The following is a 72,089-nucleotide window of genomic DNA, read 5'->3' on the forward strand; positions in this document are numbered from 1 at the left end:
GGTGATGGGTGCATGGGCCAACAACACTTTTGAGATTTCCAAGCTATAGCGGGCCCTGATCCAAGAAAAGGTTGGGAATTGCTGCTATAGATTTTACTTTAAAATCACAAGTTTGCAGTTTGTTCTGAAAGAAAGAAAAAAAATCAACAGCTGAAGGTGCATACAGAAATCATTTGCATGAACACACTATTGGTACATTCCCTGGTATATGTTAAACACTTTCTTTTCCCTGAGAAACTAAAACATAATACTGGCCACTAGTGGGGATTATGCTGTTCAGCACAATAGAGTCAACAGTAATGTCACTTATTTTACCCTGGCTTGAATGTCATTCAAACTTAAACTCGGTGATCCATTTGCAATATTAAGATTATAGACGAGACACACACAGTCAGTGACTTTTTACATGCCCAGGTATTCTGAATGTGAAAGGCCTTAAATAGAATATATAGTGACCTTGAAATGGAACATTTACAGACTGTATTATTGTATGCCTCAATCCAGATTATTATATATTCTAAACCCAAATTATACTTTGTTTCACAAAGTGTTGCTGTAGATCATCTATGTTTGGCGTTCAACAGCGATACATAAAGTATCCTGTTATGCTTTCTCATTGCCAGGATACAAGCTTATCTGCTTTTATTGCAAACAAATGGTAAACGATGTTCACAAACATCAACAACCCCAGATTTCCAGGATTTTTACGATCAGAATTCAGTGGGGGCCTTGACAGGGTCAACGGTCAAGCAGGAAGTCATGCAGGATCATCACCATGAAGGGAGGCTGAAATGCTCATCATAGTTGCTGATGTAATATCATAGATTAACTAATCTAAATACATTTTAAAGACGGGTTTCCCTATTTACAGAACCAACCGTTGAACGTTGCTAGGCTGAAGATGAGAGTTCTGAGAGTTCTCTACCTGTGTCTGGTGATGTATAAATATAGCGGCTATCACTGTGTGATAAAAGATTAATAAATAACAGAATTGCAGAACCAATCCTTTAGGGCGGCAGTGGACAGTAAGCTCTGATTTTTGCTTATGTTCTTAGCTGCTCCCCTGGCCCCTTACTGTACTTGCACAATGTACAGTTGTAAGAAACAACTTGTGGAACTGCCGATCCAACCAATATTCCCATAGCTTCATATACATGGATCTCCATATATGGGCATCAGGGATCTCCATATATGGGTAACTGGTCCTCAACATGGCCGGTGTAGGACTACAAATGAGACCCATTAATACTTTGACTCAAGTACCGGTGTTGTGTATTTTAGTCCACCACCGATGATGAATGGTTTTCAAAGAAGTGGGATTTTTTTTGTCAGCGCAGGTTCTCTGCCGTTCTAGACTGGATTTAGATTTTCCCAGATGTGTCGATAGGCAGAAATCTCTGTGCTAGACTATAGGCTGGAGGTGGACTGGCTGTTCAGCAACCTTGTAAGGAAAGTGTTCAGATGGAAGGTTCTTGGTTGGCTTGCTTTAGAATTTCATGTATCAAGGTGATCCTCTTGACTGCTGTCCAGTCAAGAGGAGCCTGGTGGAAGTGTCCTTGAGCAGGCACTGTTAAACTGAACAACAACTCCACTCTGGGTCTGTCTCACATCAACACTGAAGGGTGGACAGCAAAACAACAAAGCTGCCAATGGTCTCACAAGTTGCACGCTAGGCCTTATATACTGTATATCCCACTGAGCACTAGTCCAAAAGTTTAGGTTTTTTAGACCTCTAAACTTAGATTAGAAATCGATTAGATGTTTAATAGACGTACTTCTATAGATGTTGAAATAACTTCTATATATAGACCATCTATATATAGCCATTGAAATAAATAACATTTAATAGATGTCTATATATAGCCTGTCTATATTTAGACCGTATATATTTAACTGTTGAAATAAGGTCTAATCAACTCTAAGCTTAGACGTCTAAAACACTTTTTTTAAAAGATTTTATACCTATTTTAGACTAGTGCTCAGTGGGATGGTGTTGTGTGCTGAAAATAGGAGATCTACAAGCTCACAATGCATCACACCATGAGGTTGTAGATCTGTTATTTTAGGCTAGCAACATTGAGAGGAGAGAAGGAGTCCCGGCGCACACTGTCTTCACTTATAACTTTATTCTCTTCAGACCTTCATCAGCCAGACATGCCTGATGAAGGTCTGAAGAGACCGAAACGTTGCTGAATAAAGTTATAAGTGAAGACAGTGTGCGACTGTGCGGGACTCCTTCTCTCCTCTCAGTATCTATTACACTGTTCCAATGCACCTGTCCTAGTAGGTGTGCAATAGGACCTCTCTTCTAGGCTAGCAACACTGTCATACTACAGTTATTCATTAACCCATTCAGGCCGGGAACACATTTTAGTGTAGTACAGTACAGTACATGTACAGTATGTAGCAACATATTCATTTTTGTAATTTTTGAATAATATCTGACTTAATTCAGAAAACTTAGGTCAGGCCTATACAGTGCACAGTAAAGCAAGGAGGCCACTTTGAGTCATTGTGCTCTCCTGTCCCTGTCCCTGTCCCTCTCTGTGTGTGTGTGTGTGTGTGTGTGTGTGTGTGTGTGTGTGTGTGTGTGTGTGTGTGTGTGTGTGTGTGTGTGTGTGTGTGTGTGTGTGTGTGTGTGTGCGCGTGTGTGATCTTTTGTCTCAGACATCGCTTGAGAAAATGACAGATTTCTTCTTCTTTTCTCATCGAGTGACCTGTTGTTTTTTGACGTTATGTTAAAAGAAAGACCCACGTGGAGAATGTAAAGCAGTCACTTTCATTTCAGTCAACACGACAACACTGCCACCTGCTGAACATGACATGTCAAAACCAATGTCTGGGATTAACTGGATTAACTGGCTCAACCAGAAGTCAACGAGTGTGCCACATAATCACTGTCACTAACCATGACCTCTCTCTGCCCTCTCCTAATTCTGTTGCATAACACAACAGAAATAAATACCCTCTAATAAATTAAAACATCACTTAAGCCCTGTTTTGTTCTTTGTAAAAATGTCCACCTGCCCACTTGTTCAAGTCATATGGCCCGCCTAATTATTGACTGCAAAGAAATATTACAAACACAGACTAGCCAGAAATCGTTGGCCACGGAACGTTCAATATCATTTTGAGGCGTAGGATGCATGATTATATTGATCAACTGACTGCATTTGATGATGAAGCTAGAATCTCAAGTACATTCTCAAGGCACACCTGAGTTGGCTCTGGACGGGAGCACATCAAGTATGTTAAAAGATTACACTGTGTCACATAACTTTGGTTAATAAAGTCCATCACGGTGCTTCAGCACAAAGCGGACGTGCAACACTTGGTGCACCACTGGCTTTGCACTGTATGTTTTTTCTCCCTGTCTCATGCACACGCACACGCACACGCACGCACACACACACACACACACACACACACACACACACACACACACACACACACACACACACACACACACACAGTCACACATACACACGTCTCATCTCTCCTCCGTGAGTTTCTTCAGACAGTCCACCACATCCTCTCCGCTCGCCCAAGGCACAACGTTGGCCTTGAAGTTGGCGGCGGGGCTCTGTGTCAGCTCCTCCAGGAGCCTGTGCATGGGGAAGCCCCTCCTGGGGAACGCCGTGTCCCCGGGGCCCAGGGCCAGCGAGGGGCAGATGTCGTTGGCGCCGTCGCCGACGTAGAACACCCTCTGGAAGGGCGTGCCGCCTCGCTCGTGCTGCCGCCGGACCAGGTACTCCCTCAGGATGACCTGCTTGCACATGTTCTCCGGGCAGCGCGAGCACGAGTGGGAGTGGAAGGGCAGCAGGACGAGGCGCCCGTCAGCGTCGAAGCTCGCCGGGTTGCTGAAGACCCTGCGGAAGAGGTGGAGCGCCCCCGCTCGCTCCAGCCACGTCTCGATGAAGTACACGTTGGCGTCAGAGACCACCACCAGCTCAAAGTCCTTCTGGTGGCTGTGGAGGTACTGGAACAGAGCTGGCAGGCCCGGCGTGGGCGGTATCCTCTCCACCGCCTGGCGGATGGCGCCCTCGAACACGCCCTGCTCCGCCATGTAGGCCAGCACCCGCTGCATGTGCTCGTTGTAGTGGCCCTCGCGGTACGAGTCCCTCAGCCAGTCGGGGAGCCGTTGGCCCGGCGCGGCGCTCACCACCGCGTCGTCGCTGTTCTCGTTGATGATGGTCTCGTCGAAGTCGAACAGGACCAGGAAGCGACCAGGTTGCGACGGCGCGGGTGTGCCGTTGTTGAGGTTGGAAGGGGAGGCCATGGCTCTTGGCGCGTGATATCAACACGATGGCGGAGTGCTGGGGAGAAGAGGAGACACGGAATGGAAGACTTTTGTCAGCAATTTTTTATCTCAGCTTTGTGCAGTTATCTCAGTTTTGTTAATGCTGCAATCCATAACTTTTGTGTGTGAATAAAACATTAGGCATACTTTACAAAGAGGTAAAGAATGTGTGACGTCGCAGATCGGCTATCTTCTATGCAGAAAATTGGTGTTGAGGGAAATAAAAGAGCAGATCTTGTTTTACCTTGAGAAGTATTGCATTATGAAAATCTAAATATTTCGCCTTCACAAATGGGCCCTCGTTATATAACACTAGAAATGTTAACGCTCACGCAGTGGGCATATCCCTGGTAGGGCATGAACCGTACAGATTGCAGCGTTCAATAGGATAAGTACACTTTACGTAAGCACTGGTTATATGCCTGGTGTGGGCAACCAACCAATTATGTACAAGCGTTTATACCGCATCATACTAACCATGTCAGACTTGCATCATCTGTAACATCTTCGGACTGGGTCACAAGGTAATAAAAAACTCTCATTCTTTTTCACCAATACACCACAGAGCAATCTCTTACGTGTCCCCTTTGTGCCCATACTGTATATGGACCTCTCTGTATCTGTCTGTCTGTGTTTCTTTCATGCCCATTTATGGAAATCTCTGTATCTGTCTGTCTGTCCTTTTATGCCAATATATGGAAATCCCTGATGTCATCAATATATGTCTGTATATGGCATGCATGGTACATGGGCTCATCGGCTCATTGGCTATTTTCACTATTTGACATTTTTTATTTAATTATATAAAAACTAGACCAGGTCAACCTGGTTGTGCCAGACCCCCTGTCTGTCATCATCATTTATGACATCATGCCTTTTGTAGGCATGTCATCATCATGTCATCATCATATATACCCTTTATATAGAAAACCCGGACAGACCGACATTTGCTTATGTAGGCCTACCCATTTCATGGGTCTGGCAAAAAGAATGGTTTTGTACAAGGTCTCCACCTGACAGCAATGATATAGGATACAATTGGGAAATAACTTGTTTTCGTGCAGTATTCAATTTCGCTGTTCACACCCGGTGAGGTGGGGATACATAGTAGGACCCAAAACTCTGAAAACACTAACAGAAAAGCAGCTGGCAAACTGAAAACTCTTACTGATGAAAAACTAAGGTACACCTCACACTGCTCACGGGCCAAAAGTCAAACTTAGAAATACTTTTACAGCAGGCAAAAACAGGAACTCAAGCAGGAACACCCACACAGAACAGGGCAGAACAACAGAAGTCAATAAACCAGCAAACTAAACTGATAACACGCCACTCCCTATATACTCATGAAAGTCCAATTAACTAAGATGTGCCCATGATGGAGACAGTCTCTTTTTAGTCCACAGAGCTTACATGACACAGGAAGGGCTCTCACAAGTGACAGTACAATAAGTTACATTTATTTGTTAACCAAACATGTGGTATGTAATAACTGTTTAAAAACGGCAGATACAATAGACTATTAATAATTCAGACAAGATTAAAAAGATATCTAAAATTAGAATGTTCTCTTTGACATGCTTTATCTTTCTCCCTGCTCTCCCTCCCCTGTCCCCCCCTCCGCCTTCTCCCTTTCTGAAAAAAACAAAAAAAGAAAAACATTAAAAGTGATGGAGCTACAATGCACGGCCACAAGCTCTAGATAGAGTGTGGAGTGGAGGGAGTTTTGCTGGAAGAACGCTATTGAGATACTTTATAACTCCAAAGATCAGAAGAAAAGTCGCAGCAGAGAAACAACCATGCTGGAGACTGTGTGGAAACATGGACGCTGGCCACGAACATATATTTTGGAACTGTCCAAAAATGTCCAAATATTGGGATGAAGTATGGTAAGTAATAAAAGAGATATTGAAAATATGAAATACCAAAGACAAGTGTGGTACTATATTTAGGAAACTTGACGCAGGAAAACACATGGAGACGACATGTATCTGGTCAAGGTGCTACTAGTAGACTCCCAGTGGCTGTGCATTGTGGAAGAAATGTATGTAATATGGAGATTTACACATAGACTCGGGCTACAAGAAGGGTTGTTTCTTAAAAAATGGGAGAAATGGACTGAATAGGCCTACATGACCCAGAAGAATGACACCACGGAGGATTAAAATTGACTGTAATATGATGATGAAAATTATGTAGCATGTTGACCCTGTAAATGTGTGTGCATGTGACAAAATAAAAATTAAGTAAAAAAAAAAAAAGACAAATTTCACCCACTTCTCTACGCCTGTAAAAATGTGAGGTGACAATAAAATGGTTGGCAGTGATGTGTTATTTCATCAATGCTCAGTCGCTCACTCCAGCTAACAAAACCCAACAGCCAAACTTTAATTTTCCAGAAACGCATGCCACCAAATTTGCCACGGTGATAAAACATGAACCCTGCTAGAATGGTTCTAGTATAGTGCAAGCTGTGGGTGTTAAAAGTTCATGAAGTGCGTTCAGTTCAGAGAACGGTCACATCAATGAAACACAGACAAAAAGTCCATAATCCATGTCTTGTAGTGATAATGAAGTTAAAGGAACAGTACTATGTTTACACGATGAAAGGAAGGGATAAATATTTAGCAGCAGGAAGTTGCAGCAGACGGAACATGCAAGCAAACGACCACAAAGAAACCCATGCACATGTTGACAAAACTAGTCTTGAAGAACTTGAAGAATCTTTGTATCAACACACCTTTTATCATAGGCAACAATACACTACACTCCAACTATCTGCCACCAACAGTGGTGGAAAGTAACGTTTTACTACTGTACATAAGTACCATATAGACTTTCCATTTCTGATAATTTGTTGCATGTTCTACTCCACTTTCAGAGGCAAATATTGTACTTTTTACTCCTCTACAATTATCTCCCACAGCTTTATAGTTACAAGTTACTTTTCAGATTAATCAGAAATAATAATAAAGCAGATATACAAGTTTTGGGCACATTGTAATACTTGCGTTTTGAGCATGTAGATTGGCTGTTTTTGAATAAAGATAGGGATTAAGTAGCTAATAATCAGTTATTGTCCAATAACATTGATTCTGAAATTAGCATTTTGTATAAGGAGTAGGCTACTTTTACCTTATATTGTCTACTTTGACTTTATAACATTTTGATAGGTCTATTACTTGAACAAAGTAGCCAAGCAATGTTTTACGCTGTGGTATTGTTACTTTAAGAAATCTGAGTATATAGGGCTACTTCTTGCTCCACTGATAAATGTTTAAGCAGTAAAGCAAGCCCAGCATGCGCACACACACACACACACACATACACACACACACACACACACACACACACACACACACACACACACACACACACACAGATCTGGAACGCTGCCATATTGACATAAGGAGATAGGTTTCAGGGACAAGGAGTCCAGTGTGTGTTGCAGGCAGGCTGCAGTAGACTTGCTGTAACTTGAGTGCATGAGGAAAGAGGGCAGGGCTGTTACATCACTGCGTGTCTTGACCATAAGTGGACCAGCAGAGAGCGTATACAGTGAACACACCCATTATACTGTATATGGCTCCAGGGGTGTCGCACCAAATTCTTCTGGGCCCCATGGGTACAAGGATTGACTGCGGGCCCCCCCATGAATGTTCTTCATAGGGGGAGGGGGGGTTTAACCCATTTAGACTGGGAGCGCATTATTACACATTATTCTGTGCTTTAACTATTGAGAAATAGCAGATATACAAGCTCACAGCGCGGCACAGAGTGCCACGCTGCGAGCGTGAAAACGTATTTGAAAAACCTATGTTTCTGTCAGTGGTGCTCAAACTTTTTCATGTGAAGGACCCCCGGCCCCTATGTATTTGGCCACGGACCCCCATCTCAAAATATTTACTTCCAGGGACCCTCCCCCCCAGAAGCTAAATTTGAGTTACAAATGTTCGCTTAAAAAATACATATTATATTCAAAAATTTGCACTTTACGACTTTTAACAAATAGCAGGTCATATCTGCTATTTTTAGCAGATATGATAAGTATAAAATAATTAAGGCCCCTCGCCTTGGGCCCTAGTAACTCAGTCCCACTCCCCCCCCCTTGTGACGCCCCTGACCATAAGTAGACCAACAGAGAGCAGTACAGTGAACACACCCATATACTGTATATGGCACACAGGCACAGTACACAACACATAGCTCACTGTCTGGACGCCCCCTGCAATTCTCCATTGTTGATTTAACTTTATCTGACTGATGCGAGCTATACAAAATACAACCCAACGGACCTCAGTTACATGAGTGTACATTAATAGGCTACAACATTAATAACATAAAGGCTGACCACATGTAAACATGTTATTGTCGGCTCTTTGAATTATGCTAATCAGCACAATGCAGCGTTTAGTCAGGGCTATTACATCGTGAAACAGCCACTTTCACAAAGTGCAACTTTAAAGTAGGCTACTAAATAATTAATTGCCAAAAAAACATAAAATCGACAGGCTAATTTGCCCGACCAAACGCAGAAATGTAGGTCTACTCGATGGTCGTGTTTCTGTGCACAGCACAGCACTGGTGACTAACAATAATATCCTATGGACATGTTATTGCGCCGCAGCTCGGTGGGACAACACAGTGGCATGTTCTAGTGGTGCTCTCTGGGTACAATCTGTCACATCACATACCCCGACACACTCCTCCTCCAACGCATTATGACAAAAACGACACTCTTGTTGTTTGTGCCTGCCACTATAGTGCCAGTGCCACCAACAACAACAGCGCTCTGTGTGTGTGTGTGTGTGTGTGTGTGTGTGTGTGTGTGTGTGTGTGTGTGTGTGTGTGTGTGTGTGTGTGTGCGCGTGCGTGCGTGCATGTGTGCGTGCAGCTTTATTAATAGAAACATTTATATTTACAGAGCAGAGCCTTCTAAATTTAAACTCTCCTTTTCCCTCGCAGCCATGCAGGAGAAGCGATTACCCTTGACATGCACTGCATGTCCTCCTCCTCACGTGCAGGCTCAGCGATCAGCTCTCCTCCACTGGGTCATTGATTGATCAGGCTTTCATGTTTCATGTATAGGCTATAGGCTGTTTTATTGATATATTTTGGTGTGTGTGTGTGTGTGTGTGTGTGTGTGTGTGTGTGTGTGTGTGTGTGTGTGTGTGCGTGCGTGCGCGCGTGCGTGTGTGTGCGTGCGTGCGTGTGCAGCAGAGATCAAAAAGCAACAATTTGCCCTGCAAATGTCAAATCACACACAGGACTCATCATGCAGCGAAAGAAAAAAAAAACGCTCTTTCTCAACGGTCGGTTTCGGACTGCTACCGGTCCAAAATAATACGGCTCTGTAACTCTGCATGAGTGCCTAAATGGAACCAAAGACCACTTTGTAGCACACTAGCACTGATCGGCCTCTCTCAAGAGTAAAATTAACACGGAGCATTCTTTTGCAGTGTAGCCTAAATTGGGGGTCCCGCACAGATCATCGTATCAAATGGGTTACTGGGGGGGTCCGTACGTGGACCGTGGGCTCATGCATAGCATATCAAACGGTTCCCTGAAATTAAAAAAAGGTTGAAGATCACTGATTGTTTTAACATAAAATAGCAAAATAAGTTAAAAACCTACCAAATGATGATTGTGTTGTTGGTCCACCGGCCGGCCGGCGGGCTCTACCGCAACCTCCTCCACTTGTCCTGCTGCTCTCTGCCGTGATGCGACGCTGGTGTCTCTCTCTCTCTCTCTCTCTCTCTCTCTCTCTCTCTCTCTCTCTCTCTCTCTCTCTCTCTCTCTCTCTCTCTCTATCCTCCCTCTCTCTCTCTCTCTCTCTCTCTCTCTCTCTCTCTCTCTCCCTCTATCCGCTCTCTCTCTCCTCTCTGTCTCTCTCTCTCCCTCCCTCTATCTCTCTCTCTCTCTCCTCTTTCCCTCCCTCTATTCTCTCTCTCTCTCTCTCTCTCTCTCTCTCTCTCTCTCTCTCTCTCTCTCTCTAATCGATCAAGTGGAACACGCAGCAGCCTCCTCCCACTTCAATGGGGAGCCCCGTGAATGACGTCACCTGCTGCAGTCCAATGACACGCCGGGGCTCTTTAAAGGAGCAGCTACGCTCCACTGCTGTCTTGAGACCTTGCTTTTGAAGTCCGATTATCCAGAATTATGTAATCCAAGAGTCTGATGTAATAACACGTTGCTTACATAATTGACTCTTGGACTTCAAAGTAACTGTTGCAAATGTATAGGCATGCATTTTATCGGCCAATAGAGCCTAATAATAATCTATATGGGTTTGTTTCACAAGATCTTTTGGAGGACACTGAAATGAATGAGATGAGATCCCAGCCTGCATGCCCTAGCTCAGTGTTTCTCAAATGGGGGTACGTGTACCCCTAGGGGTACGCAGAGGTACTACAGGGGATACTTGAGGGAAAATGGAAAATGGAAACATTTTACTGTAAATCTTTTAACCAAATCTGACGGTCACTTATCTCCCGATTTAGGGAGTCTTTTACTGTCATTGTATAAAAAAAAAAACAGGCTACTTAAGTGGACTTCTGATGTCGGTATTTTCTAGTCAAAATGTTGTTGTCGGTTAAAGGGGGTAGGCCTACTTGGATTATAAGGAAAAGGGGTTACTGAAGCCCAAAGAGTTTGAGAACCATTGCCCTAGCTCATGGGTGGGCAACTTTGATGATGGAGAGGGCCACTATATTTACACCTTCACTCCAGAGGGCCACATTGAATATTGCTTCTAGTATTGCATACAAAGAAGCAAAAATAGCTGCAACAGGTTTTGAGCTTGTATATCTGCTATGTTTGCTTCTTATTTTGAATTGTAATCTTTGTTGGAGCCAAATTGGCCTTTTGGTTTATTTTGTTTTGATTTATTTAGAATTATTGGTGTGACCATGGTAATGATTATGACATCATGTCAATCACAGGGATTGGCACTGTTACTCACGATGACAACCACCACGGGGGGTGGGTGGTTGCCCACTTATACCTGTCTGTGGGTGATTGTGGGCAGGTGTGCAATGGGGAAAGCCACACAGTTTTCGACCGTGTCCATGATAGCCGTGTTGGCTGGCGGCATTCAATGTACTACTATATGACATCAAGTGAATTTATAAGAACGTGTTAATAAAAGGATTGACATATCCAACGATACATCTTCACTCTGGACATTGCATTTATGTATGCACGCGTCTGACTTAAACGAGTACCCAGTTGCCCCTCAGTAGAACCTATAGGAGGCTCTACAATCTTGAATAATTGTTTAATTGGAATCCTGAGATGTGACATTTTGATTTAATTTCAAATGCATTTAGTTATACTCATGTTAACTTTATAAACTCAAATACAAATATGTTGAACATAAAAAATAATAATAACATTTTAGTACTACTAGTCATTAAGCCACTAATATAGACTGAAGGAATTGGAATTGGAACAGCTGAAACCAATAATATATCAGTATTCCGATATTAACCTGCGGGCCGCATTAAGTGAAGGTGGCGTCCGTTGGGGGTCCGCATGTGGCCCCCGGGCCGCCAGTTGCCCATGTATGGCCTAGCTACTTGCCACTGCCAACATTAGACTGTGAAATAGATTACTACGGTATGTATAGACCTATACTTAGTATTCCTACTAAGTCAGTGAATAGGCCTACTAAGTAAAGAGTATTCCTGCTAAGTCATTTACTTAGGCTACTATTCACTACTCAGTGCAAGACCCATGGACTTGCTCACTTTACCATAGAGAGAGAGAGAGAGAGAGAGAGAGAGAGAGAGAGAGAGAGAGAGAGAGAGAGAGAGAGAGAGAGAGAGAGAGAGAGTGTGTGTGTGTGTGTGTGTGTGTGTGTGTGTGTGTGTGTGTGTGTGTGTGTGTGTGTGTGTGTGTGTGTGTGTGTGTGTGTGTGTGTGTGTGTGCGTGTGCATGCGTTCTTATCAAAAACAACCATTAACGCTGTAGCTATCTGACAAAACAGTCACACCCAGGCTTGGTTGTCTGGTTGTGAAACCCAACAAGTGACGTAGAGCAAATAAACATGATGGCCCTGTTGCAAGAGAGAAAGCTGATGATGCACTGTTTGACTTTGGCAGGGTAATTTGGCGCGCACGCACGCGCACGCGCACGCACACACACACACACACACACACACACACACACACACACACACACACACACACACACACACACACACACACACACACACACACACCAAATAAATGTATTCAGGATTCCCACACATCTTTACCAATTAATTTCCAAAACTTTTCCAGAATATTTAATTTAATTTCCAGGACTATATATTACAATAATTCAGCTCAATAACGAGTCGCTTACTCCTATGTGCAATGCCCAAAGACAGGTAGTGTATGTCAGTGGTTCTCAACCTTTTCAGGCCGTGACTCCCGAAATAATCATATTTGAACTGGGGACCCCCACCCTGACAAGCACTAAGAGTAGAGTAATTTTGTATAACATGGTTTTATTGTGAAAATAGCCGATCTACATGCTCACAACGCCCGTTGCAAGGCGTTGTAAGCATGTAGATCTTCTATTTTCACAATTTCTGCCTCTATTATTTGACAATTTGGCCAATGTTGAATTTGACATTTCAGAGGTATTAACAAAATCAATAACCAGGACCTTCCAGGACCCTTGATCAATTCCAAAACTTTTCCAGTACTGGAAAAATATTTTTCTAATTTAAAAATATTTCCAGGAATTTCATGACCGTGGGAACCCTGTGTATTGCGTCCTACATTCCAAGTGCTCGTCAGGGTGGGGGTGGGGTGTCCCCAGTTCAAATATGAATATTTTGGGGGGGTCACTCACAGCCTGAAAAGGTTGAGAACCACTGCTTTAACTCAAGTGCAAAGCAACTTTCACTTGTAGTGGAGTAACACATGACCAGGGGTATACACTTTGACTCAAGTTTGGCCTTGAGTTCTTTGTCTGCCACTGGTGGATCTATTCTTCTATAGTTACTCCAAAAGAACCTCCACACAGTGCTTCTGGACCGGCCAGTGTGTGATTTACAGCGTTGCGTGCAAAGGTCAGCTACTCTTCTGTTCCTAAAAGGACTGAAACAGATGGTCAGTGTTCTGCTGCTGACTGAGGCCAAACAGAAAAGGTCTCCATGTATTTTTAGAGGGAGCTGTCTTGAGTCTATATGAATCCCCACTGGACACCTGTTTCATAGTACAACACCAAGACCTGTGTCTGTTACATAATAGGCAACAAAGTGTCACGTTCGGTTGCCATCAAATACACCAGGGGTCTTCAACGTTTTCAGGCCAAGGACCCCTTAGTTGAGAGAGAGAGATGAAGAGAGATTGTATAAAATTGTGTTGTGGATTTTCATAGATTTGGTAGATAAATGTTGGATTCATGTTAATGTGTTTTTCAGACATTTAACAATTTAATCTGCTCTTTATTGACCTCTACACTAAACCTATTTTTGTCTAAAGTTCTCCTCAGAATATGGATGTGAGGGTTAAAGTTGTTCATTTAAAATAATTATCCTATCACAAAGATTTGGCGGACCCCCTGTAGTAACTCTGGGGACCCCCTAGGGGTCCCGGACCCCCTGTTGAAGACCCCTGAACTACAGCCATCTGAAATCTTAATCTATAGGCCTACTGTCAAATACATCCTGAGAGTTTGTTTAACTTATAGAGCGTATAATTTAAACCAAATGGAGATTTGGTTTCATTTGTACACTCTCTGAGTTACAAATGGATAAAATTGGACATCTACTGTATTTACTTGTGAACACTGTTCTCCAAGTAAGTGTGTGTTCAGAACTGCCAGGAGTGTTTCAGATTTCTACACAATGAAGGACCTGAGAGGTTTATAAGCAACTTGTTACGCCACCAAACCACAACTTCTCCTGAGTCATTGCTGTACCATACTGTAGGCCTACTGTACACATTTCCTGTTTTTAACAATGGTCAAACTTGTGATTACGTCAAAACTTGGCCAATTAATAAAGCTTTATTTATACAGCACCTTTCAAAACATAGTTACAAAGTGCTTCACAAACACACGCACGCACGCACGCACGCACGCACGCACGCACGCACGCACGCACGCACGCACGCACGCACGCACGCACGCACGCACGCACGCACGCACGCACGCACGCACACACACACACACACACACACACACACACACACACACACACACACACACACACACACACACACACACACACACACACACACACAACAAGAAATAGAGCAAAACACATGACACAGCAAATGCAGACCTACAGTATGCACAATAGGTAACAGTGTTTCTCAAACTTTCAAATTTCAAGGTGTCCCCTTAACTCTGACAGTGTACAAATGGAACCAAATGAACCCATTTATTGGTTCCATTTGTACACTGTCAGAGACAGAGTTACAGACTTGTATGGGTCAATTTACAGTAGATCCCCCTTAACTAAAGAAACCCACAGAGTCCTTGGAATCCACTTTTTAAAACATTCTTGAACATCTAATGGGATAGCACTTCCACTTATGTAAACCGTATACTGTAAGCACATCAAAGCACTATGATACCATTAGCAACAGTTTTACAATTTGCCGAGACAGAGACAAACACAAGGGGACAGACAGAGAGAGAGAGAGAAAGAGACACACAGAGAGATGCAGTTTGATGTTACTGCAACTGGGACATATCATCAGTGATGATATAGCCTGAGGTCGACGGGTGTTTCGGGTCTACCAACATCATACACCCTCGCCCAGGTGACCCAGCCGGGGGGATCAAGTCCCGACTTACGTCCCAGTAGCTATCCACAATCAGTTCTATTAGAGGAAGATAGGATCACTAAATCCGCTGCACCGGAACTACTCTGCCAGGACTGGGGGATAAACCACTCTGGCGCGCGGAAGAACTAAGCTTGACTCCTGGCCGGGCTCCTCCTAACGTCTCACCAGGTCCTCTCCTGCTCTCAGCAGGTCCAGAACCTGTGCGTTGCACCAGACTCCCGATCCAAACATTTCATTCAGCTGCTGCAGGTGGTTGGCCCGCGGTAGAACTGCAAGCTCCACTTGGGGAAAGGTGATGCTGCAGGCTCCGCTAGCAGCTTGAATGGCCCTCCTAAAGGCCTCACCGTGGATTTGTTGGGCTTCTTCCTCACGGAAGACACAGGCTGGGGCGCTAACCCATACTGCTCCTGGGTGCCGTCCACATTCCGGCCGTCAACTGACTCTCCGGTGGTCACCAAACTATTCCTGGTTGTCACATAGTCTATTCCTATGAGTCACTATGAATAGAACTAATAATGAAAAAAAGAAAATATATATACATATAAGCAACTGGGACGTATCAGAGAGTATGATGAATAATATTAGGGCATGCTGTCTGGCAGAGATTTATACACATCTAACGTTAGTAACATCAACAATCTATGGTGTCATGTGATTAACAACAATATTCTGATCACAAAGTGTATTCAATTTACTTGTATTCCTAATTTGCAAGCCATTTAATATATGGCTATATACTATATTATGGTATCTTGAGCTCAGACTGCTATTGTAGGCTGACCTCTAAGCTATTGTATTGTAGTTGATGGAATATAATGAGAAATTCCTGTTTATTTATTGCTTGCAAAAAAAAGCAGGTGACCCTTAAATAACCTTGACCTACAAAGTAGCTGACAAAAGCTCACACAATAGTGTTTTGTTCCGCAAGATCCTTTGGAGAACTCAGAACACGGTGGTGAGATCCTTCAGCCTGAATACAATAAACTGTTATCATAAAACAGCTTTAGCTTGCTTGCTCACCTTATCTACTTTCATGTAAGTCATGTTTACTTTAGCCTTCGTATATAGTTATTGTAACCTATCTAGTGGCTTATTCTCACTTATTGACTACACCACAGGCACACAATACAAACAATAAGGACTGGGAAATGTACATAATATAAAATTAAATGTGGAAACAAAGAGAGCCATTCGTTCACTGAACAACTCTGCACGCACGCACGCACGCACGCACGCACGCACGCACGCACGCACGCACGCACGCACGCACGCACGCACGCACGCACGCACGCACGCACGCACGCACGCACGCACGCACGCACGCACGCACGCACGCACGCACGCACGCACGCACGCACGCACGCACGCACGCACGCACGCACGCACGCACGCACGCACACACACACACACACACACACACACACACACACACACACACACACACACACACACACACACACACACACACACACACACACACAATGGAATGGTTTGAAAATGGCCATTGATTTTGGGGTTTGTATTGCAAAGTACAATGTGATGACATCACACATTGTACTTTACAATACAAACCCCAAAATCAATCCTCCAGTTCTAGGCAACACAGAGGGGGGTGGGGGGGGGGGGGGACTTTTTTTCTATTTCCATACAACTCCTCTAAGGTATATTAATGACATATTTCAATATTGAAAATGGGTGGTCTTCCCCTTTAATTTATTATTATTATGTTTTACTATAGGATATATAGATCACCTCACTGCACTGCGTCACTTGACAGAAGGGACCGTCTGTAATTGAACACATATGGATAGTGTGAATGTTTAGATGCCTTCTACATACAGTATACCGGTATAGATGTAAAGGCCTATGGTTCTGAGATCGTTCTTATTACAAATTCTGGTTAGCTTCTGTATGAGTGAGTGACAAATAAATCCTTGATTCATACTTATGTTTTAGTAGCTTAGTTAAAATAAGAATTGTGGCTTATACTTTGTTCTTTTAATTTGAAGCTGGATAGAAATTGATAGAAAATATTATTACTCAACTATTCCTTTAAGATTGTCTATCACATGGTCAAAATCCTCAATTTACATCAATTCCAGCTACGGAAACTATTAATATCTATCTAATTGTCTGGTATAATATTGTTTGTCATAGCCTATACTGGCCACAAGATGGAGCCCACGACTTGGGAATAAGAACTACTTTCATGTAGATAGAGCTTGTCTGATACTATGACTCACTTGTAGTTATTACTAATGCTACAATGTATGGGCAAATCAGAACTAAATAAATACACTATTCTGTACTCTCATACACAATATGCAACAATTAATAAAGAAACCTTGTTGATGGAATCAGACACTGTGCCGTTAAGACATTACAGTATACATTTTATTCAGTTCGTAAAACATGCACAACAGTTTAGGCAGCATAGCAGGAAAGCTCACACGCTTTTATGAACATTATAGAGTCTGATTCCAGGTTCCACCACTTAGTTGACCGAAGTCCTTTTCCCCCCTCTACAACAAATATCTTCGGCACTGTGTACTGTAGATGCTCACAACTCAACATCTACCGTATAATAGACTGCTTAGTATTCATAATCATATTCATGTATGATTATTGATATTTGAATATTAACGAGTACACTAATAGACTGATTTCATATTCAGACATCAATAACCATTTGTGAATATGAAATATGAATACATGTGTAATCACGTTTCGCCAGTGTTTAATGTGGTCAGAATCAGAACCAATGACTGAAAAGCTCAAGAGGCAAATATTTGATATACTGTGTAACACATTAATAACAGCTCTTACAAGTTAGTGCTGCTGCATACAAATCGTACGTAGAAAAAAATACAGAAGCTAACACTTTTATTTTATTTTCTTGGTTATAGAGGTGGGCGATATGGAAAAATACAATATCACGATATGTTCCCAAGCTGTATCACGATACACGATTTTATCAGGATTATTTTTCACATTGGTTTTTATGGTTATTTTTCAAGTTACTCGACAAAAACTAGACTCTCTGGGTTCCTTTTGGGAGGTCTAAATTGAACAAGTATGTAACTCTGACAGTTATACACCATTGGTTTCATTGGTATACTGTCAGAGTTAAGTGGAGACCATGACATTTCTAAGTTTGAGAACTACTGATTTGGACCAAAATGCAGGTTTAAATGAATTCTTCAATGAATCTCTGTATTAACGATAAAACAGGATTCCTCATTGTATCAAATATATACGATATCTCTGAAAAGCCATATCGTGGAGACATTGTATCGTCTCAACGATATTTATCACCATATCGCCCACCCCTACTTGGTTATGAACATTCAAAAAACTTTGCATTATGGTTGCAATACCCCCCCCCCCCCCCCCCCCCCCCCACACACACACACACACACACACAGACACCCATCAGTAAGATGGTAATGGTATTGACTGATGGTCACAAGACCAAACGGAAAATATTTGGCATGGCCTTTCGAGCCTGCTTCTTCTCAGCCTGACGTTTTGTTTACACGCTAAAATCTTTTATCACATTCCTAAAATACCCGCAACAAAGATATCAACAGGCCAGGGTCTGTCCCCAGCAACCGTTCCCCACTGGCACGTTGAACAGAAAATACCATATGACAAAGTAGCCGATGAATGAAAATGCTATGTGATTTCATGGCCAACACAAGTTATTTTTTTGCGTGAATTCTTTCAAATATGGGGAGCTTGATACAATCGAGTGCAGTAAAAATGAGCAGCGCTTTAAAACCACTGTGAGCACACGTAGGCCACAGTATCTTTACATGTGTATCAGAGTTGTCGTGGGATACATTCTGCTCTTTCTCTCTCTGTCTCACACTCTCTTTCTCACATCTTGTCTGCAGTCACAGGAAAGTCTTAAAATTCAGTGAAGTGAAATACTGGAAACGTGTATTCCAGTGTCTGAGTCACATACAGTAAGCTCTGTGAATGAAACAAGCACTCAAACCATTATTAATAAATCAATAATTGGTAAAAGAAGAGGCTTTAAGGCAGATTTAGATGATTGCATCATTTAGTCCTCTCCTAAACTGTCTCCCTTTCAGTGTTCCTACGATCTGTCTCTCCTAAACTATCTCCGTCTCTGCGTCCCTAATGTGCGTCTCTCATATACTGTCTCTATCTCAGTGTTCCTACTGTCTGTCTCTCCTACACCGTCTCGCTCTTAGCTTACTCTAGGTTCTAGGCAGTACAACCGTCCACTTCCCCATAGAGAAAACAATGAGACCCCAATTCCCGTTCAGAATCCGTACCAGCTCTTACTTGCTACCGAAGAGAAGGAAAGGAAAATGCTGCTAAGGCAACCACTCTAACCATAATATTTTGGGGGTATCTCTGAGCATGAGACATCAAATATAGAACTAAAGTTGAAATAAGTCTTTATGAAAATGTCATTAAAAATCTTCCTTCTGTTTGAAGACCAAAACGGCATCTAATCAAGGAGGCAGTGAGAGAGTTTAGAGTAGACGGATGGAGCTGGAATGTGTCGAGCTCAGTCGTTTCTCTCTAGTGTTTTCTCTGTGTTTCTCCGCTCCCTTCTGTGTCACAGCATCGAATTACAGCAACATCTGGACAGTACATCTGAACTCTCCATCGTATTCTCTATTCATATCTAACGCTCAGTGTCATTGTTCAAAGTAAACAGGGACGCCATTTTTAGGGAGAAATGTCCTTTGACCGTTTAGACCAGGGGTTCTCAAACCTTTTTAGGCTGTGACCCCCAAAATAAACATATTTGAACTGGGGACCCCCATCCTGACATGTACAGTACTGTATGAAGAATTGTAAGTATTACATTTAATGTGACTCGGTTTCACAGATAAATATTGTGAAAATAGCCGATCTACATGCTCACAACGCCTCACGTTTGCGAGGCGTTGTGAGCATGTAGATCTGCTATTTTCAAAATGTTCACCTCTTGCTTACTTAATATTTGTTTCAATTGTCACTTTATAAATGTGCAGATACCCTGTATAAACTATACACTTATTTAGGTTTGTTTACCGTTGAGTGAGACATTCTTTTTACATTAAGCTAATCATCTGGGGACCCCACAAAATAATTTGGGGACCCCACGGTCCGACCCCAAGTTTGAGAGCCACTGCTCTAAATGAAGCATTAGTGCTAGTGAGGAAAGAACACTGCTGATGCTGACAGAGCTTTGATGCTTCACTGGCATAGCAGTGTTTTGACATCTGTATGCAGGTGTATGTGTGCACAAAACAACATAGACATAAATCACCCTAGAATAGTTAGAGGATTAGGATTATGACAGCACCGCTTAAAAAAGCATAAAACATAACGTGTGTTTGAAAAGTAAAAGTCAAGCACCAAGCCCAGTGTTTCTTCCCTGGAGGTTTGAACTTATCTGCAGAATAATCCAAGTTGACATGCACCGTCTTAAAGCTGATATATCAACCACGTTGGAATTCAAAACGATTAAAGTAAGTAAATATTATCCAGCGGTTTCAACAACAAGAGAAGACTCTAAGATGCAATAAGTCGTCCTGCCTTCAATCGCTGTGCCAAATGGTTAAATCGCCAGGTCAGGATGACATCATTTGAAAACAAATCTCCCCAAAGTGTTTGACAGGACAAAGGAAGTCCAACTCTAATGCCTGAATAATACTTAGCTGCACACCCGTGTCTCTTAGCTAGTCCCCATTTACACTGGCAGCCAAATCCAGCCTGAATCAGATCTGAGCCAGATCCAGATTGGAATCCGATTGGTTTACTTTAAATGGTACCATGTTCACAACATGGAACAAATCAGATTCCAATCTGGATTTGACACAGATCTGATTCAGGCTGGATTTGTCTGCCAGTGTAAATGGGGCCATAGAGAAAATTCTACAAGGTCTGTCTTGTAGATTGGACATTTTCAGCGCAAGATATGATGCACAACTAAGTATTAATCATGCCTAAATTGTGACTCACTGTTGGCTTGGAGACCATGGATTGGGAGGGGGGGGTGGGATCCAGACCTTCAGTTTGGCACATTTATGTGAAGAATGAATAACAATCACTGTAGATATGGAGCTTCACAATAGTTCAGGCAGTCACAGCATTCAGGCTGTTCCCCACGGCACATTCTCCCTTCAGTCTCATTCACTAACAAGCTCAGGGGTGTCACAAGGGGGGGAAAAGTGGGACTGAGTTACTAGGGCCCAAGGTGGAGCGGCCTGGAATTACTTTATACTTTAGCTATTGAAAAATAGCAGATATACAAGCTCACATCGCGGCGCCTTGAGCTTGTAGATCTGCTATTTTTGAAAAGTCGAGAAAATGTGTGCAAATCTTTGAATATATGTATTTTTTTTAAGCAAACATTTGTAATTTGTTTTGCTTCTGGGTCCCTGGAACTAAATATTTTGAGATGGGGGTCCGTGACCAAATACATATCATTTAGGGGGTCCTTGACATGAAAAGGTTTGAGCACCAGTGACATAGAAAAATAGGTTTTTCAAAAAACCTTAAAAGGATTTGAAATATATATAAGACACATTTTCACGATTTTTCAAAAATAGCAGATCTACAAGCTCACAGCGCAGCACTCTGTGCCGCGCTGTGAGCTTGTATATCTGCTATTTTTCAATAGTTAAAGCACAAAATAATCCAGTGAATACTTGTACCCAGGGCCCAGAATTTGGTGCAACACCCCTGCATACTGTGCACACCCTTGTGGTTCATGCCAGGCGTTCCTTTTAATTGGAACACGGCTCACTCTTCGTGCTACAAACTCAGCGTAGGTCACATAACCTTCTTCTGCAGCTTGTCAGTGATCAAACTCTCTCCACCTCCCCAAGCCTCCCCCTCCTCCTTGTGGCATTTAGTTCTTCGCTATGTCCGTATGTTAACTGCACGGATTTCTGTGGATTGTATGATATTAGTATCTGTAGTACATTACGTTTTTGTCATCTGAAAAGGTTTTTGTCATCTGAAAAGTTGCAGTTTTAGTCTAGTTATAATCAATCGACTAAATACCATAAGATTTTGTCATCATAAATGACTGCCATTTTTGTGTAGTATCATAGGAGCAGAATCACACTGCCCAATTTAATGCAATATCATTGCAATAACTAACGTCACGGACAGCCCATACAAGGAGATATGCACGTGTGTCGTGTCTGATACCATGCAAAGTGAGCACTGGTGCGATTTTTAAATTGTTGGCCTACAATGACCAGGTTGAAGGCTGTGAAGTGGCAGCGGGAAGGTAGCACAGCACATGACAAAACTAAAGCAACGCTGCGCTCATCTTTAGACAAAGTTGCATGGAATGTTCGTGAATCTGGACCACCAGCACTGCTATTCTAAACGGATCTCACCACATCAATATCTATGGTCACTAATATCACTGACATATTGCACTACAAAAACCCTCACACACATTCTGGAAAACACTGACAAATTTAAAGATGATAATTGCATCACGGTGAACTTGTTTTTTCATCAAACGGGTAAACAACAGTAGAGAAAGGCCATTACTGGAAAGTGCTTGAGCATACCACGACATCGTTTACTTAATTGTCTTTGGCGACTCCTTCCGCATCGACCGCCTCTTCTCTCTTTTCGTCGACCTCCGCCCCGGCCTCCGTCTCCTCCGGCTCGGGGTTGGATGCGGGCACCACCACTTCCTCCTTATTCTTGGGTTCAGGGAGGAGGATGACTTTGCCGATGTTGTGGCGCTCCTGCATGCGCCTCATTGCATCAGCCACCTGGGAGGAGGAGACAGGGAGAAAGAAAGGTCACCAACCCAATCCCAAACAATGGACCCACTTTTATGGGTCACAAGCGGAGGCGTAATTTGACCAATATTTTGTTGATTCCACTGTATGCACTGCCCTGACCACAAACAAACAATACTCCACAGGTTAGGTATAATGTGCCAGTATGAATAAGAGAGTGGACTTTTTTCCCCTCCCAATTTTTGTCGCTGCCATTGAGATTTAAACTCCCCTTTTCTGGGGAATTTCTTTACTCCCAACTTCCAAGTTGGGGGTAATATTGAGGCGTCATCATAGGTCAGTTAGTTTCTCAACTATAGTGGAACATATTCAATATAATTTAATAAAAATAACTTTCCTATGTTTCTAAATGCATGATCAGGGACCACCACATGCAATTCCTTCACGAACCAGTTGAAAACCCCTGGTGTAGACAGCACTCTCAGACAACGCTCCAGTTCCTCTCCCAGGTGCCCTGGCCCCTGACCAACCAGCAGGGGTCGCTATTTCAGCAATCAAGGACACAATCCCCCTGCTGGCTTCCCATCCATGATGCCACCGGCCAAGGCAAGCAATAGGGTCTGAATGCAGACCACAGAAACCCAGGAGGCGGATTCTTGGAGGTGGACTAGATATTTTAGAATCCGCCTCCCTATGTAGGGGGAGACGGCCGTGTTGAGCGGTGCGAAGGTGGCATGAGCCGACTCAGCGCCGTTAGAATGTGTAAACCAGGGGGACAGAATAGTACATCTTCGTCCCCCTGACTTTTGGCACCTCTGCACTCCCTACCTGGAGCGTGCACGTGACATTAGTGCCATGATTCTATTGGGTAGTATGAACCTTCAGAATCCACCTCTGCTTCAAAATCCACCCCTATGAGCCTGAGCCATCAAAATCCACCCTATAGGAATCTGTGGTCTGCATTCAGACCCCTCTCAACTTCTCTAGGCAAGCCAGGGACACTGTTTGCATTTCTTTTCTTATAAATAATTATAATAATAATCTTTATTGTCACATACATTGCTGTCATTTGAAATTTGTTCTCCGCCTTTGACCCATCTCTTAAGAGCGGTGAGCTGCAGCCGTGCCGTGCCCGGGAATCAGTATTGGTGATTGTTCTTTTGAGAGACGGGCAAAAAAGACAACACGTCTTCTCTGTAAACTCATGGTTAATAACATCAGTGACTCACAGGTGAATAGGGAAGACAGATTTAAAGCGACAAATCACGCTGCAGGGGTTTGGGGCGGCACTGGCCACCCCAAACCGTCTGCTTTGTCGTTGGCTTCCATCTCCTTGTGGGTGGATTGTTTTGCCAGCACGGTTGTTTGTACGGAGACAGGCAGAGTAAGCCCATGCAGTAAGGGGGATTTATGAGAGATTTATGTCTGCAGGGGTGTGGGCACAAGTTCTCATAAATGTGGTTTAGATTTCCATCCACACCCCCAGTGATTTACTATCATCCCCACAGGCCAAATAAGTTATCCCACTCATAGATTTACACAGTAGAACCCTGTATTAATTTAACTCCAAAGAGCACTCACATGGAACCAAATGGCCCCGTAAGGGTTCATTTGGTTCCATAACTGAGATAGTAGACCTTGCAAAAATAAGAATGCCGTGAAAAACAGCCTACGATGATGACAGAGGTGTCCCTGAGCAGTGATTGTCTGATACAACAGAGGGTGAAAACATGCCGGCAGGGTTAAGATTGAAGGAGAAAGATTGAAAATAGCAATTTTGCTCTGGAATACAAGCAGTTTCTACTTTCTATGAGCAGCATTTTCTATTAATAATTCCACATTTCACAGCTTATATGCCTTCTGTATTTCAAATATATAATGCCGTTCATGTTTTAGTTTTTTTTAGTGCAAATGTTTAAAGAATAATCCGCCCCCTGTTCCCCCACAAATAGCAGCAAGTATCTCTATGCTATTTATATTTGGGCGTCACATGCTGCATCAGAGAATGTAGGATATAAAGTGTGTATATCATGCAATAATAGCAGCCAGACAGCTCATGGACATCTGCACAAAAGCGCGCTTCTTAACTCCTGTCTCCATCTGAGCCAGTCACTGTGAAAGAGGCACGCAGTCTCTGATGGCCGATGCCACGGCAACAATAACCTGTCACCTAGCAACAGGTGTTCAGAGGATCATCTAATCTGACGAGGAGATGGGATCCCACAGGAAGTGAACACAGCAGAGAGTGAGGGGGGAGGGGTGAGGAGAGAGAGAGAGAGAGAGAGAGAGAGAGAGAGAGAGAGAGAGAGAGAGAGAGAGAGAGAGAGAGAACAGCACAGGAAGGGTTACTTCAGAATGGATAAGTCATTTAGCTTAGTTCAGGCGTCTTCAACGTTTTCAGGCCATGGACCCCTTCGTTGAGAGAGATGAAGCAGGGACCCCCCGCTACACATTATATAAAATGTTGTTGCAGATTTTCATAGATTTCATAGAAAGATTGTTTGATAGCAGTGTCATCAGTCTATGTTGGATTCATGTTATTGTGTTAAGTGGCTTAACCACTTAAAATAGTTTTTTAACCTCTACACCAAACCTATTTCCCAAAAATAGCCGATCTACAAGCTCTCAATGCTTTGCAGCGCGAGTCGTTGAGAGCTTGTAGATCTGCTATTTTTGGCTAAAGTTCTCCACATAAAAGGGACGTGAGGGTTAAAATAATTATCTCATCAAAAGATTTGGCGGACCCCCTGTAGTAACTCTGGGGACCCCCTAGTGGTCCCGGACCCCCTGTTAAAGACCCCTGGCTTAGATATTGAGGAAGCTTAGAGGGAGACCATGTAGGAGAGACAGGCTGAGAGTGAGTGTAGGAGAGACAGACAGTAGGAAAGCTAAGAGTGAGACAGTATAGACGAATCCAAGGAGCGTCAATTATAACTGTGGTGTCAAGTGGCTCCGCTTCGCACCGCAGCTACGCGGCAGCGCTCTGGATCCGTCTACAGGAGAGACAGACAGTAGCAAAGCTGAGAGTGAGACGGTGTAGGAGAGACAGATGGTAGGAAAGCTGAAAGGTAGACAGTGTAGGAGTGACAGATGGTAGGAAAGCTGAAAGGTAGACAGTGTAGGCGAAGAGACAGACAATCCTATTTTTTGTCCGCATAGCGGCCCTCTCACACCTGCGTCATACTGCAGATCTGACCAATGTGTCTGAGTCATAGTGTTGGGGGCTTCATCAGAGTACCTGTTGTACAGACATCACCATACAGTAGTATATGGTGATGTCTATTTCTGTCTGTCTACCAGTGTCCCTTTTATGCCCATATATGGAGATCCCTGATGTCATCGAGTCCTTGCCCACGGCAATGATGCCATGACGACACATGAATCAGAGTGGGTTGCAAACGCTTTAGAGCGGGGGTCTTCAACAGGGGGTCCTCAGAGTTACTACAGGGGGGACGCCAAATCTTTGTGTGATAGAATCATGTTTCTACAACTTTTTGTGGTAACATGTTCAAATACTGGATTCTGATTGGCTTAAAACAGTGGTAAATCAGTCGACAACCTTGAGTTGGCTCATGGACCCCGCCCACTGAAACAATTAATGATTGTAAGTAACTAAAGATTCTTGCAAGTTACAACTGTGTTTTCTTTCATTTATATGGTAAAAGTGGTAGAAAACCAATTTACCATTCAAGGTCGTGGGTTGTTTGGCTGAAACAGAGGTAAATCAGCCAACAACCCACTCCCTCTCATGGTAAATGGCTTACTTTTTACATTAAGCACTTGAACCCTAACATCCCTATTCTGAGTGGAACGTTATCCAAAAAATACAGATCTATATGCTTGTAGATCGCCTATTTCTGGCAAAGAGGTTTGTAGAGGGATAAGAAGAGCAGACTAAAGTATTTGACGGTTCGAGTGGTACAATGCCTGAAAACACACATTACTCCAACATGATGATACTTGATAACAAGTCCAAGCTGTCTAAGAAATCTATGAACATTTTTAATCTGCAACACAATGTTATACAACATATAGAGGGGGTCCCTGCTTCATCTCTCTCTCAGCTAAGGGGTCCTTGGCCTGAAAACGTTGAAGACCCCTGCTTTAGAGATATTTTCAAAGTGGGCCCTGAGCCCAGGAAAGGCTGGGAACCCCTGTACTATATTAACACTGGCTCTCTGTCAACAGACACAGTGTGAACAGACAGACAGACAGCTGTTTTTACTCCCGCAGCAGCAGACGCTGTGCATCACCTCATGTTCACACCTCACTGTGTTCCTTGTCAACAACAATTAACACGTCTGTCAGCCAGACACCCACGAGCTGCGCCTAATGAGGACAACAAAAACGCTTTTGTTGAAGGCAGCCAAAATACACGCGCACACGTGTGTGCAGCGCGGGCACACACACGCACACGCGCAAGCGCACACGCACACGCACACGCACACACACACACACACACACACACACACACACACACACACACACACACACAGTCTCAAAGCTTAGCCTGCACACTTACACCTAATTAACTTTGGGAAGCACTAAGTCTAATAAGTCTAAGTGGTCAAAACGATGAAAAAGAAAAGAACGCTCACTAACACCAGTGCACATCACACAGTCCTTCCGTGACCTCCACTGACTCCCAGTCAAGCACATAATAGACTTCAAAATACTAATCACTAACTACAAAGCCCTCAACAACCAGGCCCCTCCCCCGCTACCTCTCTGAAGTCTGAACTCAGTCCATGTCCCTTTTATGCCCATATATGGACATCACCCTCAGGTCAGGTGAACCTCTTGACAATTAAGCAAACCGGCACGTGTGTCATGTTTGATACCATGCGTAGTGAGCACCGCTCACTTCGCACGGGTGTGTTTTTTTTACGAATAAAGTTGTTTTTCTTTTGTTTCTGTAAGGCACTATATCAATCATAACTAGAAATACTGTTCCTATGAAACAGTGTGGGCTCGCTCGTGACTATATTCTGCAGCATGCTAACTGTCATGTGGAGCTCAACCAATATACTCCAGCTAACACCACTCTCAGATGTTTTTCCGCACCTCAATTGCACCTCATTGGCTAAGGGCCCTGCATCTTGTACTGTCGTGGCGGAACTTGATAAATAATTAATGAAGATAACATAGTGTTCTCGCCTTTCAGGCGAGACCACAAATTTTATTTTATTATTATTAACTCTTTTACCGCTTCGGACGTTCCCGTTCGCCCCAATTTTCAACCCAACTCGTTGCCAACACGGCTCGTTCTTTTTACCTTGTCTGATGACTGTAAGCTGATGTGGGGTCGCGCCCCGTGTACAGTAAAAACATCTCCCGTAATGCTGCTCTCAAAAATCCACCGCACCTTAGCAATAATGGAGTCCCAAATCACTTCCTGTCTGTTTTCTGTGGATCTGTTCTTGAAAATGCATTTCTATGCTCTGAATGGATGGCAAGCGAAGTGGCCCAATTCACAGTCATTCTTTGCATAAGGCTGCCCGCTGCCGCCAGCTTGGCTAAAGTACACATATGAGCGTTGTATTGAAAAAACATTAGTTTGAAAATATCAATAGATAATTTTCTATAGCATCGCAAAGGTAAGCTGCTTTTTGCTGGCACCAGCCCCAATAAATAAATAATAACATCTGGCAGTAGAACTGTTAACTGACATCCTCAAAATGATAGGAGGAGTCGACGCAGGGTTTGATCTTCCCCTGGCTGTAGAGTCCCAGAAGGGTGTCCATGGTGGCGGTGATGAGCGGGACGTCGTTGAGGTAGCCCAGGTGGAAGCCGCACACCGCCTTGTTGGCCTGCATCAGCTTGAGGGTGTTGAGGGACAGCTGGTTGTACCAGGTCTTAGCCATGGCCAGCAGGCTCTTCTTCTGGCCCGTCACACAGTTAGCCGCACCTGGGGGGAAAAGTGGGACTGAGTTACAAGGGCCCAAGGTGGAGGGGCCTTAATTATTTTTGAAAAATAGCAGATATACACGCTCACAGCACGGCACGGAACGAGTGCCGTTCGGTGCCGTTCGGTGCCGCGCTGCGAGCTTGTAGATCTGCTATTTTTGAAAAGTCGTGAAAATATGTGCAAATCTTTGAATAAATGTATTTTTCTTAAGTGAACATTTGTAACTCAAATTTTGCTTCTGGGGGTCCCTGGAACTAAATATTTTGAGATGGGGGACCGTGGCCAAATACATATCATTTTGGGGGTCCTTCACATGAAAAAGCTTGAGCACCACTGAATTGGAATTCAGTGGTGGATTGGATTTTTCTTTTCTTTTTTTTTTTTTAACAGAAGGATTTGAAATATTCAAAGACTTGTACAAATTTTCACTCGGTGCCACGCTGTGAGCTTGTATATCTGCTATTTTTCAATAGTTAAAGCACAAAATAATGCGTAATAATGCGTTGAGGAGGAGGAGAGGGGAGAGAAGAGAAGAGAAGCATAAAGGAGAAGAAAGGAGAGAAGAGAAGAAAAGAGAGGAGAACAGAAATAGAAAACGTTTTATTATCAATGAAGTCTCGGTGACCATTCATGTCCTCCTGCCCACACTGTGACTTGTGTTCCTTAAACGGAAAACTAACAAAATCACAGAACACGTGTCACAGAGTTGATTCAGGAGACGTCTTTAAAGCTGGGGTTGAAATTGGATTTGGGTTCAAATAAAGGCAGATTATAAGACTAGAATGAATGGTCGTGTCTGTGTATCCGAAAGTGGTTTCCTCACCAAACACGATGAGTGTTCCCATTGGCTTCAACAGACCGTAGCCTTTTTGGGTGTCGGAGCCCCCGAGAGGATCCAGAACCACGTCCAACCCTGGGGAGATGATAGAAACAGAGAGATGCACAATTTAAGTTCAGTTAGGGTGACTGAGTCACTCTGACGCGACCGCGGTTTTCCCAGTGAACCTGAGCGCAACGGTGGGGGCGTGGGAGTGTGGGGAACACACCACTGACTACTGCCGATGATGGAGAGGTTATAGCCTATAGCTTTATGTATTGAGAGGCACTCTTGCCGATTTTGTAAGAGACTCATCGCCAATTGCAAGATATTTAAAAGTTATTTGGGGCCATGATGATAACCCCTTCTTCCCATTATTAGACTAAGGATTTATATTGTCTGTGTTATTGTTTACAACCACAATTATTCACGTGTGGCAAGATCGCGGTTCCACTAGTTTTACTAGTAGGCTAGTGTAGGCTTTAGAAGCCTGTTCAGAATTAATTTAATGTTTTCCATTTAATGATTTCCTTTATCCTCATCTAATCTTGCGCTTATGCACGCAACTGTTTTCACCAGGTTTTAAGGCCTTGTAGGCTTTTCAGAAGTTAATTGAATGTTTTCCCTTTAATGATTTCCTTTCTCGTCATCTTACGCTAATGCATGCAACTGTTTTCGCCAGGTTTTAAGGTCTTATTTTAGTTGTTTCTCATAAGCTTGCGACCCTCCTTGCCCATCTGCCCCCACCGCTGTGCTTAGGTTCACCAGGAAGACCGTGGTCGCCACTCTGACAAAGGCATTGTTACTGCAACGTGTAGGTATATTTTCTATTCTTGCCATGCATTAGCCATACTATTAAAGGCTTTTAATTTGTTCCACTAGAGTGCCTTGGTCTTTTCCCTTTTTGCCCTTTCACCATATTTATTTACATTTCAATGTTCTTTTGTACCAATATTTACATTTATATTTTTATAAAACATCATACGAAGACAAAACTGTGAGTTAGCCTGCATTTATTAAAAAAGAAAAAAATCTTCCAAAAATGCTGCCAATTACAACAGTTAAATTCATACAAACGGACACACACACACACACACACACACACACACACACACACACACACACACACACACACACACACACACACACACACACACACACAGTTCATTCATAAGTAAGATGCGTGCGACCCCACCTTTGGGGCTGATTTTGCGGATCTCTTCCACGTAGTCTTTGGTGCGGTAGTCGATGGGGTGAGCCACGCCTCCCTGGACGATGGTCTCGTGTTTGGAGGCCGACGCGGTGCCGAAGACGGTCACGTCCCCCACGCTCTGACACAGCTGGGTGGCGGCGATGCCCACACCGCCTGAACATGAACACAACACATGGAGAGGCATGTTGTCACTGATGCCTTAACCCATTTAGAACGGTTACACATTATTGTGTATCATGATTTTATGCTTTAACTATTGAAAAACAGCAGATATACAAGCTCACAGCGTGGCACTGAGTGCCGCACGCACGCGCACACACACACACACACACACACACACACACACACACACACACACACACACACACACACACACACACACACACACACACACACACACACACACACACACACACACACACACACACACACACACACACACACACAAAGAGGGACAAACAAGACAGAAAGAGGCAGAGAGTGAGAGAGAAGAACTGAAATGAATCACTGTTGAAGTTGAACAGTATAGTTCAAATCAAAAACACAAGGTCAGAGAAGTCTCCTCTGTGTGCAGATAAATCAAGCCAGGCCTTATCTAGAAGCGCACGCACACACACGGGTGCACACACGCCACACGCACACCTGTGCACGCACACACACACACACACGCTGCTGGCTACTGCCCATGGTCTAAAACCACTTTCCAAAACACCACATCTTGCCAAAGTAGCATGACCCCATTCTAGGTTTTAATTTTACAATAGAACTCGCCCAAAGATTATCTTATAAAGGTGCACCGTCTCTCTCACACACACACACACACACACACACACACACACACACACACACACACACACACACACACACACACACACACACACACACACACACACACACACACACACACACACACACACACACACACACACACACACACACACACACACACACACACACAAGCATGTTCACACATACTGATGTAAACAGGACTTTCCTTCACACTCACAAACACACACCAAGTTTCACATCCTGTTTCCCTTCAAATCACGCACACAAGCACACAGGCAGACACACACACACACACACACACACACACACACACACACACACACACACACACACACACACACACACACACACACACACACACACACACACACACAATGTATTTGTGGTTGACAGATTAGTCATCTAGAAAGCGTTTGTGTGTGTGCGTGTGTGAGTGGGTTGAATCAAGGTCATACAACACTGCAGTATAAAAACACTTTATGTATCATTAATTCAAACTCAACCATTTTGCAGATAACTACCGGCATACTCACTTGAACTTAATTCTCGGTTAAAATATGCCATTATAAAACGTATAACCTAGAAATCATAAATAATGTATGTATTATGCAAACACAGGTTTTTAAAAAAAAACCTTAGAAGGATTTGAAATACTTTTTCACGATCTTTCAAAAATAGCAGATCTACACGCTATTATATATTAGCTATTTTTCAATAGTTAAAGCACACAACAATGCGTAATAATGCGTTCAGTCTAAATAGGTTAAACCCCCTCCACCTATGAAGAACATTCATGGGGGTCCCGCAGTCAATCCTTGTACCCAGGGCCCAGACTTTGGTGCGACACCCCTGCTTTTACTGTACCTGCAGCAATGTTGTTTTTGACAGCACATTTTGATTTAGTTTTAGTCATAGTCTTTTGAATACAATGTAATTTAGTTTTAGTCATAATCTAGTCACCTGAAAAGTATTAGTTTTAGTCTAATTTTAGTCGACTAAATATCATAAGTTTTTAGGCGACTAAATCTACAGTTGATTTAGTCAACTAAAATGTATTTTGGCAGGCCTTGATGGCATCGTAATTACTGATTTTACACTTGGTCTGCGACGCGTTGTGAGCTTGTAGATCGGCTATTTTCAGCACGCAACACCTGAGAGCAACCAAACATAAAATTACTCTCTTCTCCACTATGGTCCCTCCCTAACGTTTTAGTCTAGTTTTTATTTCGTTGACGAAATTGTCAATATATTTAGTCTTAGTTTTAGTCATCACAGCTTAAGATTTTATTTTGTTTTTATTTCGTTTTCGTCATTGAAAAAAATGCAGTCGACAAATATTTTTCGTCATAGTTTTAGTCAACGAAATCAACACTGACCTGCAGCCATGTGGATCAGAACACTCCTTCCAGGCCGCAGGTTGGCCATCTCAAACAGCATCAGATATGCTGTCAGGTAGTTGACGGGGAGCGCCGCTCCCTCCTCGAAGCTCATTGGCTCGGGCATGAGGAAGGTGTTCTCTGCCGCCACCGCCACCACTTCCTGCCACAAGCCGTGGTGGTTCATCACGATGACCCGGTCACCCACCTAAAAGGGAAGGACAGTCGGCAAAGGAAACTTTCAGCCACACAAATCCTATACCAGGGTTCCCCAATTAGTTTTCCCCAAGGGCCGAATTATGTCTAGGGTACCAAGCCGAGGGCCACAACATTGCAGGGGGCGACGGTGGTGTTCCTGCTACTCCAGTGACAGTTCAGATATCGTCGTTGTCGGGTGAAAATCCTGTATGTCCAAAACCGTTAGTTTTGCATTTATCATTTTAAAAATGATTTAAACTAGTGAAAACAGCCGATCTACAAGCACACAACGCCTCGCACCGCGAGTCGTTGTGTGCTTGTAGATCGTCTGTTTTCACTACTTTTGTACGACGGCCTTGTTTGATGAAGCAGAGCTTTACTTTGCAAAAGAACGTACACATTTTGAGATGCGGGTTTTCCACCCGACAATGACGATATACTAGTTTTGTTGCTGCTGTTATACCACCATTATTACTGGGGTTGGTGGGGGCCAGACAGTAGCCCCCCGCGGGACGCAAATGGCCCGTGGGCCGCCTATTGTGGAACCCTGCCCTATGCCATAATAGAGTAACAAACGTCGCTTGCTCATCCCCTGGTTCGCGGAAGTAATTTCTCTATGGAGAATAACATTGAGTCATCTTAAAATCATCTCATATAAGCATTGTGGTCCAAAAATAAACAAGCGGTCTCTGCGATATTGTCGGTGAGGTGGCTCGGCTGTATGGTTTATGATAGTCAGTGAGTCACTAATATTTGATACAGTATGTTTCAGGTGAAAATGTAACTAATTCAGCAACAGTAACATTAGCGTTTGCCGTTTTCTCACCATCAGTTGATTCTTCATATCCATATGAGTCAAACCGCTGAGATCATTTGTTTATGTTTGGAACACAGTTATTATATGACGTGATATGAGAATCCAGAATGGGGGGTAAAAAAACAGGAACCAGGTAGGATGTGTAAATGTATGGCATTCTGGCAAAAAAAATAGCAAACATTCTGCAAAGATAGACAATCCCCAAGTTCACAGTGTAGGCACAGAGCTTGTAGATCGTCATTTTGGGGCAAAAAGATGATGTGTACAGAGGGGGGAAAAGATCCCCTGGGAGATTGGATCCCGTTCAACGAAGTATATAATACAGGGTTTAAGCATGACTTTGACTATGAAGAAGCTTCACACACTACTATAGATCAAAGACCGCTTAGTTGAGAGAGAGATGAAGCAGGAATCCCCACTACATATTGTAAACAATTGTGTTGCAGATTAAACTGTTTCATAGATGGCTTCATATAGACTTGTTTGACAGCACTGTAATCAGTGTGAATTCATGTTTTTTGTTTGTTTTACACATCTTTTCTGTTACATTAGTTCATGTTAATGTGTTTTAACATGACATTTAAAGCTTCTATATGCAGTAAACTTTGGCTCTGTACTTCGTTTGCCTTTTCCTCCCTCTATACAAAGTCTCATTGGCAAAAATAGCTGGTCTACAGGCTCACAACGTGTCACATTGCAACTCGTTGTGAGCTTGTAGATCAGCTATATTCTGTAAATGTTCACCCAGAATACGGATGCTTATGTGGTTCACGTTCCTATCACACAAAGATTTGGCGGCCCCCCTGTAGAAACTCTGAGGACCCCCCGTTGATTAAGACCCATGATGTATATGAAGAACTTGACTTGGTGAGCTCTCTCTCTCTCTCCCTCACACGCACACGAATAGCCACAACACAACAATAAAATAAATAAGAGTAATATAACATTAAAGAACAGCCTCACAGCCCAACGTTATAAATAGCAGAATATAGTACAGGTGTCTCAAATACATGTCACAAGTATTTCAAAGTGGATCACCAAGGTTTACGAGCAGGCAGCAGTGAGGAGTACAAGGACACCACAGTGCTCCAGAGAGACCTTCTAATGATCATAAAAGATGGAAGTGAAACTCAATCATGTGGTTCAAGAGTTCATATTCAAACCTGCCCGTTTGAGCTGAAGCAGCACTCCACAGAGTTCTCATATGAGTACATGTGTATTGCATCTCAAATGTTATTTTATTTATTTTTTATTTCATGGACCCCCACAGTTTGGTATGAATCAGGCCACCGGCATGGACCCGATGAAAAAAAGAAAATGGGGGGCACCCGCTGGCCTAGTGGTCTAGGCGCTATGATGCCTGCTGGCGTCGCCGGTTCGATTCCCGATCCGGACGACCTTTGCCAGTCAAAGTCATTCCCCATCTCTCTCCCTATTCCCTGTCAGTCTACTGTGTCCTATCAAATAAAGGCATATAAAGCCCAAAAACAAATCTTAAAAAAAAATAATAATAATATTTTTTTTTATTGCATGATTTTGTAACTAATTTTTCACCCACTGCCAATTGCCTATTAAGCTGTAATCCTGGGCGCTACTCTCACTCTGCCAACCTGGAAGAGAGCCCCGAACTGAGCTCAAGCTTCTTTGCAATGGACAGGGGGGGGGGGGGATTCCCCGGTAGGACGTAGAGCGAGGAGGGAACACGTTATTCCAACCAGTTCCTTTCCCCTCCATCAGGCTGACCAGGGGGAGGCAGTATAGAGACACTAGGGGACACGGGTAGAACACATGGGGCCTGTAAGCTCCCATTTGTGCACTGTCAAGAAGAGTTACAAACCTTCAAGTGTCCATTTGGTTAACTATCAATCATTATGATGGGGACCCCCCTGGAACTCAAGGACGCCCGCGGTCCTTGAGTGCAAGGAAAAGTGAAAGGGATTTCAAGCCTTCTATACAAGAAGCCTGTAAATGACAGTAGTTTAAGGTGCCCTCCAGACTACAGGCGGTTGCCGTCGGGGCTGCCGCTAGGATCAGCGGTGGCCGCACCGCGGTGAGACACAAACACACTCGTTCAGTGAGTAAACGCCGCGCGGTATTTCACAAAGATGAACACAATCCATCTCTCACCGCCCGCGTACGCATGCACAAACGAGCACGCTCGCGGGGGATTTCACGGGGCCGCGCCCGCTCGCCTCGCCGCCCCAAAACTTCGCTGCGCGGCTGAAAAAGCCGCCCGCCTCCCATTGAAAATGAATTGCTAGGAGGTGGTGACCGCGGCTAGTGTGGAACCCCCTTAATCCTACTCAATGTTATTAATTATTTAGGTACAACTGAACACAGTTCAGATTATGGGGTTGTGAACCAACTAAAACAGTATTTCTACCACTTTTTGTGGTCACATGTTCAGATACTGGATTCTGATTGGCTTAAAACAGTGGTAAATCAGTCAACAACCTTGAGTTGGCTCATGGACCCCGCCCACTGTTGTGTTGCAGTTGTAACATTGCAAGTTACAACTGTGTTTTCTTTCATTTACATGGTAGAAGTGGTAGAAAAGCAATTTACCATTCGAGGGTTGTGGGTTGTTGGCTGATTTACCACTGTTTCAGGGTTGTGGCACGACCCTGAAACGTTGTAAATCAGCCAACAACCCACCCCCTCTCATGGTAAATGGCTTACATCCATAGACACACCGTGGGACTAACAATGTAATGTGCAGTAGGTGCAACAACGCAGTGCCAGAAATTGATGTTGCAGATATCTTAGGACAACCACTGGAACTGGTTTATCTTGATTGGTGTACCGCAGAGAATTATGTTGGTTCCATTTGTTACCTCTCAGAGATAAATTAACAATGTAATGTAGGTGGAACAAAGCAGTGTCAGCAATTTACAGTGCAGATATCTTAGGACAACCAGCAAATGTAGGCAGATTGGAGAAAATGTTCATCAACAATTACATAATTTCTTCATGTCCATAACTTGTATCTTGCCCAACCTGTATATCAGCCCTGTAAAATGATGGGAAAAACACAGCATGTTTGTGTGTGTGTGTGTGTGTGTGTGTGTGTGTGTGTGTGTGTGTGTGTGTGTGTGTGTGTGTGTGTATGTGTGTGCGCGTTCATCCTTAAGAGAAGTTGAGTCATAAGCCCTGGAGTATGCCAAGAAGTGAAGAGCACAGGAAATGAAGATCACCTGACCACGCTTCCTGTTCAAACAACTTCCTATTGGACCATGACAATGTATTAAACCGGTGGTTCCCAAACCTTTTAGCTCCAGACCCAAAAGAGAAATTAGATCTACAAGCTCACAACGCTGGCGCAAAGCGATGTATAGTGAGCTTGTAGATCGGCTATTTTCACTACTTCTTAAACATTTTTTTTTTTAATTTATGGATTTTCTTCCTCTTTTTTTTCCTCCTATTTTTCTCTTATTTATTCATTGTTGAACAAAGATTGTAATTTGTTTTTAATTCATGAAAACACACACACACACACACACACACACACACACACACACACACACACACACACACACACACACACACACACACACACACACACACACACACACACACACACACACACACACACACACACCAGTGGGGTATTGTTAGAGATTAATGTTAAAGCATCTTTACTCTAAATCAGGGGTCTTCAACGTTTTCAGGCCGGGGACCCCCAAACCGATGGGGAGATGGAGCAGGGACCCCCTACCACCTTGTAGGGTGGGGGGGGTCGGGGCTACGACATATTTTTTATTTTAAACATGTGTACAAGTTACAGCGAGCAGGGTGGGCCGTACCACTACCATTTCTAAACATACTACTTATTAACTGAGAACCAATGTCAATAATATCAACAATCTGTCAATTGCATAGTAATCATGTATTCAAGCTATTCAAAATGGATAGAATCATGATTTATTTTTTAACATAAATGTAAAAAAAGAAAAAAAAACTTTTTTTTTTAAGCAATAATTTCGCGGACCCCCTGCAGTACCTCCGCGGACCCCCTAGGAGTCGCGGACCCCCTGTTGAAGACCCCTGTTCTAAATGTTGTAAATTGCCGGTAGACAATTCACAGACAAAATGTCCTGCCACCTGGTCTCTCGTGCCAGACTAGTTGGCTCGCCTCGGACAAGTTTCAAATCCTTCCACCTGAACGGTCTGTGCAACGGAAGCACTTAAAATGCAAAGGAAGTAAAACGGATGCCTTGTTTACTAGGCTACTTCCATTCCGTCTTTCAGTGTAATAATAATATAATATAAATCAAATTAGTCAAAGCATGTATAGCTTGCTCTGCTGCTTAGCAGAAATTAAAATTCAAAAGATATTTTAAGCTATTTAGACCCGTTACACCTAGACAATTTTATTTTAAGCTGGGAACGCCTCTGTGTAATTTTAGTTGTTGCTATACTGTATATCGCTATTGTCAGGCAGAAACTCCATATTCTACATTTTGGTATTCTCTCGTAAATGAATGCCCTACTTAGCAAAAGTAGCAGATCCACAAGCTTGAAACGCGGCGCCAAGCGACACGTTTTGAGCTTGGAGATCTGTTATTTTTAGAACATATACAGTATTTGAATCCTGAAAGTTAACAGTTTTGGACATAATGAGGTTTCCACCTGACAGAAAACATTGGTTAAATACACTTCATTTACTTGAACGGAAATGAGGAACAGCTTCTATGCACAGCATAGGGGTGGGCAATATGGTGATAATTATCGTTGAGATGATACAATGTCTCCACGATATGCCTTCTCAGAGTGAGGGTGAGAGGGGGGTCCACAGTTAAAATATGATTATTTTGGGGGTCACGGCCTGAAAAGGTTGAGAACCACTGCTGTCAAGTATAAAGTGTCTCATCATGGCAAAGCCAACCAAATGGATGAATATAATGAATAGTTAATAGACAAACTGCCACAGTCTTTTCAGGATTCAAATTCAAATGCATAAAAAGTAGCAGATCGTCAAGCTCAAAGCATGGGGCGAAGCTTGCAGAGCTGCTAGTTTTGATACTTTTGTGTGACGCTGTAGAAAGATCTACAGAGTAGTAAGTAGGTCATTCATTTACAAAAAAAACACAAAATGGTTAAAAACGGGAGATGAGAGTTTTCTGGCCGACAGCAACGCTATGTAAAAAGTAAAAAGATCTAAGAGTTTGTTAGTTTCCCGTGACATTAAGTGTTTGGGCAGTTACCTACTGGAGCAATGGCAGAAAGAGATAAGGCCTAGTAGCCTCTGTTATTTATGATTCCTTTAAAATCATAAAATACCTGAGTAAATGTACTTAGTTACGTTCCACCTGTTGTTGTTGTTGTTGTGGTTTCTTTGGCCATCTGGTCCATTCCAAGTATATACTGTTGGGCGTTGGAATGGACCGCCCTTCCTCTCCAAGGGTGGGATCATATCGTCGTTGTCGGGTGGAAACCTTGTATCTCCAAGTTTCAAATGTGTATGTTCTTTCGCAAAGTAAAGCCCTGCTTCATCATACAAGGCCGTCGCACAAAAGTAGTGAAAACAGCAGATCTACATGCACACAACGCCTCGCGGTGCGAGGCATTGTGTGCTTGTAGATCGGCCGTTTTCACTAGTTTAAATCATTTTTAAAATGATAAATGCAAAACGAACGGTTTTGGACATACAAGGTTTTCGCCCGACAACGACGATATGGTTTTCGGAGGATGGGATAAACAGGTTTGGAAAGAAGCAAACTGACATTGGGACTGAGATAAGAGGGATATGCAACTATTTCTACATAAGGAACCCACATGCAAAGCTTTGCACAGTTTTCTCTCTCTCTCTCACACACACACACACACACACACACGCACGCACGCACGCACGCACGCACGCACGCACGCACGCACGCACGCGCACACACACGCACACACGCACGCACGCACACACACACGCACACACGCACACAAAGAGAGAGAGAGAGCCGTAATGGAAAGATAGCTGATGAGGTAGCTAAAGGTCAAACGTGTATATCAGACTGAAGGCCGTTATGGGTTCACAACAAGTTATGATTTATAGTTACAGTGTTTCTTACAGGGCTGCAAGTCTGCAACTATCAATCATTTTCTTAGCGATTATTCTATTGATTGCTTTTTTTGTTTAATTGAATAATTGACTCGTCCTTCGCCGAGGTGGTATATTCTCTTCTCCGCGTGAAAGACAAGTTGTTGAACGGCCGCCAACGGGGGCCCAAAAAGTACACGCTGCCACGAAAATCAGGTAAAAACAAGGGGATAAATAGTAAATACACAACATTAAAACTTTGGTTTTATGACAATACTAGGCATCCCAAGTGTTAATCAATTATTTCATAAAATTGTAGATCATTGATTATTTTCACATTCGCCTGTTATGTTTATAACGAAAACGAACAGACTGAAAATAAATGATCTACAAGCTCACAACATGTTGCTACAGTACGCCTATTAAGACATGCCCGTACGCTATGAGTTCAAGTGGCCTCGACTATGGAACTCACTCCCTGACCAGCTGTGAACTCCACAGTCTGTTGATGCTTTTAATAGAGGACTAAAACGCTTTCCTATTTTAACAAAGCATTCATTTAGATATTCTGGTTTTGCCCTCCTAGGTCTTATGCCCCCCATGTGATTTTAAATTGTTCATGGACTCTTCTTTAGATGTATTGTTTTCTTTTTTGTAGTTGTTTAGCAAATGTTTCCATTCTGTACTGCAGCCCTTTGAGATTTGAGCTGCATGTGGTGGAGTCTCCACAGCTGTGTGTTATGGCATTGCTTCTGTCCTTTATTAACTACACTCAAGTAGCTATTTGCAGATATTTGTTTTTAATCAAAGTCCTTTGTGATGTTTTCACCGTTGATACACAATGCGTGTGTTGTCGTGGGACCCATAAAATAATTCTGGGACGCATTTGAATGACCACCTGGCTGTGTGTAGCCTGCTTCCAGACCAGAGACCCCGCCCACTCTCAGAGTGGACTCTTTCTCTGGTCTGGAGCTTAGTACATGAATCGGTTTTTATTTTCGGCTGTCCAATGAGCGCGCGGGGTGGGGGTGGGGGTGGGGTGGGTCTAACGAATATCCAATCCGCGAAGCAGTTGAAACGATTCAAACGAAGTTCACACACACACACACGCACGAGCGCACTGATTTCACCAAGCTGTTTAATGTTGATTACAAGTTTCTGGTCGCAGTTCTGTGTGGAAGCAGTCACTGGCACAGACAGAGACACACACACACACTCCCCGACGGTGCGTCGCGTCCACCGTGCGTCTCGATCACCGTGCGTCGCGATCACTCGCGCGCGGACACGCGCGTGCACGCTCGCAAAAAAGTCCCCCGTAAATCGCTCAGAATGGAGCACAGTTTCAGACTAAAGCGTGAGCTGAGTCTGAAATCAGGCTAGGCTGTGTGGGTCCCGGGAGCCATTACATTGAAAACCTACGGTAGCAACATCACTGCATTGTATTATTAGGATACCATGTCTGTTACTGTACATTCTGACAGACTGAGGCACAGATCGGCAGACTTACAGACAGGTGGACAGGAAGATAAAAGTGCACTTTAATGGTAAACCAATAAGCATTATGCTACGTTAGCGCTTCCACGGCTGTCTCAGGGGACACTTGACAAAACTGATGATGGGAGCTCTGTGGTCTGTTGCTGTAGGATCCACTTACAACCACTGGCACTTAAGAGGGAAGTTGAAAAGTTCATGATTTGATGCCATGTGATCTAGAAATCCAAGCAGCTCTCACAACTAACGGCATTATGAGTCTGAGACCAGCTTAAAACTTTCATCACATGTCCATCTACCCTTTCTCTCTTAATAGGCCAACATAATCCTCACAATACTGTGTCCACTGTCTAATACAGCAACAATGTACAGGGGTTGACACTAAGGTCTCAGAGGCACTTGCCCATCGGGCAAGTACAGGTCATGTTCTACTTGCCCGAAGGTAATGCCCACTTGCCCGAAAAGTAAATCGTCCATTATAAAATGATAGGTACGATTTTAATTACCGCTCAATTTAACACTTATTTCTTTACTTTCTGGGGCTGTGCGATAAAATGTCATACCTCAATACCTCCAAATCCAAATACCAAATACTTTAGCTATGATTGAATATGTCTATGGTTTCAGAATTGTTATTTTATATTTTTAAATGTAGCAACAGTAAAAACAGCACATTATAGGTAAATAGTGCTCTTATTTTACATTCCACAGACCAGAAGACACAGCGCAGTGAGCGCACTGGCCACGTTCAGGTGTTTAGACAGATATCTCGTGTTGTGTTTATAGACATTTGTGTTCCCTCTCAAATGAGCACTTGCCCTGTCGGGCAACCTGAAAGCCAACTTCACCTGCCCTGACGTTTTATTTACCTACCTACCTAGTGTCAATGCCTGATGTATGAAGAACCTAAACGCAAATCATGGCCCATGTCTTGTTCTGAGCTTCCGTCAGCACTACTTGTCAACCTTAATCGTTCTAACCTAACCACCACTCTAAATCTAAATGTCCCAATAGAAAGTAGGAGACCACTTCCAACCACTGTAGATGTGCTAGTGTCTACAGTGGTTGCTGTGTCTGTTTGGGGTAAACAGAGATTTTGGCCGCTAAAAGAGATATTTTTGTAAAAATACGGAGCTGCTGTGAAAACAATAACGTTGTGTGCGCACATAGCGTGTGTGAACACACAGACACACACTTACACAAACACACACAACCAAGTATGCACCGTTGTTTCAGTTTCTTTTTTTTAACCGGCTACAAACCCATTTCACTGCACATGCTCAGCTTATTCTTGCCACCTACTAGCCTGGCATGCTTGTTGGAGCCGGTCGTGCAAGACATAGATATTTTTCTCGTGTGGACCTGGATATCGTTTTATACGAATAAACAAAAATGTGCGTTTAGAAAAAGATCCACACTTGTGTAGCCGGGGCCATAGACGACAGCGTTAAAACGGAACCTCTCACCTTCCTGTGCGTGACGTCGGGGTGGACCTCCTCCACCACCCCAGCGCCCTCCATGCCCATGGTGACGGGCGGGGAGGGCAGCAGCTCGTCCAGGCCCTGCCTGCCCATCAGGTCGGCGAAGTTCAGCCCACAGGCCTTCATCCTGACCAGCACCTGGCCGCTCTGCATCGCCGGCTTCCCACTCCTCACCTGCAGTGGCGTAGGACAGTGGTTCTCAAACTTTTACATTTCAAGGTCTTCCCTGACAGTATACAAATGGAACCAAATGGACCTGTTAGATTGAATAATTTATTAGAAGTTTGCAATAGGAAAAAAGTACAGTTTCATTACAGCACAAATCACAGGTCAACTAAAAGGAAATCCAAGTAAGCTTTACGGCTTATTTACACAGGAACCACTTTATGTATCTCATATAACATTGAAAGACAGACGGATAGAACAGAGTACTTTGCATTTGCATAGGATAACATCAATTACAAAAGCAAAAAATGGGGAGAAAAATGAGGGGGGGGACATGGGGACTTATTCTATTTACAAGTCTCGAGTAGCAGCCGCCTGAAGGTGACTTTTCAGCCCAATTTTGAAGGATGCTGGGGATTTGTACTTCTTTAAGGCTTGCGGGAGGGCGTTCCACATGTTGGTGGTATAGCTGGAGAACGAATCAGAGCCTTTTATAGTGTTAAATCTAGGTTGAACATGATTAGTGGAGCTGCCTCTGGTCTTGTGATCGTGGCCATCCTTGACCTTTAGGAAGTAGTTTGTCAGGTACATTTGGTTCCATTTGTATACTGTCAAGAGTTACAGCCTTATAAAGGTCAATTCAGACCAATAAAGGAACCTAGAAAGTCCCTGGAATCCACCTTGAGAACCAGCTGTGTAGGAAGTAACAGGGAAACATTCACTCAAACAAGTTCAGTCATCGGTGAGAGACTCTAGTCTAGAGGAAGAGCCGCTGATCCTCGACATGGAAGCTTAGGTGGTTTGGGCATCTAGTACGGATGTCTCCCTATAGGGAGGACCTCGCTGCACACATCCCACAGGGGAGGAGACCCCGTGGCAGACCAAGGACCAGATATACTGGCCTGGGAACGCCTCGGGATCCCCCAGGAGGATGTTGCTAATGTTGCTCTGGAAAGGGAAGGCTGGTATAATCTCTGTTGGAACAGTTACCTCCGCAACCCGATTACGGATAAGCGGTCGAAGATGGATGTCTGGAACTTACTTTATTTGAGTATGGTCACTTCTACTCCTACTACATGTCTCAGTGGCAGATATTGTACTTTTTACTTTTTGACCATCAGGTCAGCATCTGTGTCAGGTGTGTCTAGGCTCAAGGGTCTTCAACAGGGGGTCCTCAGAGTAACTACAGGGGGTCCTCCAAATCTTTGTATGATAGAAACGTTTTTATAGTGTCTATATTCTGAGAACTTATGCCAAAAATAGCAGATCTACAAGCTCACAGCGCCTCGCAGCGCGAGGCGTTGTGAGCTTGTACAAAATACACTGACGATTGCGCTGTCAAACGATGAAACCATATGGAATCTATGAAAAGGTTGTGGGGGTCCCTGCTTCATCTCTCTCTCAACTAAGGGGTCCTTGGCCATGAAAATGTTGAAGACCCCTGGTCTAGGTGAGACATGACCTTTGTCACCATTGAGATGTCTCAAAAGAAGAGACCACCCCAGTCAGTGTTTCTTCCAACAGTGCTCACCTGCAGCTTGACTTTATCATAGCCCCCGTGGCCCGTCAGAACCAACGCCCGGTACGTGAACACCTCCTCCTCTTCCTCCTTCTGCTCCTCTTCCTCCTTCTCCATGGGGGTGCTTGTGGATGGAGCTGGACCGTATGGACATAATCTTATATTACAATATTCTTTGACTAAATAGTCCTACAACAATATCGATATAGTTTAATTTCATTTCATTTATTTGCTTATTTAGTCGCGGGCAATGCATATTAATAAATAAATAAATATATATATATATATATATATATATTATAGTATAAAGTAAGTATAAAATAAGGCTTTAATATTAAAACCAGAAAAGGACAATTAACACAGTTATGTCACGCTACGATATTATGGCATCCAAAATCCCAACAATATTCCAATCTCATATCACGATATATGGATGTATTAGTATTGCCCAGCCCTACTTGAGGATGTGGTGGCCCCTGACAGCGGGGCTTCCTCTGGGGCTGTCTCCGCCGCCGGTGTCTCCTCTTGCTGGGGCTGCTGCTGTTGCTCCTGTGCCTCTTCTTCTCCAGACATGATGCTGCTGCTGAATGATGACGAGTCCGAGGATGAAGCTGTTAACCACTAATTACAATAGCAGAGCCTGTACGCACGGGAATCCTTCGTGAAAACAATTTTTTGAATAAATGGTCACGCGATCTTAAAGTTGTAAGTAACTTCTCTAACGCAATTAATCGTTTAATAGATCTGCTATAATGTAAAGTTAATGTAAAGTAAACGAGGTTTGTTTTTTGCGGATGGGTTGGGTTTGACGTCTGACTGTCTGTGCGCTCTCTGGTCACAGAGAAGAGAACCGAAACCGTTTGCTGGCAGTTGTGCGAGTGCAGAAAGATGTGGAGGAGAGCGACAAAATACGGAGACTGGATCTGCGGCGTGTGTTACACTGAAATCAGTACACTATCTAATGCAGTGACTCAGGGCCTGGGGAAGGGAGGATGGGTTTGCTGTGTAAGTGTGTGTCGTTGGTTGCGTCAAGCGACCCCTACAGTCACAATATTCGATAGGTCATTAGTTGTGATGTGCCTTGGAAGGAGAACAAGTGGGAAGGAATGATTGGAGCAACAGGTGATGTACAGATGTAGCATGATTGTAGGGAAATGGTGATGTCGACCAATGGGCGCTGTCCGTATGCGCCACGCACGCACGCACGCACGCACGCACGCACGCACGCACGCACGCACGCACGCACGCACACACACACACACACACACACACACACACACACACACACACACACACACACACACACACACACACACACACACACACACACACACGATTCCTGTCTAATAATGCAAAAAAAAAAATACACTTAAAAGTACTCTGTCAGACAGCACCACCTGCTGTCAAAAAAGATTTCCTGCATACTGCAGCAAATAGACCCGTTTCTTGTTTACAAACATTGAGACTAAATGCACAGCTGACCATGTAATCAATTTCCACCAATCCCCAAACCTGTTGTTTTGTTTTGGGGAGCGCTGGTTTCATTGGCTAATTTTGGTACCGACCTGCGCGCGCATCTAGTTCTTATCAGTGTAACGTAGACCAGAAACGGGTTAATAGGACAAAATCAAAATGCAGTAAGAATCTGTCTGCTCACTGCTTTTGTACAGCATCACATAAAGCGTATATCATTTCAAAACGATTGATGTGTGTGTGTGTGTGTGTGTGTGTGTGTGTGTGTGTGTGTGTGTGTGTGTGTGTGTGTGTGTGTGTGTGTGTGTGCGTGCGTGCGTGCGTGTGTGTGTGTGTGCGCGTGCGTGTTTGTGTGTTTTCTGAAAAGCAATACTTTTAGACATGGTGTACCATATGGATCACTCCAACAGTGTAATGAGTCAGAGTAATAAAGTGTCTCTAATCATTTGGGTAGGTATCAGTTTGATTTGTACATCACTCATCATCAATCAACTTCAAGAGCAAGGCAATTCACATTTCACACTGTGATTTACACAACACATGAAGACAGTGTAACAGAAACACATTTAGATTTGTATACAATCAAAACTATAGGGTTGAATAAGAACATAAAATGACAGTTTTGAAGTTTGCAGCAGAAAACAGAAAAGTCTTCAGCTTCGATTTCAAAGAACACGAGAAAGATGTGATAGGAGATTAGGTTAAACCAGTAACCGCATACCGGTGGTGATGACCACCAGAGATCTTTAACCGTTTCAAAGAAAAGAGGTTGCACAGCTCGTAGGCACAATGCAATAGCTAATAATAAATAAAAAGAAAACTAAAAAAGGCTCTTTTATATATTTCAGCTCAGAATAACCACAGATGCTTAGATTGAACATACCATTTATTACAATCTTAGTTTGGCGATGTAGCTCTGCTGTGATATTCAAATTATCTGCTCGAACATGAGACATAATCTGATATATCACAACCCCCCAGAGCAAAGCATGATACAGATTACATGCACATAACATTGAACCTTCAGTTGCATGATTTAAGATATCACATATCATAATTCATAGAACATAGAACAATCTGTAAACAATACATATTATTAACATGAGAAACTACATTTTACGGGAGGAGGACGGGGAGGTAGAGGGATTTTTTAACCCTTACAGCTGCACAACCAGTAGTAACAGCTCAACACCTAAAATGAACATAGAACAGAAGCTGCTTAAATAGACTGCTTGAGGTGCATTGTGGGCAAGAGGGCGTATGAGAATGAACATGAGGTGACAGACTGCTCTGTGGGAGTGTGAATGAATTAACTAGTTAATGAATGAAGAGGGGGGTCCGGGGAGATAGCAACAACGCATTCTGCCTTCTTTCCATATATAAAAGAACTTCCGCTTTCTTTGAAAAAGTTACAGTATTTTACTTGGTGCCAATTACTTATTACTCAGTCAGTTTGAGAGATAATTTGTGTTGCTAAATTGAATAGGAATCAGGTTTCAAAACCAACAGAATGATAACAAGTTTTTTTTGTATGTTATCATGTAAAATAATTTGTCAGCTCAGGTGCTCTTTGAACAACAAAAAAAGCCAAAAAATTATGTGCATGAGGATTCATGTTTTTTTTGTCTGTATGAATCATGTTTTTTCAGACAGATTAAAGATTTTGTTACAAACTGAACAAGCAAATGGCTTTTCCCCTCTATGGGGCCTTTTCCACCGGCAAAGAACCGGTTCCAGAACCAGTGGCGGTTCAACTTTCTTGGAACCATGGTTTGTTCCATGCAAACCGGCTTGCGCTTCCACCAGATAGAACCAGAGGAACCAATGATTTTGTGGTTCCCCTTTCCGAACCAACTTTTACGGTTCGTAACCAACTCGGTTCTCGGTGGAAAAGCTCACCTCTGATCCATCCCATAGGTGGGAGAAAGAACCTGAACCGGTTCTTTGCCGGTCGAAAAGCGCCCTATGAGTCATCATGTGTCTTTTCATATTTCCAGGATTATTAAAGCTTCTGCCACAAACTGAACAAGCAAATGGCTTTTCCCCTGTATGAATCCGCATGTGTTTTTTCAGATTTTCAGACTGCATAAAGCTTTTGCTACAAACTGAACAAGCAAATGGCCGTTCCCTTGTATGAGTCCTCATGTGTGTTTTCAGAGTTCCAGTATTACTAAAGCTTCTGTTACAAACTGAACAAGCAAACGGCTTTTCTCCTGTATGAGTCCTCATGTGTTTGTTCAGATTTGAAGAATCATTAAAGCTTTTGCTACAAAATGAACAAGCAAACGGCCGTTCCCCTGTATGAGTCCTCCTGTGTTTTATCAGATCAGCATTGGAACGAGACACTTTGCCACACACTGTACAACAAAAGCTTCTCTTTCCTGTTTGTTTTGACAATTTCATCTTGTGAGACAACTTTTGTCCTTTCACACATGGTGGCTTGTGTGATTTCAGTGCATTTAAAGCAGACTGTGCGTCACCGGGCTCCCAATCACTGTCTTCAGCATTAGATTCAGAACAGTGTGAAGACCAGTCATGACTGTCCTCAGTAATGTCAGATTCAGAACTGTGTGAGAGAGGAGAGAGGAGCTGGTCAGTTCGTTGTGGTGTTCCACATTGCTCTACATCAGCTTGTGTGTTCATGTGTTGAGCTGAGGTGCTGGCCAGAGGCTCTCTCTCTCGGTCGTCCTCAGCCTCAGCCTCAGACAGAGGCTCTGCCTCTGTGTTTTCATCATCAACTTCACCTTTCACTTCTAGTAATGTCAACAATGACCCTGCAGCCTCCTGTGGTCTTTGAAGTAGCTCTTCCTGCTGTGGAAGTTCTAGTGTCACGTGGACCAGACTGACGCTCCGCTCCTTCTGTTCCTCTTTAATCTGTGGAGGTTCTAGTTTCACCTGGACCAGACTGGGACTCCTCTCCTCCTGTTCAGGGAAAACCTCCTCTTTACGCACAGGAAGGAGCGTGAGATCTACAATGAAGAGAGAGGATGTAACATCAGCACATGCGAACTTCTCAATGTACAGTACTATATTCTGATTTAATCACATTTATTCTTCTATTAGTTTGTTCGTTTTTAATTATTATTGTATTGTACATTTTGAAAAGTGTCAAGTGACACATGTCAAAATGTTTGTGTACAAAGTTAACATGTATTAACTGTTAATATATTTGTGGCTGTCTAGCTGAAACCTCACATATATATTATTTTGAAAATGAATGCCCTACTTTATCCTACCACAAAAAGATAGCAGCTATAAGTGTTTGTAGAGAGAGAAAAAAAAAGAAAAAACATTTCTTGGGCTAAAAACGGTCCCACAAAACCCCACATTGCCTTGCAATGGATCCAGAATAATTAAAAATCCCTAGTTTGACCCCTCACATGCTACTTCAAGCAGATTTTTTTTCTTTATAGTATAATGTATAGTAAGTGAATGGGACCCAAACTTTCAGCAGCTGTTTAAAATTCCCCTACGGATTTTGCAAACGGAATCATGGATTTTCTGATTTGTTATTATATTCTGAAGTTTCCAAAAATATATAGTTTTCATATTTGAACGAAATTACACAAGCGACTGGACTAACAGCTTTGGAGACCTTAGAAAGAAAACGCCAAAGCCTAGACCAGAGCTAAGTTCGTCTAGAGAACTACGTGTTATTTTGAAGACATGAAGCATGAACCAACCTGCTCTGTGTAGTTTGATCTGTGGCTGTAGCATCGCGTCCAGCAGTTTGTTTTGTCTCTCCAGCTGAGTTTCAATTGTCACTATTTCCATCTGGAAGAGGTTGCACATGACGTCTGCAGCCACAGTGAGGCGCTCCAACACAAACACTCTGACATTAATCTTAACACTATCATCAGCACCACGCTGCTGTTTTTCCAAAACACACAATAGATCCTCTCCCACCGACGCCATGTGTTCTTTTATCAACAGCCGTAGAGACTCCATTTGAGCGCAACGGTGGGGGCCGATCAGGGCCGATGGGCAAGGAGGGTCGCGAGCTTATGATGAAAAACAACTAAAATAAGACTTGCAATATTGGCGACGAGTCTCTTACGAAATCGGCAAGAGTGCCTCTCAAATCTCAATACATAAAGCTATACGACCTCTCCATCATCGGCAATAGTCAGTGGTGTGTGTGTTCCCCACACTCATCGGCCCCCACCGTTGCGCTCAGGTTCATTTCGACATTTGAGACATTTTCACCAAGCTCTCTGTTGCTACTGTAATATTATAATGGTAAAGACACCAACACACCATTTACGCTCAACGGCTACTGAAAATAAACAACACACTTTTACTTCCGGGTCATCGTTTCAAGTTTCAACCTGAGTCACCGCTGCCTTTCGCCACCTGGTGGAGGAGGTGTGTAACTTTTACTGGTGAAAAATGTTTTGTTTGCAAGGACCCCCTTAACTCTGAGGGGAGCGTTTCGCTGTTTCTACCTCACCTCGCCTACCAGGCTTTAGTTTCTACCTAACGTCGATTTCCCCAACTCTGAGTGTGTACAAATGGTTTTTCATGCAAAACAAAAGCTTGCAATGGATTCAGAATAATTATAAACTCCTAGTTTGACCCCTCACATGCTACTTAAAGCAGATATTCTGGGGGTATTTTTTTCCTTTATAGTATAGTGTATAGTAAGTGATGGGCCCAAACGTTTACCCCCTATAAAAGAATTTGCTCAATGCTGACAGGCCGTCAGCAGGTGGTTTCATGAACGTATATAGGCCTATTAATAGACAACATTTTTGGCCAATAAAAAATACTATATACCAAATATCCTACTTATGTGGTGGCTGCCGGACTAGTGGTTCTCCTTGAGATGGTTCCTGGGGGTCCCCAGCTAAATGACTTTGTACCAGTCTCTTCTTGTCTGTGGCACTAGTAGCCTACTAGTACTCCCTCAGTTTTTGGGAGTGTCCCTGCGCTTCACAAGAAAATAGCACATAGACAAGCCTACAATATGTCTCAACAGGCTATTTTCAGCAAAAGCTTTCCCCATTATAACTGAAAATACAGTGGTTTAGAACCTCAGCCATATGGGGTTCAAGTGGTTACAGGGGTGGTCCCATCAAATTCCAGGTGAAGTGGGAAGAAAGGGGTGTGGTTATCTGCTGGTTAATTCATTTATTGCACCTGGAACCAAGTACCAACTAACTAGTCATTAGACCTTGGATTTCATTTCATCCTGACTGCATGTCAGAATGAAGACTGTCACCACATCGTCACCTGGGGAATGTATTCCAATACACGTAAGAAATAATCTTGAATGTGTTATTCTTAGTTTTTTATAGCCTGCAACTTAATCTACAACTCGGACTGCAATTCCCCTGTAATATAATTTAAGGAGGTTGCCTAGGGTGTGTGTATTTGTCTACAGTGGATCAGTGAATGTCTTCTATGTTGTGCATCTAAGGTTTTTCAACGTCGACTGAGGAACAAACTCAGACGAGATCGCATCAATAACAGTTTGGAAACGTTACGCCTCTTGCTTTTGGAAAAGACCCACAACGAGGTGTGTATGACATTTACAAATACATTTATTCTCTCTGAGACTCTGAATTAATTTCTCCATTCCAGTTTCAGCTGTGTCACGTGCTGTTGTGGTGACATGTGTGAGCTTGTAGATCTGCTATTGCCATTAAGGTGGCTTTTCCCTATGTAGGGGAGTTAATTCAGTCAAAGTACAATATTTGTCTTTGAAAAGTTTCCAAAGATAAGTACAGAAGCTACAGATAGGCCTACTCAATTATGTACTTGAGTACAGTAACACTTATTAACTGTCAACCATTGTTAGTGAGAAGCCAAACTCAGGACAGTGATCAAAACCTGAGATTGGCTTTTAATCCAGGTGAACAAAGATGGCATCTCAGACATTGTGTCACAAGATGATATAGCCAAATTCCAATGGTCAAATGTCTGCAGGTCACCAATTTCACTGCCATGCTGGTGGACAACATGGTGGAGGACTCAAAAAGGACTGATTGGAGAACAAGACAGAGCAGGGATGTCGCACGGAATTCTGGGCCCTGGGGACAAGGATTCACTGTGGGCCCCCAATGAATGTTCTTCATAGGGGGAGGGGGCTTTTCAAGGCCCCCTTCACATTGGGCCCTAGTAACTCAGTCCCTCTTTCCCCCCCTTGTGACCCCCTGAGACGGAGTGGTGAATACAAACAAGATACAGCTGTGGCAGTCAGAAACATGGAACCAAGAAAACTAGACCAACAGTACAGGCCAGGGAAAAGAATGCACATAGAAATACAAGACCTAGACAACAAGAGACAAAGAAGACAAGACAATCAATGAGACAATGTGTGACTGTGTAGGCACACATGTAGACTTATAAATCTGATTCTTACAATATTGTGTCTTTTGTGTTTATTTTTAAGAGACTACGGAATCCAAGGATGCAAAAGGCAGAAATTCTGGAGAGTATGGTTAATTTCCTCAGTGACCAGGTGATGGAGATGAGCCATCAGAAGAGAACAGGTGTCCTGTCCAGAGATCGTCAACAGGGCTACAGTGAGGACATGATGACATGGGTATGGAATGGATTCAAGTTCTCAGTCGCCGCAAGCCCGCAAACGATTTCAGTCATTTGGATTACATAGAAGCCACCATATCTTCTATGGAAGCATGTCACAGACTGAAAGTGGCAAATCGACAAGCTCACGTTTTGTGAGCTTGTAGATGAGGCACATGTAAAGGCCATTTACATGTGCTAATAAAGATTAATACAAATTAAGTTATGTAATTTGTATTTAAATACAGTAGTCTTTGAATTGGTCAACGAGCAAGAGTACATGTTTAGAAGCGTCATGCAAAAACCCCAATGGTCTTGGAGTAATAGCAAAGGTTAAAGCCTCAATCTGAAATGTCTTCCAACTGGTTGGCTGTATGTAGAACAAGGGTTTAGAATGAATCATAATGCCTAAACATCATAATGCTACATTATTGTACTGCGTTTTAATGCTGTTAAATGGCAGATTAGGACTTGGCCTGACAAAATGTCTCAGCAACGACATTTATTTTTGCTTCATTCCATGCCACAGGGCTTCCGTGGGGGAATGATGCCACAGGTCTACCGCGAGGCAATTAAGAAACAGGGCTACGTTGAGGACATGGCGTCACAGAGCGATGAGGACATGACATCAAGTCTACTGAGAGTGCGTCATGTTATCACCAACTGGAACCAGGAGGCTACTGGTTCCTGGCTGGAGGGGAGCAGCAGTGATGCCCCTGATTCCTGGCTAGAAGAGGGCAGCAGTGATGCCCCTGATTCCTGGCTAGAAGAGTGCAGCAGTGATGCTCCTGATTCCTGGCCAGAAGAGGGCAGCAGTGATGCTTCTAGTTCTTGGCTGGAGGAAGGCAGCAGTGATGCCAGCAGCATGATGCTGGAGGAAGGCAGCAGTGATGCCAGCAGCGTGATGCCACATGGCATCCAGTTCCACAGACCATGGGTGAGCCCTTCTGTCTGTGATCCTGTGTCTAAGCAACAGCAGCATCCCTGGATTTCACCCAGCCAACATTTTCACTACTCCCCCTTTTACCATACCTCCTTTAGCTCCCTGCTCCCCGAGTACAAAACCTCTGGATAAACATCCTCATATGGTCTCCTTTTCCAACTGCCAACCATGGTCCTATTGACTCGGTGTGGGGGCAGCAGTGAAGCCATGAAGAGGGGCTAACTGGTTCCCAGTTTGTCAATAATATAAAGTTCTAATGGTCCAATGTTGGAATGGTTCACCTCTTGTGATGCCCAGTATGGTGCAAATGATGGAAGGTGCAGGTTACACTACAAATGAATGTAAATATGAACTGTAAATATGTTTGAAGTGAAATGTGATGTTTTATTTGTGCTCTTGGAAATGCTTTTATTTTGAGTAGATGTGTTTTTAGTGTGTGCATTAATATATTGTGTGTATCTTTTGTGTGCATTTAATAGTGTGGGCAATAAATATGCCATTGTCTTGTCTGTTGTTTTCTGTGTGAAGTGTCTTGTACCTGGACATTTAAAACATTTGTAGGTTGTTAAAAAGTAAACCATAACGACACAATTAGAGCTTACTACTGTATGCTGGCTCGAGTTAAAGCTGGTGAATACTAGATGGGCCCACGTTTACCAAGTGCACACAACGTTCTGGTGCCCAGCTATTCTTCACTGCCGAGCTCTCAAGATGCTCATTCAATTGGACACCAGTGTAGTACTACGTTTTAACCAGAGGATGGCAGTAACAATATAGCAATCACCCACCCAGTTGCAATGTAAGGACAGCACATCATACAGGTGACATTCAGCTGTTCTCAAATAGCATCACTGGTTTAGGTAGTATATCTATGCCAGGACTTCTCAGACTTATTTCAAAGACCATAACTCAAGGAAACCAAATAGGCCTGAAAAGTGTTCATTTGGAACCCCTAGCTCTTTAAACAGAATATAATTCAATTATTTTATTTTTTGTGTGTGCATGTAGGACTATCCTGTATGAGTTTCCTCTCCTAACATTGGTATCCTGATCTGAAAACAAGGAATTTTCTTTTACCAAGAGCCTACTAGACGAGGACACTTCTAACTATCAGAATATAGAGTTGTTTAACTAATTTACAATAGAAAATCCCTTAATGGGCGTGCCTTTCATTATGAATGTGAAGCATATGTGATGCCATTATCATTCTTAAACTTTAAAAGTGACATTCTTCATTAGTCTGATCAAGAGTGATCACACACACACACACACACACACACACACACACACACACACACACACACACACACACACACACACACACACACACACACACACACACACACACACGGGAGAGTTCTAGTGGAAAGAAATATATAAACGGTAATAAAAGAAAACTGCCAGGCAGGTGTATAACTGCTGATTGGTAATAATAATGATATGCAAAGCAGCCCTGCGGGGCCGTCCATTCATTGGGTGTTAGCAGGCCGGTGGGCGTGGTGTCAGTGGAGAGGGGAGGATGCTGACAGGACAGTGTGTGTCTGATTTTCTATCAGTTGTGTTGAGAGCAGCTGCAGCAGAGAGCACAGCACAGCATGCTGCTCATGTTTCACTACTAACACCTTGAACTTGTGACTCCAAACATCTGGACGATAATAAGAGCCACACAGACATACAGGCAGACAGACATAGGCTATATTACAGACTGACAGGCTGTTAGGCTACGTTTATTTTTGTTTTAACATCTTTAAAACGGATTGGTTTTGGTGTGTTCGGAGCTACTAAATGACCAGGACGCTGTTGGAAGCCAGTTGTACTCCTCGCCGCTGACAGGATAGCCACACCGGGGACGGGACGGTAGGGACCCGGGGCCACCAGTCCATCACCACCACCACCATGGAGAGCAGTAAGCCGGCGGGGACGAGCCGCTGTAAGGTCGTGGTCGTCGGCGACACGCAGTGTGGCAAGACGGCGCTCCTCCACGTCTTCGCCAAAGACTCCTATCCAGAGGTAAGGAATTAAAACAACAACACAGTCTAAATGGAATATGAACTTTAATGGCAAGTTCGTTAATTACATTTATTTTCATTCAATTAAGCTTTTATTATGGCTCGCCATCAATCATGGCAGTCCACGCAAACGGTCTACTGTATTATAGGTGGTTTAATTTCAAAGGCTATATCGCGCAGGAAGGTGTCACTTTGCCTAAAGGGACAGATTTACAAGATAACGACGTGTCGTGGTTGGTGTGGTTCAGGTGTCGCTTTACTTTTCCTTTAGGCCGTTATACATTAAGGAATAAAATAGGCTTGATCATGCGCCTCTCATGGTGTTGGGTAGCGCGCACCCGTGTGCGTAAACCTTGTTGACCTAGTGTCAGTCGCAGTCCTATAGTGCTTGCTAGTAGTCTGATTTTAAACCTGTCCCTTTATCCAGATAGTCACAGGTTTGCTCTGGTGATTGTGTGGGAACCAGGGATATGCGAATGCACTGTTTGTGACATGGAATGGAAACTGATGTCCTGAACTTGAATTACAGAAACTGCCACCAAGCCTCAGTTTAATGTAATTATCACTGTCTTGAGACTATACTCAATCTATTTTTTATTTATATTGTTATTTGTTATTTGACTGAAATACTTTTAATTTTGTACACTTTTTAAAATTGGAATAACAGCACACTGACACATCTCCTATATAATTCAGAATAGTTCAAACTTCAGAACTGACCTTAACCACCCAACCAGCAGTTCTGTGTTTACAGCATAGATACAGACATTGTATTGACAAGTTGCCTGTTGTGGTATGATAAGCAGCCAGCCACCAATCTAAGTGTGTGTGATTATAATGAATTTGACAGTGTGGGCCAGGCCAGGGGTCTCAATGTTTTTTCAGGCCAAGGACCCCTTAGCTGAGAGAGAGAGATGAAGAAACACTACTTATTGGATTCATGTTGATGTGTATTTTCAGACATTAACGTCTTAAACCTTCATACTTTGTAAACTTGACCTTTGGCTAGGTAGCCGACTTGGTCTGCTCTTTTCTTTTCTTCCCTGTACACCAAACCTCTTTGCTGGAAATAGCTTCTGAATTATCTATAGTTTTGGCTAATGTTCCCCCTATCCCCCTAAATAAAGTCCCTATCACAGAAAGATAGCAGATCTACAAGCTCACAACGCCTATTGGCAAAGATGTTTGGTGTAGAGGGGGAAAAGAGCAGACTAAGTAGAGAGTAAAAGGTCAAGTTTATTAAGTATTGATGGTTCAAGTGGTTAAATTGACATGAACTGAAAATACACTGATGATTGTGCTGTCAAACAATGAAACTAGGTTGTGGGGGTCCCTGCTTCATCTCACTGTCTAGTGTCTACTAAGGGGTCCTTGGCCTGAAAACGTTGAAGACCACTGCCCTAGGGGTTCGAGACCCCCTGTTGAAGACCATCGTGTTGGCAAAAAAAGAAGAAGAAAATGGCATAGTGGTTGGACCTAACTTCTGTCACCCGTGTGGGTCTGACTCTGCTTTCAGAATTATGTTCCCACGGTGTTTGAGAATTACACTGCCAGCTTCGAGATCGACAAGCAGAGGATCGAACTCAACATGTGGGACACTTCAGGTAAGGAGGACGTTGAGCACGCCTTTTCTTTCTTCCCCTCCTGTGTTTTTGTTCGTCAACCTGTTTTGGTTTTCCTTATGTCTGTTGTTTTTTTGTTTGTTTCTGTTTGTTTTGTTTTTGTCTTCATGTGGGGACTACGGATGAAATTTAGCATTCTTGCTAATTCCGGTGTATTTACATTGCATTCATGTAGTGTTCATTAATATGCATTGTCCCGTCTAAATAAACAAATAAATACAAAAAAATACAAAATTTCATTTGTCACTTTGTAGAGAAAGGCTTTCATGCCAAGGAGAAGCCACACACTGTTAGCCACATGTCACTATAGCGTACACAGTGAAATCCTCAGTGACTCATAAGGGTCCATTTGGTAACATTTGTACACTCTTGAGTTACCAATGCGTAAATGAACGCTGGGGATTTGTCTGAGAATCAGCCCTGACCATGCAGAATATGTCATACTGCTATACTCAAAATATGTATATTTGGAAAAACGTGCAATGTTGTTATTCTTTTTAGTTTTTCAGGGTGGGTGCCTAAAGTTCACAGAGACCAATGACTAAGCAATCGTTTAGGCATCAGTCCAAGACATTATGCAACAGTTGCCGCTCATCAGGATAAGCCATTGATATTCCCACGTACAGTAGGACAGTAGTACAGTATTTGAGAACCACTTATGGATATGACACGTACAAGGAGTCATATCACGTTTCACAGCTTATCCAGTGTAACGCCTAACGCCCTGGTGTCACGCACAGAAAATAGCCGATCTGTTATATGTCGCCCAAAAAAAAGCATACATCTCAAATGGACAGGTTCTTTCCACTCTATCTATATGAGACGACTTTCTCCGTTTCCTCTTTTTTTTGAAGGCTGGCCCAGCCCTGTAGGCTCTTTCTCACCTTATTCCCCACTTATGTAACAAAAACAACGCCTCATCATAACCTGTTCTCTCTCTCTCTCACACACACACACACACACACACACACACACACACACACACACACACACACACACACACACACACACACACACAAAACGATGGAACTTGAAAGCCTTTCCGTTGAGCTCCACCTCAAGCCACAGCAGAGAAAGACAGACCAGCTAGACCACCTCCGGGATTAGCTATAGCTCTGGTTGTAGAGGCGTTGCGTTTGCTTTTTGTTTGTTTGGAGGGGGGTGGTGGTGGTGGTGGGGGGGGGGGGGGGGGGGGGGGACTGCAGTGGGGCGAGGCTGCCCAATTCTCTTCTTTTGAACAACACCCTTTACAATTGCAGGTTGTTTCGCCAGCCTGTCCTTCACAGTAGAGCTGTAGTGTACGGGACTACATACGATTACACACAGCAGCAGAGAATACCTCAACACAACAGTAATTTTCTCCACCAACACTAGATTAAACAAAATCACAGTGTGTAGCATCCACCAGTAAGGCTTTTCTTAGAGTAGGTGTGTGTGTGTGTGTGTGTGTGTGTGTGTGTGTGTGTGCGCGTGTGTGCGCGTGTGTGCGTGTGTGTGTGTGTGTGTGTGTGTGTGTGTGTGTGTGTGTGTGTGTGTGCACGTACGTTAGGGATGGGACGATAAGTGATATTATCGTTTATCGTGATAAAAAACACTCACGATAATCGTATCGTGGAGATTTAATTTATTGTGATATCGTCCTGCACTGGGATCAATTTACCTTTTATTTGCTGAACTGCATATCCGGTACCAGTTAAACCCTCTATAATTGGTAAAAGGGTACTTATAATATACGTCCTTCATACAGTCTTTATAGTTTTTTGAAATGTTTTTTTGAAATGTGTTTGCCAAAAAATAGCCGATCTACAAGCTCACAATGCGTCGCAAAGCGATGCATTGTGAACTTGTAGATCTGCTATTTTTTGGGAAATGTTCCGCCCCAGGATAATGGCTTTTGATTATCGCGATAATATTGTAAATCGCGATTTCTTTTGTCACAATAATCGTGATATGAAATCTTCATATCGTCCCATCCCTTGTGGTGATAGAACTAGGACAGTGTGGCTTTTACTAGGCAGCTCCCAGGTGTGAATGAGTGCCATTGTATGAATGTGAAGAAGCAGGGGCTGCTGTTGCTAAAAAGAGCGTTTTTGCTGCATGCTCAGCAAATCTCCTCCCATGTGAACAGGGGTTAAGAATATCTACAGTATGTCTGTGTGTTTGTTACACACTGACCTGACTGTGGAGACGTTAAATAAAAGCCAGCGGTTATAAACGCAAAGCATGCTTAACCACTTATACAGACCACTTCACTCATTTTCAGCCCGTCTTTATGTACTGTAATTGGTCCTCTACTAATGCTCATTATGGGATGGTATAGTGCAGTTTCTGTCTATTCAGTCTGTGGCCCATCAGTGGAGGGCCATTAGCAGTTCAGAAACCTCATCGGTAGGCAGGTTTGGTTATTTCGAAGAAGATTAATATTTATGAATGCAAGAGCAATGGCTCTTAGAATTAAGTATGTGTATGTACTGTATATCTTGTCTGTCTGTCGGTCTGTATCTTCTTTTTTTTTACTTAAAGCCATACTATGTAACTTTTTAAATAATCTTAAAATTGTCCTAACTATTAAATCGCTAAAGTTTTAGAACCCCAACTCCGTTAATTTCAGCCCCTAAAGCCTTCTGTAAATATGTTTTCTATGATCCTGGCCGGGGACCGGATTTCCCGGCAAAATTACCTCATCTGCATCATCCGTATACGTTGTGTATACGTTGGCCAATCACATCGCGGATCATACACACATGATACACTACTGGCCAATCACAGCGTGTGCTGCGTCTCTTCAGGAAGTAGCCTCCCTCAGCAACAGTGTTTACGATGGTGAAGGATTCTTGCCTCTTACTCCCCAAATCCTGAGGCATGTTTTCATTACAGTTCCGGAATTTTTCCTGCAAAATAATTAGCATAATAATTTTCAACTTGCTGGGAGTTTTGTTTTTTGGGTGTTTTCACATGAGCAAAAATGCAGGCATAGCCATAAAATACATCGTTTTCACCAAACCATTTCATCACGGTATGAAAGTCTGTTGCCAGACTTTGCGAGAGAAATAAGCAACCAGGTGTACGAAAATAAGCCCAAAAAGTGATATTATCTAGGCTACAAGAGCACTTTAAAACTAAACGCATCGCCGCATCAGCTACTTGAAAAGTGATCTAGAAGCTTACAACAAATAAAACGCAACCAGAAACTATCAAATTATATATAAGCAACTTTACGGAAATCAAGCCCATAGTCGCTTATAAGTAGCAGGCATGGCAACACGCCACACAGTCTGACTGCTTGTTGAGCAGCCGTAACGGATGCTTCGAGTCTTCGCTTCTGTCTTTCTTTTTCTCTCTCACCCGGCCTGAACGGTTCCTGAACCCTTCAAATGGATTTAATATAACAAGTTACAAGACATATTCTTCATGCAGCAACACATAAGGTTCAGAAAGGATCGCTGCATGATGCAACGTGTTGCACTTGTGGGCTTGTAGATTATTAGCTGTGTTTTTTTTTCTTCACGCGGCACCATAAACGATGGATGACCAGAGAAAGAAAGAGACTTCTGCTGTGTTTGTCAATGCGATTCTAGCCTAAATAATTAATCCCCTATACAAGGTGAAGCTGTAGACCTACTTTATTTCTATATATTCCTTTACATTCAGGTCGTTTTCAATCCCAGATACAATGTTTTAAACTGTTACAGGCTCCTTTCATGCACCTGGTTGTCAAAAAAACGGCAAATTCGCGGCATGCGTTTTCACTGGAGGGAAATTTGTATTGTCACGGTACTTTCACCAAAAATTACTAGGTATTTTCCCGTCACGTTTGGGACACCAAAACTTCCGGCACACAAAATAGGTGGCCGTTTTCACATGGCGTGAATTTCAAAATTGCCGTAATTTTTGAAAAAACTTCCAGAAGTTTTGCTCTATGAAAACGGGGCTCTGGTCATAAAATTACGTTCTACCCCTCTACGGATTCGTATCGGTCGCGGTGGTTTGCGGCCCCGCTCCGGTGGTCCGCGGCGACTCCGGGCGAAAAACGTCCGAAAAAAGCAATACCGCTACTGACCACTAGCTGAGCAACTTACACAGTATAGCTTTAAAGGCTGTAGTTTTATATGGTTGGAATCCCCATTGATGATGTCATTGGTAGGCAGGTTTCTGAACTTCCCATAGACCACCAATGAGGTGTAGATTGTCTCAGAAGATCTGCCATTTTGTCTAAACAATAAATATAACATCTTGCCAATAATGCTCAAAATAGGGACGGCGCCAGCCAGAGTGAAAGTGGTTAAATGGGTTCTTGTGGCGGTCCAGAAACCATGGAAACAAACACCTCCACGTGTGACCTTAGTCTGTGTGACGCTGTCTGTGCTTTGGAGAGGAGAGAGGTGATGGATGTTGTATGTCTGAGCTCTGCAAAAGTACTGGCATCAAATATATACTTACAGTACCAAAGTAAAAGTACTCGAATGAATAAAGAAAAAGGTCCAACAGCTGATCTACAAGCTCGGAATGATCAGGCTTGTTGTCCTACAATAAGCTTGTAGATCATCGATTTTCCAATAGGTGAAGTGGTTAATACATTTTTTGTAATAATATAATAATCAAAAGTGACCACAGTAGTAACTAAAGATGCGAAATAATTGCAGGTGATTAAAAAGCACAATATTTGCCTCTGAGACACAGGAGTAGAAGTATATCGTATAACTGTCGGGCAGAAACCTTGTATCTCCAAGTTTCAAATGTGTACGTTTTTTCACAAGGTAAACCCTACTTCATCATACAAGGCCGTTGCATACAGGTAGTGCAAACGGCAGATCTACAAGCACACAGTAGATCGGCTGTTTTCACTAGTTCAGATCCTTTTTAAAATGATATATACAAAACGAACGGTTTTGGACATACTAGGTTTTCACCCGACAACGACGATATATAGTATTTATATTTAAACATGTTTTTAAAATAAAAGTACCTAAAAATTGTAACAATACCTGAGTAAATGTATTCTGTTACTTTCCAACACGACACGTGTGACCTTAGTCTCAGTGACGCTGTCTGCGGTGTGGAGAGAGGGAGAGAGGTGATGGATGCAGCGTGTGCGAGCGTTACCTGGAAGCTATTCTGAGGCTGTCTCGTGTGCGCTGGCACCGACGGCTGCCCTTCACCCGGGGTGCCCGCCTGTTGATGCCACACGGCCAAATCCTGAGTGGTAATTTTAACCACTTAAACCCTATGTCAGTGGGTTTTCGACCCGTCTCCTAGCAAGGTCCATTATTTATTCAGCATTTGAGCCACGGACCACCATTTGATGAGATTTAGCTTCTCAGACCCAAGACTTCGAAAACAGCCGATCTACTGTGTGCTTATCTTTGGATACGATTTTGGATACGATCATGCTGTACTGATGTAGTACCATAGGAGAGGCAAACGTTGATCAAAATAACAATTCTTTAATTAACCAATGCAGATGCTTAACAATAGTTTAATTCTTGAGAGCGTAAAATTAAACCAAATTGACCCATAAGGGTCAACCACTGGTTGAGAACCACTGTACCACGCTTGGGGTTTACAGTGGTTGAATGAGCACTCTGGATTTTACTCCGTAATGACTTGATGAAATGGTTTTAATAGTGACTTTGGTGAAAGTACACAGATGTGGTGTGTGTGTGCGTGCGAGTGTGTGTGCGCGCGCACGCACGTCTGTGTGTGCTGTGCGCATGTGCATCTGCTATACTCTGTGTGTTGTCACTGAAAAACACATTTTGATTCATGTGTGCTGCCAGAAACAGGAAATTCATGCATTTCTAAAGGTGAGAATAGCATTTTGGCAGTCCAGATATTCATAGAAAAGACACCAATTTATACATGTCTGTCACAAAACAGTTTTTCTTTCTTTCCTTTTTTGGACAATAACTCAAAAGTGTGACATATATAAAACACTCTGTTTCTCAAACTTTTTTATGTCAAGGAACCGCAAATTAATTTGACCGCAAAATGGCAAGTCGTTGCATCCACACAAGCAGGCAGTGTTCTCTGTCCTTATGCGTATAAGTCTATTCTCAGCTCCTGTTTCCAAGCAGGAAACGCTGTAAGAGAAAGAGAAAACTGACTGATATGAGCTTGTTAAGGTGATGGCATGCATGTTGTCATCCTGCATCGACCAGCTTCAAAATGAAATTACAACAAGATATATGTGAAAGGCTTGAATCTTTTTTTTCTCCGGACCCCGTTCTCTATATACCACCTACCTACCTACTGTACCACTACTTAACCCCACACTGACTCAACCTCTTCTCTTCTCTTCTCTTCTCTTCTCTTCTCTTCTCTTCTCTTCTCTTCTCTTCTCTTCTCTTCTCTTCTCTTCATTGCTCTGTCAATCCTTTAACGCATAGCTCTGCTTCCCTCCGCCTGTTCCTCTTTCCATCCATCTGTCCATTCAAATGTTACATCAGTTGCTTTCTCTGGTTTCTATGCTGCTTATTATTCTTTCATGCACTCACTCTCAGTCTCTCACAATGTTACTGCTTTTACAGACTGAGCATCTAAATGCAATCGGAATGGTTTGTGTGTTGTGTGCAAACAAACAAACCGGTGAGTGGATGTGCTTGCGAGCAAGCGTAAGTGAGTATAGTTTTATTGCTGTATCTATAGTTCAGGCAGACACTTTTGTCAAGATAAACCCTTTATTGCAATGATTATTTCATTACATTTGGCATTCTATATCTGCTCCTGTGATGGCACAGATTATCTATGCAATGTACGACACACAATCTATGATCACGAACCCTGCTGAAGCAGAGCCTAAAAGAGTTACTATACATACTGTAACACTGAACCATTCAATGGCATATATCTAACTTGACCCATTAAAACCGGGAAAGCATGCTGTGTTATTTTTGCGTTGGCTATTGAAAAATATTCAAAATCTTAAAAGTGTGAGACCTACTGATTTAGAAGGCATTTTTTAGAATTGTCCTCAGGTCTTAACAACACTGGTGATCACTGACAAGCTGCAGAAGAGGTGCTACTGTATGACCTTTGCTGAGCATGTGGTGTGAAGAGTGAGATGTGTTCCACTTAAAGGACAACATTTTTGGCTACTCGCTCTGTGTCTTAGAGGGCTAACAGTTCAGACCCCTGCCCACCAGTGACATAATCGGTAGGCAGGTTTTGGTCATTTCAAATATATTGTATTAATGCGAGAACAATGGCTTCTATTATGCCAACTGTCCAGGAATCACAAGCCTGCAGTTTCGATTAGCTTGGATTCCCCATTGATGTTGTCACTGGTAGGCTGGCTTCTGAAATGTCCACACGAGTCCACAGCCCTCCTCTGAGACACAGTGAGCAGACAAAAATGGTACCATCTTATAATGGGCAATAGTGAGGACCAGCTATATAAAGAGCTGGTGGAAAATTGTTGAAATGGTCCTTTAAATATACCACCTAGAACAGTGGTTGTCAAGCATTTGAATGTCGAGGACCCCAAATTGATATCTGGCCGCGGACCCCCATCTGAAAAGATTTTGTGCCAGGGAGCCTCAGAGGAGAAGACTTTCATTAAAACAATTATAAAAAAATGTACCCTGGGGGTCCCCGGACCACTTGATGTCAGTCACACTGGCCAGATAAACACGGCTCAGCGTGCTCAGTAACGTCCGCAGACCCATTGTCTTCCTGTTGTGGCCGACTTTTGTCTCAGCAGAAGGTGACATGGGGACACATAGATTGTGCGCGGTGTTGGCCAATATATTTGCGAATGCGATTGAAGGGCGATTGAGTTTGGCTGAGCATGGCACGATGGGAACCGCATGCATGGCTGCCTCAACTCTCACCATTCCTGATTTATATAGACTAGTCCTTACCCGTTCAAAGATATGAGCTCCGAAATGATGTGCAGTGTGTGGGTTATGGGATGTGCACTGTGCACACGGTATATGAGGGATGGAAAGTAACTTTAACTGGTTCTTGCATGATAATATGTAGGAGCATCAATGTAAGAAATACCCGTTTCGTTTAATGGCTATGTGTGTGTGTGTGTGTGTGTGTGTGTGTGTGTGTGTGTGTGTGTGTGTGTGTGTGTGTGTGTGTGTGTGTGTGTGTGTGTGTGTGTGTGTGTGTGTGTGTGTGTGTGTGTGTGTGTGTGTGTGTGTGTGTGTGTGCAGCGGTTTGGACCGTGAGACCATCCGCAGAGTAGTCTGTGTTTCTTTTTGAGAGGGTCGGTCTGCCTGAAAAACGCGTTTTGGAACGAAACGGTTATGTTTTGCGCGTTTGTGACGCCCTCTACGGGTGGAATTGGAAATGCTTCTGGGGATTCGTTGAGTAAGCCACCCGCAACCTGTGGCAGAAATTCAGTGTTGACTCGACGTTTTGTTTGTGATTTATGGCTATTGTTTGCAAAACGGGCCCCTCCCGCTAACTTTGGAAGCCCGTTACGAACGAACGGTATGGACTATCAAAATATCCCTTGACTATGTTCATTGCATGGGTTCAGAGATCATGTGTACCCATTTTCGTGACATTTGAAGAAAATATGTAGGAAAAGGAGCAAAAAGTGTGTTTTGGAGAAAATTCAAAATGGCGGAAAATCTATCCTGACGCAAATGGGCGGGGCCTATATGGGGAGATGCGTATTGACCCAAGGAATCCAGGGAAAAAAGAATTTTAATTTTTCGACCTACGGTTCAAGAGTTACAAGGCAAGTAGGCCGTTATAGCGCCACCATGAGGCAGAGTGGAAATGCTTTTGGGGATTCGTTGAGTATGCCACCCGCGACCCTTGGTTAAAATTCAGTGTTGACTCGACAATTTGTTTGTGCTTTACGGCTATTGTTTGCGGTCCCATCCTGCTAATAACTTTGGAAGCCCGTTACGAACGAACGGTACAGACTATCGACATATCCCTTGAGTATATTCATTGCATGGGTTCATAGATCATGTATACCGGAGCAAAAAGTGTGTTTTGGAGAAAATTCAAGATGGCGGAAAATCTAGCCTGGCGCAAATGGGCGTGGCCTATATCGGGAGATGCGTCTCGACCCACGGAATCCAGGGAAAAAATAATTTTAATTTTCCGACCTACGGTTCAAGAGTTACAGGCCGAAACGTAAAGTGGACTGTTATAGCGCCACCATGAGGCCAACTGACAAAGTTATTTTTTATTTAATCCTTGATATCATTATAAATCTCCTCTCAGAGTTTTGTAACTGTAGCCCCTATGGTTTGCGAGAAAAAAAATATTGAATGTGAGTTTTTGCGATTCCCATTATAAGTCAATGGGAAAAATTAATTCACTAATAAATTAATATCAATTAAACGATTTGTGAAAGTGAAAAAAGGGCTTCACAGTTGTGTCAGGTGTGTTCATATGCTAATGGTGATGCGATTTCAGATCAATTGCTCCAGCCACTGAGGAGAAACGCTGTGACAGACAGACAGACAGACACTCAGACACTCAGACACTCAGACAGACATTCGCTAAATTATATGTTAGATTATTGCAGTGTGTATTGTTGGGCACTTTTCTTTAACATTTCTTATAATCTTTTTAATCTTTTTTTTTTTTAATGTTACTTTCGTCTCTCTGTGTCTGTCTAGCTATCGTTCCATCTATTGTACAGTATCTATCTAATAGAGCCAAACCCAAGTTTTAAGTTAATAACATCAAATTGTTACAAATCAATAACTGTTGGTATAAAATAAATATCACAGCAGTATTGATTATAAGTGGTGCGTGTCAGTGCATGATGTAATAGGGTGTTATTGGAATTGGTTTGGGGCAAAAAACTATGAGCTATTGAGCTTGTAGCACAATCTACGTGTCCCTATGACACCTTCTGCTGTGACAAAAAGTCGGCCACAACAGGAAGATAATGGTTCCGCTGACGTTACTGAGCACCAGGGGCGTCACAAGTGGGGGGGAGTGGGACTGAGTTACTAGGGCCCAAGGTGGAGGGGCCTGGAATTATCTTATCCACCTCTTTCCGCGGGAGTTTACTGGAGATTATTTGGACCACACTTCCGGTTTAACAGCAGACATACAAGCTCACGTCGCGTCGCAGATGCAGCCCGTTGTTACCTTGTAAATCCCACACCGGAAGCTCGGTACAACTTCTGCGCAATGCACTATGGGGCGTTGGAAACCCGTGGATACTTTAGCTATTGAAAAATAGCAGATATACAAGCTCGCAGCGCTGTGAGATTGTAGATCTGCTATTTTTGAAACGTCATGAAAATTTGTGCAAATCTTTGAATGTATGTATTTTTTAAGCGAACATTTGTAACTCACATTTTGCTTCTGGGGGGTCCCTGAAACTAAATATTTTGAGATGGGGTTCCGTGGCCAAATACATATCATTTTGGGTGTCCTTCACATGGAAATGTTTGAGCACCACTGACATAGAAACAAATCTTCAAAGACTTGCACACATTTTCACGATCTTTCAAAAATAGCATATCTACAAGTATCTACTTGTATATCTGCTATTTTTCAATAGTTAAAGCACACAATAACGCAGTGAATCCTTGTACCCAGGGCCCAGAATTTGGTGTGATGCCCTTACTGAGCAGTGAGCACGCTCCCAACCGCTGAGCCGTGTTTATCTGACCAGGCAGTGTGAATGACATCAAACACTTTAAGAACGAAAACCATCAACATCCAACCTGGATGAAGGGGGGGGGGGGCGGGGGGGATTTGTGGAGAGTTTAATGTGGCGAGTGAGTCCAGAGAGGGAGAGAGAGATTGTGTGTGAGAGAGAGAGGTAGATGGAGAGAGAGAGGGTGAGAGACAGACAGAAAGGAGCAGAGGTGAAGACTGAAGAGAGACTGCGAGAATGAGTTAGTGAGCCAAAGATAGGGATGTGTGTGTGTGTGTGTGTGTGTGTGTGTGTGTGTGTGTGTGTGTGTGTGTGTGTGTGTGTGTGTGTGTGTGTGTGTGTGTGTGTGTGTGTGTGTGTGTGTGTGTGTGTGTGTGTGTGTGTGTGTGTGTGTGTGTGTGTGTGTGTGTGTGTGTGTGTGTGTGTGTGTCACTATACTTGTGAGGGCCAAATGTCCTACAGTATGGTACAGGGGTTCTCAAACCTTTCAACATATATGAACTGGGGACCCCCCACCCTGACAAGCACTTGGAATTGTAGGTATTACATTTAATGTGTAGCAGATCTACTTGCTCACAACGCCTCGCAACGCGAGCATGTAGATTGGCTATTTTAACAACGTTCGCCTCTTGCTTACTTCACATTTGACAGTTTGGTATTAAAACGGTCTTGAAAGTCCTTAAATTGTAACTTTGGAAATGTTCAGATACCCTGTATACACTTATACTATGTGTTGGTTTGTTTACCATTGAGTGAGAAAAATAAATGACATTAAGCTAATCATCTGGGGACCCCACAAAATAATTTGGGGACCCCACTTGGGGGGTCCCGACCCCAAGTTTGAGAACCACTGCTATAGTAGAATTAGAGAAATAGACATTGTGAGGACCGTTTTCCTTCCACTTCTTAGTGGTCACACGTTCAGATACTGGATTCTGATTCTGGTTTAAAACAGTGGTAAATCAGTCAACAACCTTGAGTTTGTTCATGGACCCCGCCCACTGTTGTGTTGCAGTGATTGTAACTAAATAACCTTGCAAGTTACGACTGTGTTTCTTTCATTTATATGGTAGAAGTGGTAGAAAAGCAATTTACCATTCGAGGGTCGTGGGTTGTTGGCTGTTTGGCACTCGGCTTCGCCTCATGCCACAACCCTGAAACAGTGGTAAATCAGCCAACAACCCACGACCCTCGAATGGTAAATGGCTTACTTTTGTGTGTGTGTGTGTGTGTGTGTGTGCGTGCGCGTGTGCGTGCGCACTCGTTGTTGTTCGTTGTGTCTTGGCTTTTGCAGAGAATTATCTGTCATTCAATCTCCCATCCATCCCTGTGAGATTATTCTCAGAGCTCTCTCTCTCTCCCTCTCTCTCTCTCTCTCTCTCTCTCTCTCTCTCTCTCTCTCTCTCTCTCTCGCTGGTCGATTGCCCTCTAGGAGGGCAGTGCTACGAGGCAGAGTGTGCCCCGGCTGTCTCTCAGTGGACCACTTGACTCACAAGCGTCTGCCTTTGGCCTATTATCAAGCAAATAGCAGGGTTCAGAAAGGCCAATAGGATGGAGGAAAAAAATGGAATAGGGTCTTAACCACTTTCAACCTGTGAAAGAAGAGTCCTGCCCAGTTCACTTACAGCAAATATTCAGTGCAGGGAAAATAAATACGACTTGCCTGGAACGCATTTTCTCTGCAATAAATATTTTCTTTTCCTGTGGGTTTGGCTGAGTGTTCACTCCTACACACCCTGTCCTGCTCCTAAGTCAGTGGTGGAAAAAGTACTCACATTTTTGAGCGGTGGTCACACCGTCTCCTATACGTGGCCGTGTGTGTGGGTATGCGTCCGTCCACCGCTCACTTCACACGAGGGTGATTTTTTACTTGAGTAAAAGTATCAATACTGCAATGTAGAAATACTCTGTTACAAGTAAAAGTCCAGAATTCAAAATGTACTTGAGTAAAAGTACGAAAGTATTGGCATCAAAATGTACTTAGTAAAAGTACAACTGATGCGACGCGTTGTGAGCTTGTAGATCGGCTATTTTCAAATAGCCATGGTATAAAATAGGGCTAACGTGTTTAATGTATGTTTTATAATATTATAATCTATATCTGCAAAGTTTTATAACTCAAAATTGTACTTAAGTACATTACTTAGTAACTAAGTAAATCTACTTAGTTACTCTTTACACCTCTGTACTAAGTACGTAGGTGTCCAAAAGGACTAACCACTTTTACCTTGGCATCCCTATTACGGACCTGTCATATTATTGGCAAAGATGTTCCAAACGATAGCCAAGCGTTGAGACGTGTTGTGAGCTTGTAGTCTGGATATTTTCGCCGTACCCAAAGCATATTGGGTACTTCGTCATTTATTCCATTTCCATTGTTATCATTACTAGAATCAAATAGGATAGAACCAAACCAACTGAACTGAAGCTATGACTTCTTGGCTAATGAGGGGATGGGTGGTTCCTACTCTGAAAAGTTAATGTCTGAATACATATCTTGGCACGTGCATGTATGACAACAGCATGTAAAAACATTTACCTCGACATTTTGTCACATGAGAAAAAAACAGGTTTGTCTACTACACTGACAGATTAGCAGTGTAATACAGTACATAAGTACATAGTACATACAGTGTTGATACTTATGTAGCCTATCATAATAAAGGTGCAAAATTGGACAATACATTGCAAAATTGGACAATACGCGTTGTGAGCTTGTAGATCTGCTATTTTTTGGCAAATGTTCCGCCCCAAGATAATGGATATCATCCCATCCCTTCTCATGAGATCAACCATATTATTACACACACTTATATCCAACATCCAATGTTCCTTCTCACTGACCAGGGTTCTCTTGCTGCTCGAGGTCAGGCCAAGAACTCTTGTTTGACTTTTAAGAAAGCTGTACGTAGCGTCCATTATCCTCAGAGAAGCAACGATGCTGTGTGGCTTTTAAACACTATGGTTGACCGTAGTAGTCCCTCAGGGCTCTGCACTAGTGTCTTTTCGTTATTTTATGGGGAAAGCTTGTCGATCTGCTATTTTCCCTGCTAAAAAGCTTTCTCCACAATAAAGATGATGGGGGGCCTTAAGTGGCTGAGAAATCCCAGAGAAGCAACGCTGCTGTCAGAGGCAGGGATTTCTATAACAAACACATCATTCATTCATGATGTTATCTCTTATGACCCCGATTACATGATGACTCCTTGAAAGTCTAACCACATGTGTTCTGAGAGAGAGAGAGTGGGTGAGACGAGTGGGTTGGTAGAGTGCGCGAGTGAGTGGGTTTTTGGCAGGCACTTGGTTCCTTGACACTGAGTTGCTGGGAAAAGCTTGTTGTGTTGGAGTAGAAGAGTGTATTGGTAGTACTGTAGGTTTCTAGTCCAAGACGGAGACAGTCAGTCAGACAGAGCCAATCGAGCTTAGCTCCATTGGCAGAGCTACAAACAACTCCATTGGGTTGTTTGTAGGATTGCTAGGGACCTCAGAGTTACTACAGGTGATCCTCCAAATCTTTGTGTGATAGCCTAGAAACCTTTTTCTCCTTTTTTATATTAACTCATTTAGTGCCACCCCTTTCACCACTAGAGGGCGCCCAGTGGCCATAGAAAATCCCATAGAGATATGCTGGTATATGCAGAAGCCCTGCAGCCATGACTTGCCTGAACACTTTCCTTTGTGCATGTACAGGAAGAGGATGAAGTTAGCTTGAAGTTAGCTATTGGCTACCAAGCATTTTAGAAGCCTTATTTTCGTCAACTTAGCCATGATTAAACCTTGCACACCTCATGCATGGGAAAAAAACAGAGAAGAATGAGCTCTAAAAAATGCAATCCTGGATTGCATTGGAGTGGATTTGTGCAGTTTGTTCACAGCTTTCAAACAAAAAAATCCGATTGGAAATCATGGCTGCCCTGTATGTTAGATGGGGTTGTATGGGGGTGGAACATGCAAAATCGCGATTGAAATCATGTTCACCAGATTTGATGGGGTCCAAAAAAAAAAAAAAAAAAAATCAAAAAAAATGTTTTCTTTCTTTTTTTTTTTTTTTTTTAAAGCCGAACTTGTTCGGGATCGGCACTCTGCGATACGATAATAAAGCCGAACTAGTTCGGGATTGGCACTCAATGAGTTAAGCACTTGAACACTAGCATCCTGAGGACTTTAGCCAAAAATAGCAGATCTACAAGCTCACAATGCCTCGCGCTGCGTGGTGTTGTGAGCTTGTAGATCGGCTATTTTCGGCAAAGAGGTTTAGTGTAGAGGGGGAAAAAGAGCAAACTCAGTACAGAGTGAAA

At 43.1% G+C, this 72,089-nt stretch overlaps 3 protein-coding genes across 3 annotated transcripts in view; 1 reads left to right on the top strand and 2 right to left on the bottom strand.

Moving 5' to 3' along the window:
• Positions 1-3,490: 3,490 nt before the first annotated feature.
• Positions 3,491-4,279, bottom strand: LOC308303396 (putative phosphatase phospho1; the record flags this gene model as incomplete). The annotated part of the gene is made up of 1 exon (XM_080747756.1): positions 3,491-4,279. The coding sequence occupies one exon, from the start codon at positions 4,277-4,279 to the stop codon at positions 3,491-3,493; it is 789 nt and encodes a 262-aa protein (XP_080603882.1).
• Positions 4,280-21,749: 17,470 nt separating this feature from the next.
• LOC308302684 (synaptic vesicle membrane protein VAT-1 homolog) lies at positions 21,750-45,450 on the bottom strand. The gene is made up of 8 exons (XM_080746971.1): positions 45,087-45,450; positions 44,641-44,765; positions 42,930-43,118; positions 32,930-33,137; positions 30,747-30,917; positions 29,558-29,647; positions 28,496-28,734; positions 21,750-22,856 (listed from the first exon to the last, which is right to left on the bottom strand). The coding sequence occupies exons 1-8, from the start codon at positions 45,199-45,201 to the stop codon at positions 22,662-22,664; spliced, it is 1,332 nt and encodes a 443-aa protein (XP_080603097.1). The 5' UTR covers positions 45,202-45,450; the 3' UTR covers positions 21,750-22,661.
• Positions 45,451-55,468: 10,018 nt separating this feature from the next.
• The window catches only part of LOC308303622 (rho-related GTP-binding protein RhoN-like), a gene marked incomplete at both ends in the record, with an annotated part of 64,185 nt that continues 47,564 nt past the window's right edge, over positions 55,469-72,089 (top strand). The window contains 2 exons of the mRNA XM_080748052.1: positions 55,469-55,582; positions 57,098-57,185. Coding sequence (XP_080604178.1) covers positions 55,469-55,582; positions 57,098-57,185 — 202 coding nt within the window. The remainder of the gene's footprint in view (positions 55,583-57,097; positions 57,186-72,089) is intronic.

Source organism: Nannobrachium achirus (genome assembly GCF_963921795.1).
Source record: "Nannobrachium achirus genome assembly, chromosome: 18".
NCBI lineage: Eukaryota > Metazoa > Chordata > Actinopteri > Myctophiformes > Myctophidae > Nannobrachium > Nannobrachium achirus.

What these genes read in the sequence shown, in the direction of transcription:
- LOC308302684 (XM_080746971.1), bottom strand. Translation starts at nt 45,201, where the DNA reads ATGTCTGGAGAAGAAGAGGCACAGGAGCAACAGCAGCAGCCCCAGCAA. An exon ending in CCGCAAAATCAGCCCCAAAG is followed by an intron (nt 29,648 to 30,746) that starts GTGGGGTCGCAC and finishes TCATCTCCCCAG; the next exon opens with GGTTGGACGTGGTTCTGGAT. An exon ending in GGGAACACTCATCGTGTTTG is followed by an intron (nt 28,735 to 29,557) that starts GTGAGGAAACCA and finishes TTTTCCCCCCAG; the next exon opens with GTGCGGCTAACTGTGTGACG.